The sequence below is a fragment of the Rhinolophus sinicus genome, chromosome 17, assembly GCF_057876585.1.
Source record: "Rhinolophus sinicus isolate RSI-liver-muscle chromosome 17, RSI-T2T, whole genome shotgun sequence".
Taxonomy (NCBI): Eukaryota; Metazoa; Chordata; class Mammalia; order Chiroptera; family Rhinolophidae; genus Rhinolophus; species Rhinolophus sinicus.
Window position 1 is genome coordinate 140,302,899 of NC_142517.1, and position 72,089 is coordinate 140,374,987.

General features: G+C 34.2%; 1 pseudogene; it reads left to right on the top strand.

Annotated features, from left to right (window-relative positions):
- Positions 1 to 32,342: 32,342 nt before the first annotated feature.
- LOC109449539 (protein max pseudogene) lies at positions 32,343 to 32,831 on the top strand (annotated as a pseudogene).
- Positions 32,832 to 72,089: the final 39,258 nt, after the last annotated feature.

Below are 72,089 nucleotides of genomic sequence, written 5' to 3' on the forward strand. Positions count from 1 at the left end.
GATAGCCAGTTTTTCCAAAATCGTTTGTTGAAAGATTATCCTATCTACCCACATGCACATTGAATTGTCTTGCAATTTTTGTTGAAACTTAATTGACCATAAATGTAACCACTTATTTTTGGACTTCCAATTCTGTTTCATTGATGCCTATCTTTATGCCACTACCAGACTGTTTTGAAAACTGCAGTTTACAATAAGTTTTGAAATTTTGAAGTGTGAATCCTCCAACATTGTTTCTCTTTTTCAAGATTGTTTTAAACTATGTTGAGTACATTGAATTTCCATGTGAATTTTAAGAAAAGATCATCAATTTGTGCTTTAATAAAACAGCTGGGATTTTGATAGGGATTGCATTGAATCTTTAAATAAATTTTGGGTGCACTGCCATCTTATCAAAATTAACTCTTCCAATTCATAAACAGGATATGTTACCATTGATTTAGGTCTTCTTTAACTTCCTTCTTTGAAGTTATTAAATAATAAGTTTGTACTTCTTTTTCAGACCACATGGCTAAACTTATTGCTAAGAAAATTTTGGTGCTATTGTAAATGAAATTGTTCCCTTAATTTTATTTTTGAATTGTCCATTGCTAGTTTCCACAATAAAATTTTATATATTGATCTTGTACTCTACAATTAGACTGTTAGGTCTAATGAATGTTTAGTTGATTTCTTAGGATTTTCTATCTACAAGATTATGTAATATTCAAATAGAAATAGTTTTACTTGTTCTTTTTCAATCTGGACACTTTTTATTAAATTTTATTGCCTAATTGGCTTGACGAGAAGGTTTAGAATTGGATCTTATCTTCTTTCTTTTTTCATCTTTGTCTTTTGATTGACCATTGAATCCATTGATATTTAATGTTATAGATATGTGAATTTGTGTCTGCAAGTTAACTTTTTGTTTTCTTTTTCTACTAAAGGAGATTTTATTTTATTTTACTTATTTTATTTATTAAATGTATTGGGGTGACATTAGTTAATAAAATAATAAAATTATATAGGTTTCAAATGTACAATTCTATAATACATCATATATATATATATATATATATATATATATATATATATATATATATATAACTAATGTCACCCCAATACATTTAACAAATAAATATATATATATATACACACACATATTTATTAGAGTATATATAAATATACATACTCTATCTATATATCTATATATATCTATATATGTACATATATATATAGATATATATATAGATAGATAGATAGATAGATAGATAGATATATATAGAGAGAGAGAAACTCCAAAAAATAATGTGTACACATTTTTAAGAAAGGAAAAACTATTAAAATTGTAATAATATATACCAATAACAAAAGATGAATACAAGTCATGTGTATACATTTTTTGGCACCCCCCGGTACATTGCACTGTGTGTTCACCAACTAGAGTCTGTTCTCCTTCTGTCACCAAACATTTCTCCTCCTTCTGTTTCTCCCTCTCCCACTTGCAATCTGATAACCACTAAACTGTTGTCTGTGTCTATGAGCATTTGGTTGATTATCGTGTTTATTTGTTCCTTTCAATTTTATGTTCCACATTAGAATAAAATCATATGGTTTTTGAGTTTCTCTTTTAGACTTACGTCACTTAGCATGATAATCTCAAGATCCATCCATGTTGTTGCAAATAGCAGTATTTCATCTTTAATGTGGATGAGTAATATTCTATTGCATAAATGTACCACATCTTCTTTATCCAATCATCTATTGAAGGATACTTTGGTTGTTTCTGTCTTGGCCACAGTGAATAGTACTGCTATGAATATAGGGATACATATATTTTTAGGGATAAAGGTTTTCAAATTTTTTTGGTAGATACCCAAAGAAGGGATTGCTGGGTTTTATAATAATTCTATTCTTAATTTTTTGAGGAACCTCCAAAATGTTTTCCATATTCACTGCACCAATTTACATTCCCACCAGAAGTGTATTAGTGTTCCTTTTTTTCCCACAGCCTTCCCAATATTTGTTATTATTTGTCTTGTTGATAATAGCCATTCTAACAGGTGTGAAAAGTAGCCATTCCTCTGCTCATTTTTAAAATGGATTGTTTATTTCTGTTGTTGTTGAGCTGTATGAGTTATTTATATATATTGGATATTAGCTACTTATCAGAGGTGTTGTTTGCAAATATCTCCCATTTGGTTGGTTGCCTTTTTGTTTTGTTGATGGTTTCTTTGCTGTTCAGAAGATTTTTAGTTTAATATAGTCCCCTTCATTTGCTTTTAATTCCCTTGACTTGAAGGTCAAGTTCATAAATTCTCTCTAACCCCAAGGTCCATAAGTTTAGTACCTGTGGTTTCTTCTATGCAACTTGTTTCAGGTCTTATATTTAGCTCATTGATCCATGTTGAGTAAATTTTGATGTACGGTGACAGATAACAGTCTAGTTTCATCCTTTTGTGCATGGCTTTCCAATTTTCACATCGCCATTTAATGAAGAATATTTATTTTCTCTATTGTATATTTTTGGCTCCTTTGTAGAAAATTATTTGCCCATGTTTATCTATTGGGATTATTTCTGGGTTTATTTCTGGTTTCTCAATTCTCTTCCATTCTTCTGTGTGTCTGTTTCTCAGCCAAACCCATGCTGTTTTGATTACTACAGCATTGTAGCATAATTTCAAATCAGGGAGTGTGGTGCTTCTAACCTTGTTCCTTTTTCTCAGGATTGCTTTGGGGTCTTTTGTGATTCCATACAAATCTGATGTTTTTGTTGTTGCTCTATTTCTTGAAAAACTGTCACTGAGATGTTGATGGGGATTGCATTAAGTATGTATATTGCTTTGGATAATGACAATTTTAAATATGTGGATCCTGGCCATACACAAACATGGAATATCTTTTCATTTCTTTGTGTCTTCATCAATTATTTTTAATAAAGTGTCATTGTTTTCAGTGTATAGGTCCTTCACATCCTTTGTTAAGTTTATTCTTAGGTATTTTATTCTTTTTGTTGCAATTGCAAAATGAATTCTTTTTTTTCATTTATTTTTCTGAACTTTCATTGTTAGTACCGTGTTTCCCCAAAAATAAGAACTAGCCAGACAATCAGTTCTAATGTGTCTTTGGAGCAAAAATTAATATTAGACCTGGTTTTATTTTACTATAACATAAGACTCGGTATAATATACAGTGATACCTCGGTTTTCAAACATCTCCGTTGACGAACATTTTGGTGTACAAACGCCATAAATTTTATGGATCCATGGTATCATTAGATAGTAAAATTCATGCTAAATCTGCAGTTTTAGGGGTTCGTTTTAAAGGTCTAGAACAGATTAATAAATTTTGCATTACTTTCTATGGGGAAACTGTGCCTCAGTTTTTGAATGTTTCAGAACTCGAACGGTCTTCCGGAACAGATTATGTTTGAAAACCGAGGTGCCACTGTAATATAATATAATACAATACAATACAATACCATACCGTACAGTACAGTACAGTACAGTACAGTACAGTACAACACAACACAACACAACACCAACACAACACCAACACAACACAATACAATACAATATGATATAATACCGGGTCATATTAATTTTTGCTCCAAAAGGTGCATTAGAGCTGATTGTCTGGCTAGGTATTATTTTTGGGGAAACAGGGTATATAGGTATGCAAAGGATTTTGTACATTGACTTTGTATCCCGCAATTTTACTGCATATGCTTGTTTCTAATAACTTTTTGGTGGAGTCTTAAGGATTTTCTATATAAATAATCTTGTCATGTGCAAAAAGTGACAATTTGACTTCTTCATTTCCAATTTGGATGCCTTTTATTTTGTTCTCTTGCCTGATTGCTCTGGCTAGGAATTCCAGTACTGTGTTGAATGACAGTGCTGAGAGGGGCCATCCTTGGTTTTTTCCTGATCTTAGAAGAAAAGTTTTTGTTTTTCACCATAAAGTCTCATATTAACTGAGGGTTTGTCATATATGGCCCTTATTATACTGAGGTACTTTTCTTTTATACTCAGTTTATTAAGTATTTTAATCATAAATGGATGTTGTAACTTTTTAGAGAAGCTTTTTCTGCATCTATATGATCATATAATGTTTATCCTGTATTTTGCTTGTGGTATAAAACATCGATTGATTTACAGATGTTAAAATTTCCTTGTGCCCCTGAAATAAACTCCACTTGATCTTGATGTATAATATTTTTAATGTATGGTTCTATTCGATTTGCTAGTATTTTGCTTAGGATTTTTGCATCTGTATTTATCAGATATATCGGGTCTATAGCTTTATTTTTTGGTTATTCTTACTAAGTTTTGGTATCAGGGTAATGTTGGCCTCACAAAATGATTTAGGAAGTACTGCCTCTTCTTCCATTTGTTTGAAGGAATTTGAAAAAGATAGGTATCAAATCACTTTTGAATGTCTGGGAGAATTCACTAGTGAAGTCATCTGTTCCTTGATTTGTTTTTTGGGGGGTTTTTTCATCGTTGTTTCAATTTCCTTGCTTTTTATTAGTCTATTTAGGTTTTCCAGTCCTTCATGGTTCAGTTTAGGAAGGTTATATAATTCTAAGAACTTGCCCATTTTTCTAGGTTATCAAATTCGGTGGCATATAGTCTTTCATAGTATTTCTATGGTATCTGCCATAACTTCTCTTTCATTTCTGATTTTATTGGTGTATTTTTCTCTATGATCTTTTTGTTTTCCATTTCAATTAATTCCGCTCTGATTTTTATTATTTCCTTTCTTCTGCTGAATATGGGCTTCATTTGTTCTTCTTTTTCTAGTTTCTAAGATGTAACATTAAGTTATTTATTTGGGAGTCTTCTTGTTTCTTGAGGTAGGCCTGTAATGATATAAACTTCCCTCTTTTCCTGCTTTTACGGCATCCCAAAAGTTTTTATATGTTATATTTTCATTTTCATTTATTTCCATGTATCTTTTGATCTCTTCTTTAAATTTTTCTTTGACTCAGTTGTTCTTTAGTAACATGGAGTTTAGTCTCCACATATTTGTGTGTGTGTTTTTTTTTGTTTTGTTTTGTTTTGTTCTTTTTTTGTTTCTTTTGTTTTCAGTTGATCTCCAATTACAAAGGACTGTGGTCAGAGAATATGCTTGGTATGATTTCAATTTTCTTAAGTTTTTTGAGGTTAGTTTTGTGTCCCAGCATACTCATATGATCTGTCCTTGAGAATGTCCTATGTGCACTAGAGAAAAATCTATAATCTGGTTCTGGAATAAAAGACTCTGTAAAAGTGGATTTTGTTCATTTGGTCTAATATGTCATAAGGCTGACATTTCCTTAGTGATTTTCTATTTGGATGATCTATCCATAGATATCAATGGGGTGTTTAAGTCCCCTACTTCAATTGTGTTTTTGTCAGTTTCTTCCTTTCGTTCTGTTACTAGTTACTTTATATACTAGGGGTTCCAAAAACAAACAAACAAAAAAATGTATACACATTTTAAGAGATATTAACACTTTGGTCAACATTGCTCAAGTAGTAGTTTGCCATAATCAAAAGTATCTGGATGCTGATGGTAACCACTTTGAGCACCTCTTGTAATTGCAGAGGTCAAACATAACTTGTGTTCCTTTTTTGTTATTGGTATATATCAATAGCTTTTTTTTTCTTTCTTTCTTAATATGTGTATACATTTTTTTGGCATCCTGTCTAATTTGCTGTTCCCTGATTGGGAGCACATTCATCTAATCCAGAGTCACTTGCTTTCAAGCTAAATAATTTCCTTTAGTCTCTGCCAATGTTAGTCTTCTAGCAACAAATTCTCTGTTTTTGTTTATCTGAGGATATTTTTATTTCATCTCTACTTTTTAAAGATAGTTTTGCTCAGTAGTAGATTCTTGATTAACATGATTTTTTTTTCTGTGATCATTGATTGACTTTAAATATGTCAATCCTCTCTATTCTAGTTCCAATATTTCTGATAAAAGTTTAACTCTTAATACCAGGGGTGCCAAAAAAATATGTACAAGTGGACACTTTGGTCAACGCTGCTCAAGCAGTTGTTCACCATAATCAGAAGTGTCTGGATGCTGATAGTAACCACTTTGAGCACCTCTTGTAATTGCAGAAGTCAAATGTGACTTGTATTCACCTTTTGTTATTGATACATATTGAGTCTTACAATTTTAATACACTTTTCCTTTCTTAAAATGTGTATATGTTTTTTTTGTTTGTTTGTTGTTGTTGTTTTTTCACCCTCTGTATTATTAGGGCTCAATTTAACTTGATAGTTTTTTTTTAATTATTATTATTTTTTTTATTTGCTGCCTTCAGAACATTCTCTTTGACTTTGTCTTTCAATACTTTTACCCTAATTATTCTGAGCGGGGATCTCTTTGTGTTTGTACTACTTGGAGTTGAACTTCTTGGATGTAGATTAACATTTTTCATTAAATTTAGGAGGTCATTATATGTTTAAATATTTTTTATTCTTATTTTCATTCTTTCCTCTCCTACTGATTCTCCCATTATGCTTATGTTGATGCACTTAATGGTATCCCATACTTCTTGAAGAATCTGTTCATTTTCCTTCTGTTCTTCTCTGACAGTATCTCCAAATTTGCTAATTCTTTCTTATGTCAAAGTAAACCTACTGTTTATCTACTGTAGTAAAGTTTTTATTTCAATTATTTTATTTTCAGAATTTCTCTTTCTTAAGTTTATTTTAGATGAAGCATTGTGATCATATTGCCCTTTACTTCTTTAAGCATGGTTTCCTTATGCTGTTTTTTCAATATACTTAACAATAGTTGCTTTGAAATCTTTGTCTTCTAAGTTGTCTCCTCACCTTTTCAAAGGCACTTTCTGTTGACCCTTTAGTTTTCTTTGTATGTGACATTTTCCCATTTCATTGCACGTTTTGAATTTTTATTGAAATCTGTAAACTGAGACAACATAATACATCAACTCTGGATACAGATCATCTATTTCACACCTCAGTGTGTAACCTGTAATGTTTTTCTTCAGAGGATGAAGTACTGGGCAAGTGCATAGCTGCCTAAAGTTGACAGTGGTCTTAGCAGAACTCTCATTGCCTCTTTCCTGTCTCTAATTTAAGTTTTGCTTCTCCTTTTGGTGTCACACCTAAGTGTTAGGCTTCACTAATAGCTGGCTAATTTTTCTATTATTTTTGGTAATATGCTAAGGCATAATTGTTTCTCAGTCTTATCCAATTAAATTTGGGTCCCATTGCAGAAGCAACCTTTCAGGAGGTCTCCTCTTGGCTATCTTTTCCCCTGTTCTCTCTGGTAAACTTCTTGATAGTTTATAGTTTAACTTGCTGCTCTAATATATGCTAACGACCTTTTTATAATTGCCTACTTCCAAAATTCTCTATTATTTTCAATGCCACATTTAGGCTTGAACTTCCCCACACTTTGTTCAAGATAAAGTCAATTGTTTTGCATACAGCTTCAAAATTCTCTGTTCTCACAGTCTGCCTTTTCCTCTACACAAAATCTCTGCACACCTGCTCTGGAACTAGAGTCATGGAAAGTGCCCCACTACAGTTCGAGTAATACCACTGTTTCAACAGCAAGACATTGGTCTGGGTTGGAGAACAGCCTCTTGCCTTCTCAATTTGTTTTTCCCAACATGAAAGTTCCACACTGCAAGCAAGCTGCAGTAAAGGCAATTAGAGCCACAATATTCTCAGCCAGTCATAACTAGCATAGAGTATCTGACCTCCAGGTTGGAGCAGAATGTATAGAGAAAGAATCCTAGACCTCTCAATTGTTCTTTCCTATAATAGAGCCTTTGCAACCTGGAGCTGGGAGGATGAGAAATGCTGGTGTTCTGACCCTCCTGGGGATATACTATAGCTGTTGGTAGAATTGAAAAGAGAAGGAGCCCTGGTCTTAGATGTGCCTCCCAGAATGAAGTTTCCATCATAGTGAACTGGGAAGAGAAAGGGAGTTAACTAGTTGTGTCTTGAATGCCACAAATTTTTGCTGTTTTTTCCGAGATTTAATAGATTTTCTTAATTAAATATTTCTATATTTGTTTCATGTTCTTAGGACAATTTTCAGAGACTTCAAATGTTTGTTTGTTTTTCACTAATTTTCACTAGTATGATCATTTCACTACGATGATCCACAGAGTTTTTCATATTGACATTCTAGAAGTCGTGTGTGTGTGTGTGTGTGTATTTCACCTCAAGAGAAATGGTTAGTCTGGTGAAAAGTAACTTTTTTAAAAATTAGAATAGTTTCAATTTTTTGAGATACCTCCATACTGTTTTCTATAGTGGCTACACCAATCTGCAATCCCACCAACAGTGCACAAGGGTCGCCTTTTCTCCGCATCCTCACCAATACTTGTTTTTTGACTTATTGATGATTGCCATTCTGACAGGAGTGAGATGGTATCTCATTGTGGTTTTTATTTGAATTTATTTTAATGATTAGTGAAGTTGAGCATTTTTGCATGTCTGTTGGCCGTCAGTATGTCGTCTCTGGAAAAATGCCTCTTCATGTCCTCTGCCCATTTTTTTTAACAGGGTTGTTTGTTTTTTGGTGTTGAGTTGTATGAGTTTTTTGTTTTTGTTTTTTATAAATTTTGGATATTAACCCTTTATCAGGTGTATCATTGGCAAATATTATCTCCCACTTGGTAGAGTGACTTTTTGTTTTATTGATTGTTTCCTTCGCTGTGAAAAAAAAAGTTTTTAGTTTGATGTAGTCCTGCATTTGATTTTTAATTTTGTTTCCCTTGCCCAAGTAAAAATATTATTAAGGGTAATGTCTACAAATTTACTTCCTATATTTTATTCTAGGAGTTTGACAGTCTCGGGTCTTAACTTATGGCCCCGCAATTCCACTCCTGGGTATCTATCCAAAGAAATCCAAAACACTAATTCAAAAAAATATATGTACCCCTATGTTTATTGCAGTGTTATTCACAATAGCCAAATATGGAAAAAACTGAAATGCCCGTCAATAGACGATTGGATAAAGAAACTATGGTACATTTATATAATGGAGTATTACTCAGCCAGGAGAAAAAGAAAGATAAAAGAAATCTCACCATTTGCAACAACATGGATGGACCTTGAGAATATTATGCTAAGTGAAATAAGTCAGACTGAGAAAGACAAATACCATATGATCTCACTGACACGTGGAATCTAAAGAACAGAGTAAATGAGCAAACAAAACAGAAATAGACTCAGAGATATAGAAAAAAAAACTGTTGGTTGCTAGATGGGAGGGAGAAGGGATGAGGGTGAAGGGATTAGAAAGTGCAAATTAGTAGATACAATATAGTTATGGGGATATAGAATACAGTATGGGAAATATGATCAACAATGTTGTAAAGATTATGTAGGGTCCCAGATGGGCACTGGACTTATCAGGGGGATCACTTCATAGACTGTGTAGATTTATGACCAATGTGCTGTATACCTGAAACTGAGTAGGATAATATTGAATGTCAACTATATTATATATACACACACACACACACACACACACACACACACACACACATATATATATATATGTGTGTGTGTGTGTATATATATATTTATATATAGTCACGGGATGTGTAGTATAGCATAAGGAATATAGTCAATGGCATTGTAATGGATGTATGAGATGTAACAGTATATAAGATGGGTAGTAGCTTGGGGGAGTGTGGTTTTCGCTTTGTGAGGGGTTTAAATGTCTAACTATTACATTCTTTGTATACCTGAAATTAATTAAAAAAATAAATAAATGTCATCTGAAAAAATTAGAATAAAGCACACAGAAAGTCATGAAAAGAATTATCACAATATATTACAATTCAGGAGGCCATGGTGACTTACTGTGAATAGTGTAAACCAGTGTCCCTTACCTCAAGAATTATGTAGGTTTATGTGAAGAATTCAGATTTTTGATACCCACTCCCAAGTTACTGAGTCGACTCATTGCAGGAAATCCACAATTTGCATTTCTAAATCAATGTCCCAGTTGATTTTGAATAATATGGGCAAAGGATACTACTTTGAGTACTATGAGATTAGGGAAGAAGTTGAAGATGAAAGAGCCAGATTCAAACATCTAAGAGATATGTGAAAGAAAAGGAAAAAGTGAATTAAAGATTGATACATTGCTAAGAACACAAGAAAAGGGCATAATACAGGGAACTGTACTTACCAATAATAGACCAACCTCAAAACTTAGATAGTGAAAGAACTGGACTGATTTTGGATATCTTCAATTAAATGGTGGGCCTTATGTTAAGCTAAATTTAAAAAACAAAAGCAAACCAAAACAAAACCAGGAACATCATCTTCGACCCAGAAATCAATTGTGAAGAAACTGAATCTGGGGTTTAAATCAATGACTAAAACATGAATCTGACATCAGAAAAACATAATGATATCAATATGATGCACAGGCCAGAATGGGTTCTACATATAAGTTATTGATCAAGCTTCAAATATAGAAATCAGTAATTCAAATAGACTGAAATCTTCATAGTTTTAAAATTAGAAAGGCTTCAGATATTGCTTAATTGTCCCAATATTTATATAATCCCCATCATTTATTAATTAACTAATTAATTAATCAATCTATCCAACATTTTTGTTTGAGTGGCTAGGCACTAAACTACCGTGTTTCCCCCAAAATAAGACCTAGTTAGACAATCAGCTCTAATGTGTCTTTTGGAGCAAAAATTAATATAAGACCCGGTCTTACATTAATTTTTGCTCCAAAAGACGCATTAGAGATTGTCCGGCTAGGTCTTATTTTTAGAGAAACACAGTAGAAGCTTTATGTCAGTGAACAAAATGAATGGAGAACCTTCCCACAGAAGTTTAAATCTAAGGACCATAGAAATATAACAAATTGTTATGAGCTAATTATTGGCACAAGAAAGAGTAGAGCCCTAAAATTATGAATACTAAATCAATGTCCCAACATCAGTGAGAAAAGACAAAACAATGACATAGACCTAGACGTGATATTAAGTGAAAATGGTGAGAATTAAGACTTAGAAACTCAGTCATTAGGTTCAAAAAAGGATCACCAGGAAGAAGAATTCTGAGCTCAACTGAAATCATGTTTCTAGTCACCACTTATCTCACAATAATGGGTACAGGTCACTTCCTCAATACCACCGCCTCTTGGAAACAAAAGAAAATATAAATTCTGTTTTGGCACCCACTAGCCTAAAATGAAACTCAAGTTTTTAAAAGAAACAGGTGCTTGAGAAGCCCCTCCTGTGCAAATGATGATTATAATCTAAATTAATATATATTGAGTATCTACTGTATTTCAGGTATAATGATCCAGACTGTACATATATTACCTTATTTCATGTTCATAACAATCCTATGTGCTATGGAAGAGTATTTTTCTAACTTCACCAGTGAGGAAGCTGAGATTTATTTTCTTCATAGTCACATACACTCAATGGCGAAGGTGGGGTTGGCCTTGAGTGTTGCTGACAGCCTGTCTCTACCATCCTAAGCATCACTACTCTTCAATTCATGGAACAGATGGTTCTGCACACTGTACTAGGAAAAAAGTAGAATATTTGAAGGGTATAAAGCAAACAAACAAAAAAACTAAAACCTTTAGGAAAAATTATTGGGTGTATGCAAAATGCCAAAACGTCACTAATCCCTCTTAGTAATTATATAAACATACAGACTATATATGGTTTATAGAAATTGTCATGTGATTATATGATTAGAAGATCTCTCAAGAGCAAATTAATGTAAACTCAAATGGTAACAACTATTTCCTTTAAACTTGGTTACGTGCCTTATTATATGAAGAAAAAGAGAAAGATCTATTTTTTCTCATACTTGTAAATATTCATAATTGATTATGTAATGATTGAGCAACCACTGGACTAAGCTAAGTGGTAGATTTCAGACTCTTGAAGCTCTGAAATTTGTTAAACCACACTTCCTCTTCTAGTTTTTTGTTTGTCTGTTTGTTTTTTCATAAACTAAAATCTTGACCCCCTAAATAAATAGAAGGTGATTTTAGATGTCTTGGCACTAAGAAAAATGATATCTATTGCTCTCCACAATTCTTGAAATAATTGCACCCTCTTTGGGGATATGTGTGAGTCCTGGGGTTTAAACTAATTTTAATAAGAGTTTACAGAGAAGATTAGCAAACTTTTTCATTCGTAGGTGGGAGCATTGCATTCCCTGGGCTGAAGAAGAATATTAATTCCAGGAAGGGAGATAAGTCAATTTTGTTACTGGCTTCATGGATAGCTTCATTTGGTAGTAGTCCTAGGTGGGAATATGATACAATACCCCTTGAGAAAGTGTCTGCATTCTGGTAAAATTTTCCTTTGTAATTCTATTGTCTACGTAAATATGAATTTGAAACAAGGTTTCTGGTTTAATACTTCACATTTTTGGGTATGTTGTACAAAGTTATTGATTGTCCCATGATAATATCAAAACATGAAGACATACTTTGAGGCTGGAGAGGAAAAGAATATAGAGGATATGTTAGAATGAGAAAATGGCATTCCCACATCAGCATATTAGATTAATGTGATCTCTACCTTGTAACCAACCCTCAGGAAAACTACAACATATAACATCACACAGTCATGAAATATTTTTGTCCTATTAAATTTGAGGACATGGAACCAAAGAATAAGTTTGCCTCAGTGTATTGCTGTAGCTGATATGGGGACCCCAATGGATAAAGAATTCTCCACTTTCTAGGAGAAGTCATGGAACATTTGACAAAACAACGCATAGTTTTCACTACAGCTGAGCAAATGCTTAACTACAGTATGGTTTCTCATACTGTATATCCAGGTTTGTTAAAATAACAATAACAACATTAACAACAACAAAAACTCTGCATTATGGGTTGGAATTCAGGGTGAAGAATAAAAAATAAACCTGTTAAAAAGCTTTTAGCAGATGGAAGCCCATTTTATACTTACAAGGATGCCCAACTGGTGTAAAGAAAGCAAAACGTACAAACTCGAGACCCAGATGTTGTTTTATAGCCAATCTAGTGAAGCGAAAATAATCCAGCTTACTTTGTAACTGGGAGAAAAAGGCAAGTAGTCTGAAGTGCCGATATTATAGAACTCCTCATCAAATTATTTCAGTAGTGCATAAATACTAGTTTGTTTAGTGCTAGGAGATATAATAGGAGACGTAGGAATTTGTTAGCTAAGCAAATTAGCAGCCATTAAATAAGCTCACTTTGAGAAATCTTGTGAACTAGAAAAAGGTCAAAAGGTTACACTAAAAACAAATTATGTCTTAAAACCAATATCAAACATTTATAGTGCTATTTAACAGCATTTCTCCTCTTATTAAAATTAAGGAAAGAGGCCCACAGGCCACAGACTAAATCAATTTGTCTTGCCAGAAGTAAATGGGACAAGGTAAATGAGAAAATGAGTCAAAATTTAACTTGTACATCAGCAATAACACCAAACATTTCTTGCTAGACTGTTAGATAATCATGAAGTTGGCAGCGGCCATATCCATACTTTATGTTATAGCAATTATTCCAGGCATTAGAATCATTATAATAATTAAATTAGTTGATAGAATAAAGAATCTAGAAATGAGGGTAGTCTGGAAATTGAGGACCCGTTTTCAAGGTTGCATACAGTTGTCAGTTAGTGACAAGGAATCAGATCATTGTCTAACTTACTCATCTTTCACCTGCTACTCCCATTTTCTCTTTTACCAACCAATGAAGAGAAACTAGGGACAACGAAAAAAGCACCATTTACATCTATTTACATACCACTTACATCCATTCACCACTCATTGGAATGAAATTCTGAGTTCTCATTCTAAGGTTCCCTCTGCCTGTAACCACCCTCTTACCTTTCTTAATTTGGACAATTCTTCTTCAACCATTAAGAATTTAGTTAGTTCAGACTTTCTATTTTATAGAAAGTATTTTCTAGACTCCACATATTATAGTCCATGTCCCTACTGTAGAAATCTTCTTCATAGTATCATCACATTATATGAAAATTAAAAATTTATATAAGTCTTTAGAACTAGCCTGGAACCCTCTTGAGGATAAGGGACGATATATTATTATCTTAGTAGCTGGAATATTACAGACCTTCAATACATATTTGGAGGACTGTATTAAAGTTTATAATAGTCTTTTGGGAAAAAACCTTATAGTGAAGTCTTAGAAATATTAGAAAGCTGAGGTGAATATGTAGTCGCCTGATGGAAAACGTTTTGGTTGCTTACAATGCAGACAATATTTCAGGATTCAAATTCAGCACCAACAATTAAACTATTATGGTGAAGCTATTTAATTAACCTCTCTGAGCCCCAGGTTTTTCATCCATATAGCAGTGATATTTATAATACTTAGTTCACTATGTTCCTCATCAGGTAATCATTGTAATGTCCTTGTCTGACATATTGTAAACAGCTGTTAAACAATAGGTGCAATTGTTAATATGATCATTATTGTTAGGAATGGTAGTCAATGTTCCACAGGTAGTGGTAATTAAGATTAGGAATCTACAAACAACACCCTGTGCACCTTGAAGATAGCTAATGCAGTCATTATAATATGCTTAATCAACATGAATATACACAATATGTGCCTTGTAACTTTTTATTAAAGTTTTACTTTCAGGGGTAGCTTTCCAGTTCCTTCTTCAGACTGAGTAAACCCCCTCCACTTGCCACAATAAAGTGACCAAAACATATTCAGCCTCTTCAGTGATTTAACCTGGATATTTTGGAAATTTTCAAATTAAAAGACATCTATATGTTATTCTCAATTTCTAAAATAGACTGTAAAGCTGTAAATATTGTCCATTCAAAATTAAAAAAAATAAAATAAAATGAATGACACGTTGAATATGCTCATATGAGTCAATATTTTTATGGCAAGCAGAAAGGATTTTACTGGCTAAGGGATGATTGCTTTGGATTGCCATTTATTTTACTAAAACAAAGCTTTTTAAATTAATAATGTACTTTATTACATATTTACACACTCAATCTGTGTGTAAATATTCCCTAATTTAACTTATGGGAACATTTTTAAAATGGTCGTCAAACATTAAGGTATATCCCCCTAACACAAGTTATTTTTCAGTACTAAAAGGAATTTTTTTAATTCAAAGAATACATTTTGCTCTCCCCTTTCTTTATGATAAATCCGTAGATCAATCAATTTTATTTTATCAAAATATTAAAATATCATCATGAAAACTTAAAAATAGAAAGCGTCCATTAAAACTTCCTAGGATAATTGTTTCCCTCAATAATACAATCTGTTCCAGTACCATAGTATTCATTTTGCTAAGATTGTTATAAATCCAAGTGACTCGATGGGTACTATATGTTCACAATGTGAGTATGAAATGGGACTAAAGTACCTATCTTTGGTTTCTAACATATTGGTAAATAGCAATTTTGTTCTTAACTGTAAATTTATTTAATTGTATTAATCACAATCGCATGTTCTTGTCTATCTAGTCTTGGAAGATATAAACTCAATGAATTTACATCCAGTTTCATTCACAATGAATTGTGCTCCTGAATTTTAACATGCTTTCCTAAAACTATTAGCTGTGTATCTGCTTTATGGGATGTTCCTACATAAGCTGGCTGTTCATCAATTTGGTGTCCATACATTTCTTTGAAAGTTATATTATAATTAGAGTTTAGGTTAATACTACTCAGTAACCATAAAACAGACATAAAATAATTATAACTCATTTAGTGAAATTAGAAAAGGAACAATTATTAGACTCCCATTGTGAAGCTTTGCTGTGAGGGATAGATAATCTATCTGCAAGATGTACTTTAAGAACACCATTTTCAAAGAAATAAACTAGATAGATTACCGCTTTGTCTTTGTGCACTTGAGGCAGAAGTACAACTGAAAACTTGTGTTGTATATGTGAGTTTCCTGAAGTTTCCTAAATATTTATAGGCAAATTAAAAACAAAAAAATTGGGATAGTATAAGTTTAAAAGAAATTTATATTCATTTTAATATTTGTTAAGCTGAAAAATCATGTCTGAGAGTTTGCAAATATGCTACATAAATTAATTTGTATTTGTATTGGTAAAGCATATTTCACATAAATTGGCAAAAAAAAAAAAAAAAAAAATACCATCTAATGTACTCAAACCCTGTCTGAAAATTGTACTGATCAGTCATTTTCTTCAGTGTGCTCCGGAGTGATTGATTTGCTTAACTATCAAGAGAAGTGTGTTGGGCTTTACAATTTGCCTTATTATTCATCCCCCTGGCAAAGGTATGTTCATATATTCACAGATATGAGAAGATGATGTCTAAGACTTGGAAGTATACAGTGGGGAAAGTAAAGGGTTTTCTTTGTATTCCTTTTCAATAAACCTTGTTTCTTCTAAACAGTTTTACTGTGATGTGAGACCACCAATGTCCAAGGAAGAAGATAATAGATAGATGATAGATAAATAGATAGATAGATAGACAGACAGACAGACAGACAGACAGACAGATAGATAGCTATTGCTTTACGAAAACATAAATCAGCTCTGACATATCTATAAATTTAATTTATTTTAATTGTTGCTGAGAAGAACGTTTGGCGGTAAGAATTCATATTTCTCCACTGGGTGAAATGGCACATTCTATAAAATGAAAGGATCTAAGGACCTCGCTACACCAGCAAAACATATGGGCACTGAGAGGAAAAATAAAATCTCTTGGCATTGGCTTTAAGTGAGGCAAGAAGAGGGTTCATTCTTCCTCACTATCCTTAATAATTTGCTAGTATTTTCTGTTTGTTGTAATATTGTCAAATCTTCAGTATAATCCCCAAAAAACAGGAAAAAATGTTTTGACACATTGCAATTGAGAGGGTTTTGGGGATCAAAGCAAACAATAATAGTAATAATAATAATAATGGGATATACTCTTAAAGAAGAGTTGAGGTCATCACAAATTTTATTTGTTTAATAACATATAACTTCTGTTTTGACTCTGGTTCAATGAAAAAACAAAGACATATCCAGAGAATTATTTTTGACAGCTATGAACAAAAAGGAAGAAAGTAAAGGTTTCCTTCTGAGAGTACTTTACTGTCATTTAAACTGTTTCCATGTTTCTTTTCTTTTACCTTTCTTTCTTGCTTTCTGACCACCAGGGATCCAATGTTAGCACAGAGTCACTGGGGCTCTGTCCAGGGTTAGACAGATGTTGCTATAGTCGGGATTTTATGATGACAGAATGAGATTTCCAGAATGCACTAGTGAGTTCTGTGACAATCGTCAAGCTTGTCATTTGGAGCAAATACAAGGCAAATCATTGATTACTTTCAACACTCGCTACCTTTTCTTCGAGTGTGTGAAATGTATTTTTTTGTTTTTCCCATCTAAAAATAATAGTTAGATAGCAGCCCCCCAAAGTAGGCAACATTATTCATAGTCCAAGACTCTCAGGAATCAGAATGTATATTAGGCTGAAAGAAATTAAGATTTTCAAGATGAGTTCAGTCTTGCTAGACAAGTAAGGGTAATTAATTGAGTGAAAATGCAAAATTAAAAGCAAATGATGAATTTGTCTAATTTCTTCCTCTTCCAATGTTCCAGTACATTCCTCTGACCATTCTCCAAGAAGATTGCTTGAACTAACATCTGTGAATTATAGGCTTCTACTAAAGTACGGAGGTTTTTTTTTTTTCCTTCTTCTTAAGAAAAAGCATCTGATGAACAGTTGTCTCAAAGATTTAGAGGATTCATTCCAGTTTTTAATAATCCCATGTGGCTTTAAAATATTTTAATACTTTTTCTCAACATGTTTCCCACTATACAGCTGTGAAATTAGTAGGACAATTGATATGGGAAGAATAGTGCCCTTATTTTTCTGTATCACAAATATTTTTAGGGACAAAGTAAGGATTTAATAGCAAAACGAAAACATTATTATTCAATGTGTTTAATACCTTGGCATTGTAATCAAATTGGTCAATTCTTTATTAAAAATAACCAAGTTGTCTGATTTATTTGATTTTAAAAATTAAAATCACTATCTATCTGTATCTGAAATGTCAACTCAATTTACTCAAAATTATCAAACAGATTAAGTGTGTAAGATACAGCATAGAATAAGAAAAGATTTACTGTGACAAATTGTTTTATGTTTGCCATAAATATTTTCCCTGCCACATTTCTCTTAGTTAAATAAGATACATGTTTTAATGTTGATAAAATTTAATTGTCAGGTGGAAAGGAGTTTTAAAAATTGAGGGTGAGATTCTAATGTTTATCCAAATGGATTTATTAATACTCTCATATAAATTAGTGTTAAAAACTTTTAATAAGATTTCTAAATTTAAGTATCCATAGTAACTTTTATACAGGTTGGAGGCATTAACAAAAAGGAAAGAAACAGAAAAATAAAAGGTAGACATTAGAAAAATTAGACTGTAATAAAAAAAGTTCCATGAAATATCTAAGATGATCTTCACTATAGGTACTGTATTAATGTTATACATTTTTAATGTTATCCTATGCATAATTTTAATGATATTAACAATGAAACAATAGTAGCCTTTTTTTCTGAAAGTGAAACAAATGTTTCAAGAGTGCTGTATTTTGTGGAAGTTTTCTTAAAAATTAATAAAAACTGGCCTTTCCAAAATTTCAGGTAATTAAAATATTACGAATTTAAAAATAAAGATACAAATATTTTATGTGAAAAATTAGGATCCACAGGGATAAAACTATAATTCTTTTGTATACTGCTTCAATTAAACTTTCGATTGTAATGCTTTTCCTTCAGCATAGTATAACAACAATTTATTAGAAATATTTTACAAACTTTATGTGTAATATTTAGCTGTACAACTTATAATGTATAAAATTGTATTTGTAATAGATGCTCCTTTTCACATCTGTTAGGGAATATATATGGTTCTTTTAACTAGTCATGAAATTTATATAGAAAAAGAATATTTGTATATAACATATATTTCAAATGAATACTGAAAAAAAAACAGCACCTTAATATGTTCCCAACGTATTTGAAATGTGGATGCTTGTCTTTGGCAAAATCTGAAAGATTTTAGCATAAAACAATATTAGTGTTCATTGTGAATATGTGAAAACTGTGCTTTGTATATTTTAACTATAATCCTAACACGATAAAATAAGCATGACCTTTCATCCCTCCCCTCTATTTCCAGATCACTTCAGAGCCCTTTGCTGCCCTTCAACCTCAACTTATTCCCTGGAAGAACTTCTTGTTAATTTATTTTATTTTCATAATTTTGGTTATTTTTATTCTCTGTTGCACGTCAGTAAAATATTTTGAGATTTTTTAAAACTGAAAGACAAAGCAAACTACTGAGGAAATCTGCAACAATTAGCAGCAAGATTAGGATAATTTTTAAGTCCCAAGATCATTAGAAATAATATTGTTAGAATAAAAATCTAAGTCTATACCATTTTGAAGCCAAAACTTCAAGTGTTCATCCTTTTGGAGTTCTTAAGAGACTTCCTTCTCCAAAATGAGTATTTTTCAGGTCAAAGTGAAAGAAAAGATTGAAGTCAAAACTAATCAAGATATAACTTCAGTCATTAGATAGATACAAATGAATCTCCAACTGGATGCTTTTATAATTAATTACCAGTTTAGAAAGTCACAATTTTCTATTAGAACCAACTTCAGTCACCAGAGGGATAACAGACACAACAACGTAAAATTTACTGAGCTAACCTAAATCTAAAACAACAAATTTATTCTGGTTGGCAGTGAAATATTAATAAAAGCACAGGCAAATGCTAATTTTCCCCCTCATACACTGTCCTGCAAATAATATAAACATATGACAGAATGTAGTTAAATTTGAATATTGAATTGACACAATGAATTCTTTCTCCAGAGTCCACTATAATACCAATTCTTTGAATCCATGTCAGTTCCACAGAAAATTTAAGAGAGAGAAAGAAAGAAAGTGAGAGTGAGAGAGAGAATAAAGTGAGGGAGAGATATAAGAAGAGTGAAAGAAAGAAAAAGAAGGAAAATTCAAAACATGAGAGAAGGAACAGAAAGCTAAATAAAATTGAGTATTGGTGTAATTTTGATATAATATGTTAGTCAGCTTGTTATGTAAACATTATTTTACAAAAAAACAGAACTTTAAAACTTGTCTTTGTAGGATAATAATTCTGATAATATTTAACTAATGTTCTTTCTCTAAATCAAATTTGTACACTTTGTTTACCTTATCATATTCTTTCTATAACTAATCTCAATTTTTACAGCAGTAAATTAGCACAGACATCTGTAACAGAAGGAGACTCTCCAAATAAATGAAGACATCTGTCTTTTTGAAGAGGGACAGAGAGTCTATAAGAGGAATTAAGCGAAAAAGAAAGATTCCCTTATTCAGTCAGAGCAAAGCAAGAGGCTGAAGTAATTCCGACTTCATAGATTCAAAGCCAAGGTGATCGTTGTTACATCAATATTATTATGGGAAAGAGGGGGAAATTAGGTGGCATGTCACACACAAGACAAAACTAGTATCCAAGATATGAAAAATCCTGAGGAAAATATTTCAGTACAAATGTAGAAATCACTGCACATCTTAAAACCACTGTGAATTACATGAATTCTATCCAGATTAAAAGATCAGAGAGAAGCTAGATATTCAATGTTGATACAAGTCCTATGATGTGTTATGCCAAAAACAAGGTGCTGGGTAGTAGTTAAAACAACTCAATGAAATTAGCATTGATTGGCTATGTCCAGAAACACTTTGATTAAGCAACATAATTTCTTTTTTATAATCAACTATAATCCATTTCTGAGAACTATATATTCATGAAAGTGGTTGTGGTAGAAACCATCTTAGAGAATATCAGAGTTTAAAGACATTTAAAGGTAAAAAGGACTTGGAAAATCAGGTAGTCCATGTTCCTTATTTTACATAGGAGAAAACTCAGACCCAGAGGTATTAAATTTTTATCCAGAAATATCTTAACCACTGATGTAGACAGGTAGATAAGGTAAATATATATAAGATAGAAAAAATATATGGAAAATATAGACACCATGTTTCCCTGAAAATAAGACCTAGCTGGACAATCAGCTATACTGCGTCTTTTAGAGCAAAAATTAATATAAGACCTGGTATTATATTATATTATATTATATTATATTATATTTATTATATTATATTATATTAGACCCGGTCTTATGTTATAGTAAAATAAGACCGGGTCTTGCATTAATTTTTGCTCCAAAAGATGCATTAGAGCTGATTGTCTGGCTAGGTCTTATTTTCGGGGAAACACAGTATAGGTATAGATAAGATACACTTATAAATACATAGTTATATCTTATCTATATCTATGTATCTATAATTATACCTTATCTCTGTCTATTTATCTACCTATCTATATGGGATCAATTATAAAGTTCTTTTTTAACATGATGTTAGCTCTCCTAAAGAAAAAAGTTTCTAATTATGCCATAACCAGCCTCTCTTTAAAAAAAAAAAAAAAAAAAATTAACCTGATATGTTTCTTAAAATTTTTCAATGGCAATCATAGCTGTTACCTGTTTTCCATTTTCCAAATTGCATGTATATATATCTTATTTATCATAGCCCCAAATTTCCAATCCATGCAACAAATAAATCATTATTTACAGCATTTCATTTAAACTTGAGTTAATATATTTTAAACAGTGGATACTTTTTCTGTCAAGAGCATATTCATCAGCTTATTAGAGAGGATTGAATTCCAGTTTCTAATATTATTAACATTTCTTGTGACTCTATCTGTAATGCTTGGTCCAATCTATATTATCACTTACCTTTTGCCTATTAACATCAGTAGCACTTCTTTTTATTAGTCTCTTGATACGCACTGATGTTTTATGCATAATGATGCTCAAATTTAATTGAGCTGTAAGTTTCTGTTTAATTATGAGGCTCTGTGATATCTTCAGTTCTTTTTCCTTCTATGGTTTCTGTGAAATTTCTCTATAACCCCTTTAAAATTCCTCATCTATTAAACTCCTAGTAGAAAAGCCAATTTTAAGAGAAAGACTAATTAGAACTTTGCAATTAACTTAATGTATTTTTTTGTATGTAAGCAAAAGTCTTTCTTTAAATATGCCTTGTGGAATAGTCTAAACACTGGCCTTCAATGAATGGTCTTGTCCTTACTAGAAAATTCTTTGGCTTGAAAATCAAATATATATTTAAGCACAAAAACAGTGTCACATTTCAGTGGCTGTTTTCACTCTAGTTTAGTTGTATTCAAGAGGTGCTTACTATTTTCCACAGAGGTAGCTCATTGTAAGAGCTATTCCGATAAGTTAGAGGTACAGAATTTTCTACTATAACAGGAGTCCATTAACCACTTCACAATTAAACCTGTGAAATCTTCATCGTGTGTGATGTTCACAGGTAAAATTTCGAAATTATTGGTTAGTAATCTGGATAACACACCTTTACATTAAAACATTCCCAGCCACTTTGATATTAAGTATATTTTCACCATTTGTTGAAGAATAAAGATGCACTTCTCCAGTAAGAATTAGAAACTAAAATTTGGAGTCCTCAAATCAGAGCTTTGAAAATAACAGTGGTTATGGAGGGAATGATGCTTTCTATGTCCCCTTATGCTAGGACATATTTCAAAAGTTACACTGTTATTACTCTGTCTAGTTAACTGGACTTTAGGGAATCACCACGAAAAAAAAAAAAAAGTTCCTTTCCTATTTCTTTCATGAGAATCACCCATTATTTAATTATTTCTTAAATGTTACCTATAATTGGTGATTCTCATAAAGAAATAGGAAAGGACATTTTTTTCATAGGACTTAAAGTGAAATGGACTTGAATAAATTCTGGAGATAGTTTCTATGACTATGTCCCACAGCATTTTCATGTGTTTATTAATTCTGCCTCTACCATTTGGGCAAAGAAGAAAGGATATGAATACACATGAGTGAAATTATTGGTGTCTTCAGTTGGGTTTCCTAAAAGCAGAGCCTGAGACAAAGATTCAATTGCACATGTGCACTCAGGGAATGTTTATCAGGAAAAGCCTGTAATGAGGAGAGAAATGCAATATAAAGGAGGGAACAGGGAATAGCACAAGCAAGGATATAGCTTCTGATAAAGTTAAGCCTTGGCCTGCACCCTAGTGAGGAGGCTCTCCTCACAGCTGTCTCATGTTGAGGCAAGAGGATCTTGTAGCCCATATAAATTCCTGTCGGGGGATTTGAGGAGGTCAGGTAACCTTCCACACATCCTCCGTGAGGTAGTTCCTATCAAACTAGATCAAGTCTCCTGATAAGCTCACAAGTGTAAATTAGTCAAAGAAATTTAAGCATGTGAGGGAAAATAAAAGCAAGATAGAAACTGCAGCATGTCCACTTGGCTTTCAATCTTTTAAAGCAATGGCTATCAAAATGTAGTCTATGGAGCAGAAGCAGCAGCAACACATGGGAACTATGAGATATGGCGCTACAGTATGCTACAGTGGTATTTGTGAAAGAAAAGCCAAGTCTGACAATTAAGTTCACGAACTTGTTGCAACGATGTTGCTACCTTTTCTGATATCAGAGGGATCATTCATTATGAATTTGTGCCAAGCAAACAGTTAATCAACTTTATTATTTGGAACTGCTGAAAAGGCTGCCTGAAAAAGTTAGTCAAAAATAAAACCTGAAGTTTTTGCCAACAATTCATGGCTCTTGCATCACAACAATGTACCAACTCACACGGCACTGTCTGTAAGAGAGTTTTTAGCCAGTAAACAAATAACTATATTGGAACACCCTCCCTACTCACCTCTTCTGGTCTCCAATGACTTCCTTCTTTACCCAAAGATAAAGGAAATATTGAAAGGAAGACATTTTGATGACATTCAGGATAGCAAATGCAATACATGACAGCTCTGATGACCATTCCAGAAAAAGAGTTCCAAATTGCGTTGAAGGGAGGAGTAGGCACTGGAGTTGGTGCAGAGCTTCCCAAGGGGAGTACTTTGAAGGTGACCATAGTGATATTCAGCAATTGGGTATGTAGCACTTTTTCTAGCATGAGTTTGTGAACTTGTCAGACCTCATAAAGCAATGACAAAATAAACAAAAAAATAGTTCAGAAAGTGGATCCACACACTTATGGGTAATTGATTATGGCTAATTCAACCCAGGTGTGGAGGTAATGCAATAGTGACAAAAATAATCTCAAGAAATGGCGATGGCATGTTAATTATCAATTGCTACATAGCAAATTACCCCAAACAGAGTGACTTAAAATAATATTTTTTATCTCACAGCTTCTGTAGGTTAGGAATCTGGGTAAAATTTAGCTGAGTGCCTCTGACTCAAAGTCTGTCATAGACTGCAAGCAAGGTTCCAGATATGGTCCTAGCCATCTCAAGGCTCAATTGGAGAAAGATCTACTATGGTTTGAATGTCTCTGTCCCCCCAAATTCATCTGTTGATATCCTCACCCCCAAAGTTGATGGTATTAGCACCGGGGGCCTCTAAGAGGTGATTAGGTCACAAGTGGGGAGCTCACATGAATAGGATCAGAGCCCCATGAGTGGGGTCTTTAATAAAAGAGGTTCTACAGAGCTCCTTAGAGACTCTGGCCATTTGAGGATACAAGGAGAGATCTGCATTTCAAAAGAGGACCCTCATCCAGCTTTGCTGTGACCCCGATCTCAGAATTCCAGTCTCCAGAACTATGAGCAATACATTTTTGCTTTTTATAAGCCACTCACTCTGTGGCATTTTGTTATAGTAGCCCGAATGGACTAAGACAGGACCTGCTTCCAGCTCCCTTATATGGTTGTTGGCAAAATTTAGTTCCACACAAACTGTTGGACAGAGGGCTTCAGTTCCTCATGAGCTACTGTCCAGAAGCTACCCTTGGTTTCTTGCCATATGGGACTTCTGCATTAGAGAAATTCACAACAAATCAGACGGAGAGGGAGAGAGAGAGAGAGAGAGAGAGAGAGAGAGAGAGAGAGAGAGAGAGAGAGAGAGAGAATTACAGTCTTAAATCCTTATCATGAAAATGATGACATCCCATCATGTTCTATGCATTAGCAGGAAGTCACTAGAAACAGGCCATACTCAAAGTACTACACAAAAATACTAGTATCAGGAAACAGGGATTATTGGGAGCCATTTTAGAAGCAGCCGACCACAGTCCATTCTCTGGCCCCCAATGGTCAATGATTCATGTCCCTTCTGTGTGCAAAATATATTTACCTCATCCCCCAGATTTGCAGTTATTCTACCCCTTACAGTAGCAGCTTAAAGTCCTATCATTTATATTAGGTCCAGAAGTGGACGAGGCACATCAGTTATGTTTCCTTAAGTACAGCTTCTAGAGCAGAGTCAGTAGACCTGCAACTAATAATACAATTTATCTGCTTCTCAAACACTCAATATACAAGGGTGAGACAGGAATATGATAACTGCTAAAATGGGCATCAATAAAGAAAAAAAATAGTTACTCTTATCTCAGTAAAATACATAACAATTAGCTTAAAGTAGATCATAAATATAGATGCAATTGGTAAAATATATAAATTCCAAAAGAAAACATAGTAGAAAATCATAATATACTTCTGCTGGCAAAGATTTTTTAGTTACATGTATTTACACTTTAAATATATATATATATATATATATACATATACATACATATATATATACATATATATGTGTGTATATATATATATATATGTTATTTATATATACACACATATATGTTATAATTTATATATATATACACACATATATAAAATGAGCTTTTTCAAATTTAGAACCTTCATATTTAAAATGATGTTGTTAAAAAAGTGACAGATAGGGACAATATCTTTACAAAGCATTATCTGATGAAAGACATATATTCAGGACACACAAACAATTTTTACAACTCAATAAAAATAAGTCAAAAAAACCAATAAAGATAGGCAGGAAAAAAAAGGACATTTCATTTAAAAAGATATATGGATGGTAAATAAGCACAAAAAATAATTCTTAATATGGTTAGACATTAAGAAAATGCAAATTAAAACCACTACATACCAACTAGAATGATTGAAATTAAACTGAAAGTACTGAGTGTTGGTGAAGATTTGGAGCAAGTAGAATTTGCATACATTGCTATTGGGGAGGGCAAAATAATACAGCTCTGTTGGAAAATAGTTTGTCAATTTCTTATGAAGTCTCTCTCACACACACACACAAACACACACACACAAACACACACTACAGTAATTCCACTTCTACGTATTCACTCAAGACAAATAAAACTATGCCTTTCCAAATACCTATATGCCAAATACCCTCAACTTACTCCTCAAGGTATGGAAATATATGGCCCACATAGGGATTTTATTCATAATCATTGAATCTAACAATACCACAAATATCTATTAACTCATGCACAATGAAATACTATTCAGCAATATTAACAAATGAATTACTGAGGCATGTGACAATATGGATGAATCTACAAAGCCTTAAGCTAAGTGAAAGAAGCCACAAAAGACTGCATACTAAATGATTCCATTTAGATTGCATTTTCATTCTGGAATAGGCAAAACTATAGAAAGAAAACTGAAATGGCTGCCAGGGGCTAGTAGTAGATGAAAGTCACTGATGGGAAGGTGCACAAGAAAACTTCTTGAGGTGCTGAAAATATTCTATATTCTACATTATGTAAGAAGTTTTATTACATTATGGTTGTGGTAGTGATTTCATGACTGTATGTATTTGTCTAAGTCTTTTAAAGCACATACTTAGAGTGAATTTTACTATATTTACATTGTATTTTCAATAAATCTAACTTAAAAAAGAAAAGGAAATCTGCATTGAATGTTCCCACTATGAGAATATTTGATATGCAATGCTCTCACTGAAGCAATTAGAAAAAGCTAAATATGTTCCAAACATCATTTTCACTGTCATTAACTTTTAAAGGAACAAGAATTAGATTAATTAAATTTCTATAGAGAAAATTTCCAAGGAGACTTCATGTTCATCAGATATTTACCTGCATGCAAATGGGCCAACTTATGGGTATTTTCCCTTCATAGAGTGATGTTCAAGCTTAACCTAAAACTTATATACATCAACAGGGTGAAAAGAAACCAGCTAAACTCCTAATGTCCTAGCAGTATAGGAGTAACAATTTAGAAATTTGAGGAGCCTCATCATTAGGCTAGTGTTTCCCAAAATATATTGTAGAATTTCAAGAGTGTGTAGAAGGAATCGGAGTTTACTTAAAAATTTCTAAAAAGCAGCGTAAAACATCCTAGAGTCTAATAGACCTTGGAAAACAAAGGCCTGTTAGGGGAGAAGACTATATCAAACACTTGGCTGGTCTTGCCTTTAAGATACTTGCCAGATTTTTTTGCTGCATGAGTTTAAAAGTTTGAGAATTTGGTTGGGAAACTCTACTGGGTAAAACTCAGTTTCCTACAATCTCAAAAAGATGAAGACAGAGAGAAAATAAAGTTTTCACGATGAAAATCTCAAGACATCCATGCTCAAGAAACAAGGCAAACAAAAGATAGAGTAAGTTTTAGTAACTACAAGCCAATTCTGCAACAAATTAATCATGATTTCACTGAGGTTTCAGCCCTTTCCTATTTGCTTATCAGATGAAAGAGGAGAACTTTCAGGTGGAGGGCAACAATATCTTTTTTTTTTTTTTTAAATTAAATTTATTGGGGTGACAATTGTTAATAAAATTACATAGATTTCAGGTGTACCAATATCTTGAACTTCTATGTGTCCTTTATATACAGAGAATATATAAAGAAAGAAAAAAAAGATGAAAACTGACAAAGAACAGAGCATGAGGCATGTAAAACACATTTAAAGAATCTAATATACCTATTATGAGAGTCATAGACGAGAGAAAGCAATTGGGGCATATTTGCAGAGATAATGGCAATGGATTTCCAAATCTATTAGAAATGTCAACACATAGACTTACGAAGATCAGCAAAATATAAGAAAGATAAATACCAAAATAAATAAATAAAATAAAATAAAATAAAACAACCACCAAGAAAACAGCAGAAAAAAACATTAAATATGAAAGAAAATTTTAAAAGCAGCGAGAGAAAAAAAGTAAATACTTTATTTTAACAGGTGTACAAGAAGATTGAGAGACGACTAATCAATGGAAATCACAAAAGACAAAACAATGGAATGGCATCTTACTGACATAAAATAATTGTTATCTTAGATATCTAGATAAAATATCCATCCCAAAAGGAATGTAAACATAAGTAATTTCTGACAAAGTGATAATTTGCCACTATCAGGCCTTCAGTAAAAGAAACGTTAAATTAATATCTCAGGCAAAGGGGGAGATCCAAGATTGCAAAGTAGATAAACACTGTGCTTCCTTCCTTCCATGAACAAACTGAAATTACAACTAAACTATAGAACAGTTAACCTGGGAATCATCTGAAGTCTAGCTGAACAGAAGTTTTATAACTAAAGATATAGTAAGATGCCACGTCGACACTGGTAGAAGGAGCAGAGATGCAGAACTGGCTAACCTCAAACCTCCGTGTGGCAGTTGAGAACAAGGAGAGATACCAGCTGTGGAGGATTTCTTCAGAAGAGCGAGAGACCGAGCCCAACACCGGCCTCTCCAACCCAGAATACTGGTGCCAGGAAGTAGAGCCCCCACATCTGTTTGTGAAAAACAGTCAGAATTCCAATAATCTGGGAGGGACAGAAGGCAGCAGGAAACCAGACTACTTCTTAAAGGGATTGTAGACAGACTCCATTACTCCCAGGCACTCACCTTTAGGCTCCAGCGGAGGGACAGTAACTCGGGGGCTGTCAGAGACATGCGGAGGGCCGACTGAGTTGTGTGGTTTTGGAAGTAGAGTTGAGGGACACTCAGCATTTCCCTGTGTAGGGTCCTTCTCCTGTGCAGCAGGCAGGCAGGCGCCATCTTTAATGTGTTGAGCCCGCCCCCAATGCTTATGGCCAAAACCAAATCTGATTGATCTGGTGAGGTCTGCAGCTCCGCCCTGCTGACTCACTGGGACCCTGCCCCCTGCCCTACACAACTCCCACAGCACCAGAGGCACTTTTTCCTAGAGCAGCCAGCCCCGCCTTCATTGCAATCTTTATTGGAAAACTAACAAGAGTCTGACAGACCCCAGGCAGGTGGAGACTGGCCCTCACTCCAACCCAACCCCCAAACAAATATCAAACTTCAAAACAGTCATTCCTCCCAACACTCTCTTGAGCTATTTTCACACTTGCTTGGGAGACTGCCCTGCTTTCTTTAGAAAGCCGAATTACGTAAATAATAAACCTTTCCATACCCTTTTGGTATGTGTTTGGCATCATCAGTCTCAGCATCCAAATCAAATAATGGGTAGAGCGTCCGTGTGCTTCCATGGGGTGTTATCACCACTTCTATTAAATGTTGTACTGGAGGTCTCAGCTGGTGGAAACACACACACACACACACACACACACACACACACACACGCTCGCACATATACACACACACACACAAATAAAGAGGCAATTTTTCTTTTTTTACTACCAGTTATCAATTCTTAATATAAAGCTTTAGTAACAAACACTAACTAAAATAGCAGGGTTTTGGTAAAATGACAAAAAATTAGCCAGTGGAACAGAGTGAAAAGCACAGGAACAGATGAATGTATAACCAGTCATATGACTTATAATGAAAGTGGCATGAAGTTTATTGTAAAAAGAATGGTGTTTTTAGTAAATGGAACTGAATGAACTATTTTGCTTATTTTATTTTTTTTTGTAATTTTTCTATTGCTTCTTTTTGATTAACTTTTCTTGTTGTTTGTTTTAACTAAGTTGATTAGTTATTCACATGGCAAAAATAAATTTAGACCCTTCCCTACACCAAATACACAAGGATATTCCAATTGGATTGCAGTCCTTTCTTTAAAATTAATTAATTATTTTAATTCAGGTATAATTAACATATAGCATTATATTAGTACAGGTGTACAACATAATGATCCAATGTTCATATACATTGCAAAATGATCACCACAATTAACATCTATCACCCTACATAGTTCCAGATTTTTTTTTCCCTGTGATAAGGACTTTTAAGACCTACTCTTAGCAACTTTCAAAATGAAATTCAGTATTATTAACTATAGTCGCCTTGCTGTACATTATATCCCTATCACTTATTTATTTTATAACTTCAAGTTATAAAGTTATAACTATACCTTTCAAACCCATTTGGGCCACCTTCCACCCCCTACCTCTGGCCATAACTAATCTATACTTTGTATCTAAGAGCTTGTTTTGTTTTGTTTGTTTGGTTTTTAGATTCCTTATATAAGTGAGATCATCCATTATTTGTCTTTCTCTTTCTAATGTATTTCACTTAACTTGCCCTCCAGTTCCATCTATATTATTGCAAATGGCAAGATTTAATTCTTTTTTACACTTAAATAGTATTCCGTTGTAAATATGTACCACATTTCTTTATCCATTCATCCATCAATGGACTTTTAGGTCATTTTCATATCTTGACTATTGTAATTAATGCTGCAAAAAACATGCGGGTGCATGTATCTTTTCTAATTAGTGCTTTTGTTTAATTTGGATAAATACTGAGAAGTGCAATTACTAAATCATATGATGATTCTATTTTTAGTTTCTAAGGACCTTCCATACTGTCTTCAACACTGGCCGCACCAATTTACATTCCCCCCAATGGGCTGCAGTTCTTAAGGGAATGTAAAGCAATTAAGTTTTACTCAAAAAACATAGAAGAACATCCTCATGATTTTGAGGCAAGCAGATATTTTTTTTTTTTGCAAGACCCAAAGTGCTAAATATAAAATATTAATTGGAATATAATTAAGAATTTCTGCTAATCAAAAACACACTGAAAGATAATATATAGATTTGAAGAACGTATGTGCAAAATATACTACTGACAAAATGTATTATAACTGTGTGCAGAATATATAAAAAACTAATAAAGAAAAGACAGTTTATCTTTTAAAAAATGGACTAATGCCTTGAACACTTAAAAAGAATTATTGCCATATCCAGTATAAGAAAAATTGTTTAATTTCATTATTCTTGAAATGCAAAATAAAACTATATTCATGTACTACTATCTACCAACTGGACCGACTAAAACTAAAAAAAAAAAAAAAAAAAAAGAAAAGATCAAGTGTTGACAAGGATAAACCAGTAATCATTCTGATGAAGTCCTAGTGGAAGCATAAATTAATGTAAGTTATGTTAAGAGTCTGACATCATCTATTTCAGGTAACCATATATACTATATGGCCTTAATCTACCTGTGCTGCCATAATAAAATCCCATATTCTCGTATCTTAAACAACAGAAATTTATTTTCTCACAGTCTGGAAACTGGAAGTCCAAGATCAAAGTGCCAGAGGAGTGTCTGGTCAGAGCTCTCCCCTTGGGATTCAGACCAACCCCTTCTCACTGAGTGCTCACTGACTCTTCAGTATATGACTTTTGGGGGAACACAAACATTCAATTCATAACATTCTTCCCCCAGCCCCCCCAAAAAATCCATATCCTTCTCATATGCATTGTACATTCATTCTAACTCAGCAACCCCCAAGTTCTTGATTAATTCCAGCCTTAACTCTAAAATCTAAAGACCAAATTCTCTTCTAAGCATCACGTCAATAAGGGGCTGCATTCTGGCTACAAGAGAGCTTGGCTCAGGCCTCAGGTGAGATCACAGCCCTAAATGACACATTGATTTCACCTTGGTAAGAACCTGAGCAGAGGACCCAGAAACTGTGCTCTAACCTACCTACCAAGCTGTAACTTGTGTTATTTTAAGCCCCTAAATTTGTGATACAGCAAATAGGGAACTATAATATATATGACGTCTCACATATCTTAGGGGGCAAATCCACATTCTAAAAATACATGCATATTTTCTCAAATCCCAACAGTGTATGTGTGGAAAAAAGAATAATTAATGAAAACACACTTGCAACACAGAGAAGATTTAATATATTTTGTTCAATTGGCATAAAAGACTAAAGATGTTGATACAGCTTTCCAAACTACTTAATACAATCTCTTAACTTACATATTACAACAAATGTTCATTAACATTTCGGAACTTATTGAAAGAAGGCCAGAGTGAGGAGGTTGTTCTTGTCCATGTTTTGTGTACTCGTATATACATGTGAGTAAGAGTGCCAGTGAGTGAGTGTGTGTGTGTGTGCGTGCGGGGGTGGGGTGGGGGGCACGTGGCTTGTTGTCCCCCCCCCCCCCTTTCCTCTTGCCTGCAGCCCCTGCAGTGGCTGCTCTCTGGGCGGTAGGAAATGAGCAATAAGGATGACACTGACATGAAGAGCGATGCTAACAAACTGGGCTCATCGTAATGCACCGGAACAAAAACATAGGGACCGCACCAAAGACAGCTCTCACAGTGTGCAGAACTCAGTCCCATCCCTCCAAGGAGAGAAGGCACCTTGGGCCTAAATCCTAGACAAAGCCACAGAGTCTATCCAGTACACTATGCGGAGGAAAAACCACACACACTAACACGACACTGAGGATCTCCAGAGGCAGAATGTTCTACTGGAGCAGGAAGTCCTTGCACTGGAGACGGTGAGGCCCAGGACCCAAAGGCAGACCAACCATCCCTCCTCACACAAGGCGCTCCACACCAACGCCGAGGGCGGTACCATCTCTGCCTTAGATGGGGCTGGGACTCCAGCTTAGAGTCAGAGCCCCAAAGCAGGAGCTCTGTGGGCAGGCCAGCAATAAAAACTGTCGGTTGTCTCCAACTCCTCTCAGTTCATCCTTAGAACCCTCAGAACCATTTGAGTCTCTCTCTCTCTCTCTCTCTCTCTCTCTCTCTCTCTCTCTCTCTCTCTCTCTCTCTCTCTCTCTCTCTCTCCCAATTTTATTTTTACCTAGAAGCTCTTGGACAACAGCTATCATTCTCCTACCGCAGTCTAACTTTTTTTTTTTTTTTTTTCCCAGGGATACTCTGCCCCCACCAGGGATTTTTAAACCCAAACACCCGAACTTGGCAGCTTTTTTCTGCGGAGAATAGACAGCTGTCAGGACCTCTGAGCACATAGTGTCCTGACACCCCACCTCCTCCAGCCGTGCACCGCCTGGGACTCTCCTCCACTGCCACCCTCACTTCTGTTTGATAGACTTTGTGAATCTGCAGACTGGTCTACTTTAAGAAGATAATCGGATTTCTTTTTTCCTAAAAAGCTATTTATGACTCCTATTGAAAGATCAGTTCCTTGAGGACGTTTGCGGTATGAAAGGAAGCGGGCCCGGGTTTGCAGCGCAGAGTCCTTTGGCCTGTTTTACACCTGCTCCTCTCAGCCAGCCTTACAGTAGGAAGGGCTGCATGACACGTGTAGCATGTGTGGGGGACAGCAGCTGTGAAGTGGTAGCCAGCCGCCAGAGGGGGCTAGAGGCTGGGATAAGGAGGGGAGATCCGGTGGGGTAGAAGTTTTGTACTGAAGGCCAGTGATGATCTTTTGATATTTATTTCCTTCTACTGAAATTTGAATCTGAATGAATCATCTCTATTTCTGATGATGTCGGTATTGCGAAGCCACAGATTCATAGACTAATGATCAAATCTTCCTTTCTCTTCATGTCTATTTCTAAGAAAGAGCCAACTAATTTTGTATGTGAACACCAAGAGCAATTTACCTGTTACTAAGCCTACACCCAGGTGCGGCCCTTTCCCCATCCTGGCCCCACTCCCTGTTCCACTGTCCTGGAACCCATCCCCATTGTGTGATCCAGCCCTGGTTCTGGCTGTGGTCATCAGATCCAGTGAAGGATTTTGTGTGTTTAGGCCTCATTTCTCTGTCTTTTTCCCTCTCGGTTCCTGGCATGTGCTGATTTAAAGTGCAGTTTCAGTCTGTATTTGATTCCATCACATGGAAATAAAAAGTATGTTGTACATACCACCGAAGGCTTCCCTGTTTACTACAAGACTATAAATAAAAACTTATTTTATACTTAAAATGAAAGGAAGGGAACGAGGGAGGGAAGGAGGGAGGGAGGGAGGGAGGGAGGAAGAAAGGAAAAGGACGCCGCTGCTTACTCTGTGTACTGAAATGGATCTGGTAGCTGCCATTACTAAAATCATTTAAAAATGCACCTTCCAATATGAAGTGTAGTAAAATCTTGTCATATATTGTTCAAGTAGTTTTTAAAGAGACAGGAAACAAATTAAATTCTGTGATACAAGGCATAGGAGTTGGGTGGCAAGAGGCAGAATATTAGCATATCCAAGGAAGTTTGCATAGTTGGTAAAGAAATGATCAATTCACAATACAACTTCAGAAAAATAAAGGCTTGACAAAATATTCCTGTTTGTGAATACTGTGCAGGAGTGAGTCAAATACCAAATGGGGATCAGGAATTTTTTTAAGCAAATAAGAAACACTAATGTGAAGTTTGACTTTAAAACTTTCCTTTGGACAGAGCAGATGGATAACATTAGGCGAAGCCTTGTCCCTCCCCACTTTTTCACCCTAATTCTGAAATGTGAACTTACCAGAATTACTTATCTGGTTCTGATGCGGGCCTTTTTTTCCCTTGTGCCTGAGTAAGTGTTGGGATTTAGTGCATTAGGGTAGAGCCTTATGACCCAAAGTGAGAAGCAGTGGCACCTGGAGCTAGGTAGAAGTGCAGAATCTCAGGCTCTGTCTCATGACTACTGCATCAACATTCGCATTTCCATAGGATTCCCAAGTGTTCTACACGCGCTGGAAAGCAGGAGCTCCCAATCCTGGCTGTACATTACAGCCATCAGGAACTTACATCACAAAAGCAAATTAACACCAAAATATAAACAAACAAACAACAACAGCAACATAACACATAAACCCTAATGTTCAAGTCCCACTCCAGAACAATGAATTGAACTACAAATAATTGGTCTGGGGGTAGGTTTTGGCCATCTAGACACAGTACAGTATTTTAAAGTTCTGCCAGGGGATTCTAATGGTCAGAAGTATTGCAAATCACTGAGCATGACCTACGAAACTAAGTATAGAATCCAGTTATGTCTGTACAGATTTTCTTCTCAGAGACTGAATTCCTGTGCTTGAGTCACAGTCCGATATTCGGACCTCTTTACTGACAGCTCAGACACCACCTGCCTGCACTCAACTCTTAACTTCTCTAGTACTCCCTTTTGTTGTACGTTTCTTGTCTATCAGGAACTAAAGTTATCTTGTATCCCTGAAATTAACTGCTATCCTGGAATATAATCAGATATTTCCAGACAATTCCTATACCATAGGGTTTCTCTATCTGTAAACAGGGAAAAGAACTCCAGGCTCTGGCACTTCCCAGACCCTCTTCATGTAGATTCGTCAGTCACGAGCTCAGACACTTTCTCCACGGGCTGGATGATGAGCATCTACTTTGCACTTTTCCTGTTAGCTGTTTTTGGTTTTTTTATACTATTGCCTTAAATTGCTGAGTATTGGTTATTTATGAATCAAATCACTGTTAATTATTTTACATGCCTTAATTACTTATTAATCTACACACAAACACACACACATATGCACACACACACACACACACACACACACAAAACACATTCACTGCTCTGCCACTTGTTTAGAATTCAAGACCTAATCATAAATATTGATAATCCTTCGCTGATCATCAATGAATTCACTACATTGTACTATTTAAAAAATAATTTATCTACATGAATCCCATTCTTTTAGTCTTCTGTAAGTGCGCATTCCTTGCAGGCAAAGAAAACACATATACTCCATACACTCCATAAATAAAATGTCTGTTTCTATTTCAAAACACTTTGGCCAAATGTGTAATGAGAATGTTATTTTGTAATGGAATGTATTTTTATACCCATGGGTCTCTAATATGTATCACTTAAGTCCATTAATTCATTGATAGCTAAACATTGAACAGTATCAGCTTTCTAAACTTGCTAAACAGTTTGATTTAACCTATATAATTCTACCAATTTATCTAACCCTACCCTTCTCCAGTGAGTTTATGTTAAATGCAATTCTTCATAGAATAATCTTGGTCGACACTTCAATTCAATTCTATAAACATGTGGTGAGTGCCTTTTGTGTGTCTACACTAAATGAATTTCCGCGTGTAACGCATTCTGACACCTCTGCAAAGTCCATCAGTATTGAGGTGAAGGGAATTGGGAACAGAAGGCATGGTGAGAGCTGACGCTGAGTGAATAGTATGAAAAATAAGTATGGGAATGGTGCAGCGAAATAGAATACACAGTGTTTTGTGCTTTGAGGAAGGTTCAAAAGATGTTATTTTGGAATAATGGACAGGGCCTGAATATTTCAGACTGGGTCTTAGTAGGCAATACCACCTATATGTGTCTTGTTTGGATTGTAGGGTACTTTGGATATTTCAGAAGGGGCTTCCATGAGATATTGGATGATTGTACTGTGATTCTGCATGATTGGTCCCTATATGAGGAACAATAACAAAACAAAACAAAACACCCATCATGCCAGATAGTAGGGCTGACTTAGAAACTAGAGAAAAACGAACCTACATAAGTAATGTGACAGTGTCTTACTTATAAGAGGCTGAGAAGACAGGCACTGATGATGTAGAGTCAGCAAGATAAATAAATCATCCTCCCTGCCTTTTAGAGTCTCCTAACTTAGGGAGTAAGACCCATAAATAAAATACCCAGCAACTTAAGATAACAAATGAAACTCTATTGTATGGAAAGTAAACACAAATTTTGGCAAACATCTCTACCAAATTATAAGCTTTAGTTAAGGGAATGAACACCAAATCCAACTAATAATCTTTTCCCTACAACAACTCTAAAGCTTTGTGCTTTATGGTGTGTTAGTAGAAGACTGAGAACATCTGCACAGTAATAAAAATTTTAATGTTGGTATTTCAGAAGGGGGACTCTGGCTCAGACTGTCTGAGTTTGATAAATCCACTACTTACTAGCTGTTTGTCCATGAGCAAGTTTCTTAACTTATCTGTGCCCTAATTTCCTCATCTGTAAAACATTTGTAGTAATAACAGCCACTTCTTGAGATTGTTTTAACGTTAAATAAATTAACATATGTAAAAAGCTTAGAATTATGCCTGGCATAAAATAAAGGCTAAAAAATATTTGAGATTATCCAACAGAAATAATAAACCATACATTAACATTACCATAGTAGTTCTTAACTCCTTCCTACAATCTCTTACTTTTTATAATATCCTGAAGATTATTTTCCTATTAACATTAAAAACTACTAATACTCCTAATAACATTAAAATAGTGTCTCTCCAAGCAAGTAGCATCACAATGACATAACATTATATTTGAAATTGAATTCTAATCAAAGTTTCTTAAATATACATTCTGAATTTCTGAATAATTAATTAGTCAAACACAGGACTGGCATGATAATGCACAGAAACCTAAGAAACTTGAATGAATCTAAAACAGTTTCAGAATCATAAATGAAGGAAGTACAAAAATAAAACCAATATAAATAGGGAAACGCTTTAGACCATTTCAGGGTTTCTTATTTCAAAGACTCAGGCTCAACAACATAGAATACAGACTGGTGGTCATATTTTTTTGTCATAACAAGAAAAAAAAAGAAAATTCTCATAATTTATCCTTGAGATCCTGCCCCTTCTGACACCTTAAAAGCCTCTGACAATTTTTCCTAATGTACATTCTTGGGTAATATTGCAATAGTACAATTCGAATCTTTAGATTTGAAGACCAATATTTTATTCTAGGTTCTATTTGTCAAGTGCAGTATAGTAGATGAGCTAAGCTCATTAAAAACCACATTATCCAAAGATGAAAATAGTAAGATGGCTGCCTTGCAAAATACATGAGCTATTGAAAAGCCAAAGACGAATTAAGTGGACAACTCAGAAAGCAAGGGAATCTTAACATTAGCTGATATCGTTTTGAAGAAAACAGATAAAAAGTGAAGGAGCACGTGCCTTGGTCCGGTAAATGGTTGTTTTGCAGTACAATAAGAGGTAGGTTCAGCAGGGTGGCTGGCAGTGAGTAATACATTGACTGCATAAAAGTTGAAAGGATGAAACCTTCACTTGGGGCTTCACTTAAACATTCTCCCATGTGTCTCTAACTGGGGAGTTAAGAAACTATAGGCAATATCTTGACTTTTAACCCCTCTGCCAACTGACTCAGCCCTGGCATGCATCCAGACTACTGCAGGTAGTGCTTAGCTGTTTTTCTTAACATCTCTCTGAAAACTGCCTTCATTATCCATTTATACCCTTACCAAAGAAAAGTGGGAAAAGTTTAAAATATTGATGTAGCACTCAGCTTTTCCTAGGTGATTCCTTCAAAGCTAAGTATATACTAATAACCAAAGTCAAGCGCTCACTCCTGTTACATATTGCCTGTGTGTGGGATGTGGCTCTTCTGTTTTCTCATTCTCTTCATTACAGGGTCCAGGCTAAAGGAGCAGCTGCATTCTGGAACATACTACTCCCCTGGCAGAGGAAACAGAGAATGGCGAACCACTTCATAGCTTATAAAATTTTGCTCGGATATGGTGTCAACATTTTAGCTTTATCCCATGGGCCAAATTAAATCATATCGTTATTACTCATATCAACGGTTCACAGGAGTAACTGCCTCCCAGGGGGATTGCCCTTCATTCACCAGGCAATAGAATGATAGGTATAATCCTCTGCATGAAGGGAAGTGAATAATTGGGAATGATAATAAATCTATTAGCCCTCACCCTCTTTGTCTTATATGTTAACTTGCTTTCTAGTTGCAAACAAAATAAACACACTCTTCCCCAAAGAAGGCATCACATAAAGTCCCGACCAGTCACGACATTGGGCTCAAATCCAGGGTCTTGTGCTTGTCTCTACATCGTAAGTATGGCTTCTCTTAACATGTGTGAACTCCAAAGACAAGTTATCTGCACCCTCACACCACACATTTAGGAGTGGCACGGGGACATGTCAGTCTCAAGAAACATTGCATTAGGAGAGGAGAAGAATGGAAGGTGACAAACAACAAACTGGTCCATAGCAAACCTGAAATTATTCCTGAAAGATATTCTGAGGGCCTCCTACTTCGGGGAATAGAGAATCTTGTAGGATCAGTCCTCCCTTCTGTCTGCTTCTTGGTTATGACACCAGGTTCTCTTGGCTATGGTTCCACCACAAACAGATCCCTCCTTTTTCATCCTCATTGGACACATTTAGAGAAAGTATTAAATTGTATTGCCTCTTTGGGGGCTAATTAGTATTAACAGATGTGTCTTGACCATAGATGAGTTGGGAGCTCAATGTCATTTTAAGTCTCACAGTTGGATTTGTTTTGTTATATTTTACTTTTTTTTAGGATAGACTAGAAGTTACATTGGCAGTACAAACGACTCTCAAGTCTTCATCTATATGATTCCAATAAGCTCTATATTTCAGTAGATATGCTCATGATTTATTTATTTATTTATTTATTTATTTATTTATTTATTATTGTTTTATTACTCTTATTATTTTTTTTTGAAATGCACCTTTCTCTCCTGGACTTAATTGTCAATACTTTGAGATGATCGGGTTGCAGTAGAAAAACAATACTCTTTGTTTGTTTGTCCCATAAACCATTTTGTCCAAATGAAAAGATTTTTTGAGAGACAACTTAATCCTTTTATGGAGTTTAACTAAGACAAGTCAGTAAGTAGCCTCCTTGATTAGATCTTTGCCCTAAGCCAAATTTCAATCAGTCTTTCTTAATTCAAAGCATTTTTCAATTTTATTTTTACTGGTTAAAAAAAAAAAAAAATTGCATCTTTCAACCCTGCAAATTCTAAATTTTCTAGAGACACATTTTTTCCATTATTTTTTAACCTTTTTTTTCTAAGCTTATGTCTTTCTTTTAATAACTTCTTTAATGCTGCCAAAGGCAACCAAAGTACTTCTGTTACATTTTGTTTCCCAACCTATTCATCCTAAACCACAAGTTTGTTAAGTATGTTACCAGCCTTTTGAGTTATTGCAGGAGACAGGCTTACCAAATATATCACCATTCTATAAAGTTTCTACATTTTCCCTATCTCTCCAAAGAGTTTCTGCACCTCCCACTTTATAGCCCTGAAATCAGTGCCATGTATTTTTGGATTTTTGTTATGGCAGAACGACACTTATAGGTACCAATTTCTATATCAGTTAGTTATTTCTTCCTAGGTATGTTGTGGTAACAACAAACTGTAACTGTAAAGATTTATTTCTTGGTTGCATCGCATTTAAATTGGGGGTTATTTCTGTTTCACTCATCTTTTTCACCTAGGATGAAAGGTGCAGTTTGAAGCAGTCACCATCTATGATATGTCTTTCTCATGGAAGAAAGAAAATGAAATTATCTAATAGTTCTTCAAGCTCTGCTCAGACATGATGACTATCAATTCTGATCACATTCAATTAGCTAAAACAAGACACATGACCAAGCCCCAAGAATGGGCTGGAGTCCTATGGGCTTGTTTGCCTAAAATTAAGCAATAACTTCAAATAATAACACAATCTATCATAACTATGATTTCAAAATGAATATTAAAGAGTGTTAATACTAGATCCAAAATTTTTAGGTGGTGTGTGTGTGTGTGTCCTGCTTATAGAATGAATACCTTTTTTTGCCCTTTTAAAGACATAGTAATTGAGCTGAAAAATAAAATATGTTCTTATTTAGACATTAAATGATACATATAGAAGACTAAGAATTGATCAGGCATCTTTTTACAGATAATCTTACGAAACTGAAAATGTTTAAGGGGTTAAAAAATGCATACATTGTTGTCACCTAAACAGATGTGCCATAGAAATACAGCATTTAGATTGGGATTAAATGAGTCTTGTCTCAAGTAAAAAAACTGCAGAATTCTCTCACTCCTGCACCAGGCTGCCTCAGCCCTTAAGAATATTGGCAGCTTATGGAAAAGGTGACTTAGGAGGCTGATTTTGGGGGGAGCACCTTTGGGGCTCATTTTACCCTTGATAACCACTACTAAATATAATTTTTACATACTGAATATAAACTGAAGGCAGAATCAAACAAAAGAGCACACTCAATTATATCAAATTGGCATCTGAGTGTATGTAATCACGGAGTTTTGACCAGAGTTATTAAGCTGTCCTTGGTAGCAGTGACAAACGATTGAAAATTATCCCACAGTATAATGTAAGGGGTTTTATGAAGGCAAGTGGCATCCTTTATAATGTTTGGCTGCTGACACTGAAGTTTTACAGAATATTTCCACATGTGCAATGCCTAGAGGAAAAAGGAGGCTTCATCCATTCCCAAGTTCTTTCTGATCCTTTAAACTTTTGCCATTTGACAAGGTGTGTGTTTTTATTCCTATCCCAGTTTTAGAAGAATAGAAGCATGAGTGGGATCAATAGAGATAAAGCTCACACTACCTGGATCTTCAAATAATAATACAATAATAATAATAATAATAATAATAATAACAACAACAACAACATTCTAAAGATTCCAGAGTTAAAATATGTGTAGCCTCCACCAATTCTCCCAAAATGCCAAAGTGAAAAAAGTACACTTTCGAACAAAGGTTGTAGAAAGAGAAGTTACGGGACCAAGAAACCTGATTTACTATTACAACCAACATCTTTAAATTAATAACTGCATCACCTATGTGATGCTCCTCTGACACCCTCTTGTGATTTTCACCTGGGCACAGGACCAATTCTGAACCTATTCACAGATAAAAAGAACTGGTAGTTTCTCATGCTACACTTTAGGGGGTGCAAAGGAAAACCATGTCCATAGGCTGGGGAACATAATTGACATTTGATGTCAATGATGGATCTATATTGCTCTTTTATTTACAATACTCTAAGACATTTCAGAGCAGAAGCCCTTTATCAGACATTGCTGCAAGATGGAGAAATTTCTGGAATCAGACAAACCTGGCTTTGAATCCTGACTCTGCCACTCACTAACTATTTTTCTAATTTCCTCACCCATAAAAGAAATATAATCATTGGCCTAGATGTCTTTTTCCCCATCCTCTTGTGACTTTCTTCACTCTGCCCTTGGAGGCTGACCTTACAGCCATCAATGAGATCTGGTTCCATTTAATGATTGGGTTTGCGAGATGGGGTGGCAGAAGGAAGTGCAGTGGGAGTTCCTTGCTGAGTCATGAACACTGGTGTATTTTAGTTCCTGTGAGGTGGTCACCTCCACAAAAGCCCTTTCTCTCTGTCTCCAATTGGTAGCTATTCTCTCCTCTTCCTCATTAAGCCGTACAGGTGGCAGACCCACCCATACTCCTTACTAAATTCAAATTACCCACTATCCCTTGTAGATTATCTAAATTCTGCCTGATTCTTTAAATTAAACTTTGTATTAATTAATTGAATAATCTTAATTTGAATTGCCATCTGTTTCCTTTAAAGATGCTAACTGATAAGCATTACATTCCTCCCTAGATTTTTTAAAGTTGCCAAGTATTTGCATATGTTTTTATTCTCAATACCTAGCGATGGAACAATCATTGATGCCTATACATTATACAGTTAATATATTTAAAACAAATTAATTAATGAAGCCAGAGTTAGACAACATAGTTTGTTTTCAGAAATACTAGTATAGGATATATGCTAATGATGGATCCAAGAGTGTAGCTTTTCCTCCTAAAATTAGTTATCTGCCATGTAGCCAGTGTATGAACTCTATATTGAGAGGATCGTTTATGGATTTGTAGATAATCCATAAAATACAGGACCTTCTGCCCATTTCTGTTTAATAAATTAGTCTAGAATTACTAATGTAAATTGTATTATAGAGTGTTCAGTCTTTATTCAGAAATCTTAACAAAAGTAATATTAATAGAACAGAGCCAATATCAGGATTGACAATACAAATTTATATCAACAACTTGTGATTGATTCTTATAAATATTAAGATCTGTGATATTTTATCCTAGTTTTAACTCATAAGTCAAGAACTCTGTTATTGCCATATATAACCTCCAGTTTGGAAATCACTTCTCAATTTTGAAAAAATCCATTACCATTAAGTAATTACAAGTGTTTTCCTACTCTGTTATTTTCCTGAACAACCAGTCATTATGTGATTTCTTGCTTATCTTTTAATATCCTACAGAAAATGATATGATTGGTTACTATCAAGATAATTGAGAGTTAACAAACATAATAAGTTTTTAGAAACAAGTCATGTATAATGGCAAAAAGTCTGTCAAAAGCAACCCAACTTTTTCTTTTGTCATAGCTTTCTAAAACCACAGATGTATTATAGTCATAGATTTCTGTAACTACAAATGTATTATAGAAAAAAAAGAAAAAAAGCCAGTGAGGCTATCCTTTCTTCTAAAATATTTCATTATCTACTTTATAAGTCACTACATGGAAAAATTATGAATGTCCTACACAAATTTGTAATTAAAAATGAGCTACTAAAAACTCAAAGGAATTGTAAAATAGTGGCATAAATTATTTGAAAAAGATAATTAATATCCTTAGCTAATAATAAGATGACTTCAATCATTGTCAAAATCTTAGATAAATTCTGTTGTCAAAATCTTTCACAACCACAGATGAACTGAAAAGAGGGTCAAATATACGGAGATAGAAGGAGAAATGACTCTGGGTGGTGAGCACACAACGTAATACATAGATGGCATATTACAGAATTGTATGCTTGAAACCTATGTAATTTTACTAACTATTGTCACCTCAATAAATTTAATCTTTAAAAAAGATTTAAAAAGAGAAAAAAAAACATTGAAATATTTGATTTGAGTTGAGAAAGTGAAATTTAAGTAGCAATAGAGAGACCAATAGTTACTACAGAAATTCTTCCTTTCATTGGTGGAGTCCCCCACCCCAAGTGTCGATATGTTCACTTTTGCCACAAAACATGGCATCTATAGCTTGAAAGGTAGGCAAAATTCTTGACAACAGAAATATTAATTTACAAAAGCATCATCTCATTCCATCAAAACCTAGTCAATATGAATTTCTTCTTGGATATAATCAACAGAAACTTAGGATTTCACTGGTTGCTAAATAGAATAAATATTTCACTGAAATAGCATAAATATGATATGTATTAAATGGGAAGGGTATAACCAAGGGAAAACAATACCATCTATTTATCTTTGAAGCACAGAAAGTGTTCTTCATTATTTATGTTTATTTTCAAATTCTATCTTTCTTAAAGATGGACAAAAGTCTGCTCTTGCCATTTACAGTCTACCAGTGTTCTTCATATGCTGGTTAATTATGATTTATTTTTCTGTGACTTAGCATTGACACATCATAGTTATCTCAATTCACTGACTTTCTCCCTCCCTCGTAATTTCTATTTCACTCTTTGTGTAATACACACTATACCACATCTTTTTCTCTGTGAGCACATAGCAACTCAGTCTCACTTTCTTTCTTTTCACTATGATCTAGTTCTTCTGTCTATATTACCTTTAGTCAAAAAAAGTTTGAGCACACTAAAAATGGTTATGTTTTCAATCTTTATAGTTTCTTCATGTTGTCTCTCAAGAATTTTCTATCACTGGGATATTTTGTTTTTCTTTCAGCACATTAATAAATGCAGTGAAAACTATTTATTTCATTATTCTGGAATGGAATATGGATTATCAGTCAACTTACTGCTATGAATGACTATTGGTTTTTTAAAAGGATAAATATTACTTTTGTCTATCTGAAAGTGTTTTTAATATATCACAAAACAAAATAATTATTCATAACAGAACAATATAACCAATATCTATGAACAAGAATGTGTTATTAAATAAATCAGCAGCAGACATTATTAACAGCAGACCCCTAAGATGGGGTCTATTACACAAGCTTAATATCTTACTGGAACTCCTTTGCATTAATTAATCTAATTTTAAAAGATTCTGAATTGTCATTCTATCAAATTCTGTATGCTTTCTAGTTGACCACACTATGCTGATCTATAGCTCATTTATTATATGTGTCAAAAAATAATAATACTCATACATTTTTAAAAGTGTATTTCTATAATAGCGTGTAAAAAATAAAAATTATAAGATATATATATATATATATATATATATATATATATATATATTATATATATATATATTCTTAGAATTCTGGAATAGTGTATATGAGAATGTCGCAGAAAGTACTTATTTTTTATGCTTGTTTATATTTCCTTGTATTTTCTACAACAAATTTTACTTCCATAAAAATGTATGTGTTTGATTTTGTAGTAAGACAAATTGCTTTATCTGAGTTTATAATGTATGTGAGGAGTGTCTGCTGTGCTAAAATGATTTTTTACAAATTTTGTGTCTTATAACTCATCATCTTATCTCATAGATGTTAAAAAATATATTAAAAGAAAATTGAGCAACTAATCGAGGAACAAGTGTTTCCCCCCTAACTTGGCAAGATCTACCAACATAATTATTCAAAGATATAGGTTTAGTTCACAACATCTAAAGCCAGAATTTTGAGAATCCTTAATTAGTAAAAATAATATTTCACCCATAATCTAGATGCTCAGTCTATAGCATATTCACCATCAAATAAATAAACTGCTTTATATAAATAGTTCTTTATCTTTAATGTCCACTGACAATTATTGGCTCTTGCCATTCTCTAAGCTATAACTTTTCACTAATTTTGTCACAGGGCTACTAATAAAACTTCATCTTTTATTTATGAATTTTGCAACATTCCAAGAAGTCTAAAATGTTTTCCTAATTTCATAATTATGTTGGCAACACTGATGTACCATCAATCTCACCTAAGCAACATTCTGTACTAAATGTAAGCTTTAGTTTCCACCTACTATTCTATTCTGGACAAGTATATCTCTTCCGGATAGATTAGTCCCCATTCTTTGTATATCATGTTATCGAGTCAAATTGCTAATTTAAGGACTAAAAACTGTCTGTCTGTAGGCATTATTTATATCCACTGGCTAGTAGTGAGCAAAGTTTTATTTACCCTTTGAAATGATACAGATTCCTTGAGAAAACACACACACACACACACACACACACACACACACACACACTCAAAAGAACATGTCTCCCCCTGAAAATCTTATCTGATAATAAACTTTCCTAATATTTTTCTGCTAAAGATTAATAAACTTCTCTTGAAACTTATATCTAATTTATGTGACTTTAAGGGTCATGCTTTAATAACAATGATGAAACACGATTATTACTTCCTAATGCTGAAATTACAGTTTTTACATTGTAAATTTTTCCTGCTATGCGCCCTGTGGCATTAACATCTTTATCACTCCATGTGTTTCTAGTTTTAAAACCTTTACCCCTGCTGTTTGAAAAATATTTCTCATTTTCGTCCCCTATGGAGTACAGAAATCCCTAAAGGCAAAGCCATTAGTGATTTCTCTGCCTTTCCCCAAACACGTATTATGATCACCAGTGCTGTTCCCACTGCCTCATTGGCTTTTGGTAAAGTATGCAAATGAGATGTTCAAAATACACACTTTTTGCAACTGTGCAAGTTCATACTGATTTATAAAATGGGCAGGCTATTAAAGTGACTGAAAATGTCAGCAAGATTTATGCATGGGTGACAAATTGTATTGGAAATGTTCATTTTTAACATGCTGCCCTAGGTTTTCTTTCTTTCGTTTTTTTTTTTTTTCTTTCTTCTTCTTCTTCTTTTTTATTTTATTTTTTTTGTTTGTTTGTTTTTTTTTGTTTTTTTCCTAACAAACTAGATATTCCCTGTGATACATTTGTTTTAAGGCCATTTTTTTCCTCCCCAAACATACTTTGACAGTGACTTTTTGACTGGAAAAATAAACAGTGCTACTTCACAATCATACAAATTGTATTTTATCACAGAAAGCTGTACTTGGAAGAATATAATAAATTTCCTTTTGACACCCATTTTCCCTACATACCATTAGTCCACTATGGTTAAATAGTTTCCCTTTATAACAGATGTCCTGAATTGCATGCATAAATATTTTATCACTAAGATATAAAATTATGTAACTATCAAAACAATTACCCAGCCACCTCTGAGAAAAAATATTTCATTCATATTAAAAATGCACAACTTAGGGAACAAAAGATAGAAGTGACAACTGATATATATCTTTTGGAGTTTATGATTCTATCTTTGGAAAATTCCACATTAAAAATTGTCTAAACGACATTCAGATAGCTTTTCTCTATTATTTGTGAACTTGTTTCAGGGTACACCAGCTCTGTCTGTGATTTAACCAGGCAGTTATAACACTCCTGCCAGTCCAAGTGTGGTCTTTAAACAGAGGTCTTGATATTTTATATCTCTGGATGACAGCCATTCATTCAGTAAAGGAAGAGAAGAAATAGGAAAAATAATAGCCGAGCCAGTTTACGCAACTTCATTTAAGAAATTAACTAGACCATCCTGGCAGACCGCAAGACATATACACACAGCAGAAATATCACAAGGATAACCATGTGGTATATCACAATTACAGAAAAATGAATTGTAGAAATCAAACGCCGTAAATAAAGAAACGTCTATGATTAATTTTACAAAGAACAGATCTTACAAACATATTATGTAGTCTTTCTAGCTGAAAAAGTTTAGTATTAGAATTCTAATTCTACTTTTTATATTCAGATCAGTTCGTACCAATACTATTATTGCAACTGATTTTCCTAATTAGTTCATTAAGTTGCATAACAATTGGTTTACAACAAACAACTCTTCTTGATGTTAAAATGGTGAAGATAAAATTGATTTAAAGCCCACTTTTGATGGTTCATTCTTCCACATTCACATGTCCTGGTGTTTGATGAAGCTCCTTCTATGACTGCCAGCCTCTATGCCCCGTTTTCACTTAAGTGCCATGACTACGTTCTTGCTTATTAAAAAGAGTTAGGATTATACATTGTACTGAAAAAAATCTAAACACTCTTTAAAGGAAAAACAAGCAAGGAAAAAAACATCTGCTTTTTATCAAGAGGCGCCATCTTATAGCTTATACTAAAATGAAGGTTTTAAGGGAGAGCAATAGAAATTATGAATAAGCAAAGATTTGTATAAGTGAAGATGCAGCTACAAAAGACTGGGAGAAATAGTTTTATCTTTTTTTTTCTTTTTTTTTTTGCTGTTGTTTCTACCTAAAAACTATTTCACTTTAATAGAATAAATGCTATTTTTAAGATATGATATATTCAAATATTTTCTATTTAAAAGAAATAAATATATTATGTTAATGCTGAAATTACCTCATAATAATGTTTCCCTCTATATTTTTAACTTTGCCCCATGATAATTAGGACCTATCAGTCTCTTCACAACAGTAAGAGTTTGCCTTCAAGTTATTATCAAGAAACACACTTTCCTGATTGAAAGTCTTTCCCATAGAAACATCTTTACCCCAGAGGATACAAGTGGAAACATTTGAAAAAGAGTACATCTAAGAACATCTGGTATAACATCAAGAAAATCTGTCTACAAGACAAGCAAAGTCCATCTTCTTTCCTTGTCCCTGCATTGAGATGCATCTGAGGAATAATAGCCTACAAGTGGTTCCTCAGGAGTTTGACACACAAAGCCTAGGATTAACAACAGATTTGAATAATAATAATAATAAACACATATACTTGCATGTTTAAGTATTTGTAGATGTGTACGTAAATATTATAGCATGGATATTATATTCAATAAAAGATCATTTTAAAATCTTACTTGATTTTGTTGTCATATTTAAAGATTAAATAAAATAAAAACTCCACAAGACGTGTTGAGTACACGTAGGGTGTTTACCTTGCATTTAACCTGCGGATTGCACCTTCTGTACGATTGGAAATGTCACTCTTTTCTTCACAGCGTTGCCTCTCTCTCCATAAGTCTCATATTGATTTATTTCCCTAGTAATAACTCCTTATTCACAGAGTTAGCCTTGCCAGATCAAAAACGGATTAGTTTAGTGGAGGAAACATTAACTGAGTAGCTAATAAATTCTGGATACTTGAGGTAGGCTTTGGAAATACAACGATTAACAGGGCATGATTTTCACCTGAGAAGGAGTAAAGTACAATGACAATCAATCGAGTGCCTAGGCTATCTCTTAAGATGGAAGTCCCATTGTCAATTCAATTGTTGTTTATTGGGAGTAGGAGCGGGGGGGGGGGGGGGGGGGGTGTTGCTTACCAAGAGTTAGAATTCTGGTGTGATCCTTTTCACAACCAAGGAGAGTCTATTGCATTAAGTGGTGAATCTCTAATGACACAGTCTATTTTATTTAAATGATTTCTGTGTTTTAAAATATAAAAGCCTTCTACAACTTATTATCTAAACATTCAGGCAAATTTCCAATTTTTTCAAAACTAATCCCTAGAAAAACAGGCGTTTTAACTAAGTCCTCTCCGCCCCACTTGTATCACCCTCATTTATCTTTTGAAATCTCAGCCTTGATGTTATTGGACAGTAAAAAAGCTGCAATGGGACCCCTGTCAAAAGACAATTTTCTTCCTTGAATGATAAGCAATGGAACATGTAAGAACAAAAAGCCAACTGATTAATGGCATGCAATTCATCTACAATTATCTTGCCCATGTTACACAGTCATTGTATAGATTGGACTAGATCATTAAATTATGTGACAGCAATCAGCCATCTAACTTTAAAAGAGGTGGGAAGAGCCAATTTAAAAACTTAATATCTCAGGATGATACAGTAGCTTGAGAAAACCAGCCAATTTAGAGAAAATTACCATATGTACCAACCAGAATGATAGATGTGAGCCTTGGTTAAGCATTTGTCCCCATGCTGATATTGTTTGGAAGTCAGTGTAGAGCTCTGTGCTTCTTTAATATGTGCTTGAGAATGGTGGTGGTCCAGGGCAGTAAGCACTTCGAAAACTGAAACACAGACTTCAGGAAGAAATAGGTTTTCATGATAACTTTCCGCTCTCTACAGCTTTACTGGAGACTTTTGGATTACATTGTGAGATATGAAAACCAAGTTTTTATTGTGTCTTTTTGTGTTTAATGCTTCATTGTGTCTCATATGTGTTGTGTCTTTATTTGATATACTTATGTATTCGATATGCATTTTATAATACCTACAGCATGAGGTTCTCATTGAAAACAGGATCGAAGATATTAAATAAAATGAAAAGGGTCAATGTGATTTTCTCCTTTAATTATAATGTATTAATAACTACTATTGGCACTCAGAAGATATGAAAGTAGGCAAGTGTTATGTGAACAAAATAAAACATATGTATCCTCATCTCATTCTTTCAGTAAAACATTATTGAAAGGCCTGGTAGTAGACATCCAGGATTCAGAGAAAGGGGGATCTGAAAATGCTCAGAATCCATTGGGGAGACAGAATGTGTAATGAAAGTTGACTTGAATAAATTCTATGTGTTGGAAAAGAGCACATTGGGAGAAACACGATGGGAAAAAGCACATTGAAGGGAAATCTAGCATTGGTCACAATCATAAAGAATGACATCACATCAACTTAAATAGCATAATAATGCCAATTATAAGTACTTCCACAGTAACAGAGGATAAATTCCAAAGCATAATGCCTTAGTTAGCCCAGACTGCCATAAAAAAATACCATAGATCGGATGGTTTAAACAACAGAATTTATTTTTCACAGTTCTGGAGGCTGGGAAGTCCAAGGTCAAGGTGCTGGCTGATTTCATTCCCTGGTGAGTGCCCTCTTCCAGCATATAGGTGGCCAACTTCTTGCTGTGTCCTCAAATAGCAGGAGAAAGAGAGTGCCATGGCCTCCCTCCATCTTCTTGTAAGGACACCAGTACCATCATAAGGCCTCATCCTCATGGCCTCAACTAAACCTAATTACCTCCCTGTTTCCATCACATTGAGAATTAGGGCTTCAATATACAAATTTTAGGAAGACAAACATTTGGTCCTTAACATGTACTTGACTAGACACAAACCTACCTTGTTTTTATTCAATATGTATGGTGATTTCCTCATATAGATAAATGACTATTTTTCTTTGATTTCAAGTATACACCTACATCTAAGTTGAATTTTATCATCGAATCTTCACACTGAATTAATGGATGTCAGAGAAGTTTCCGAGCCGTGTTCAGGGTCAGCCAGCGTTTGACTTCCAGTTGAGGCAGGAGTAACTGTCTCAAGCTCATTCAGACTGATGGCCAATTTCTGCTTTCTCCTGGTGAAGAGCAAGCTGATTCATGCTTTGATTGTGGATGTTGAATTAGTGGGGGAGACCTGAGCAAGTGTGGCTTGAGATGGTATGATTTCATTTGAATCACTCTGACACTCTAAAGGAGTGAATCATGTGCTATGATTTTTTTTTTCTCCTTTATTTCGATAAGAAAATTTCCTTCATAGATCTTCTGACTTTTGAGCACAAGTAGTTGGAAACTGACTGGAAATAACAGCTGTTCTTCTTCCTAAAACGGAAAAGAACCCAAGATCCAGAAGACAGACCAAATACAGTATGAGCATAACCTTCTGAGTCTCTGGATGGTTTTCATTTGGTGCTTCACAGTAAGGGACATTTGAGGTCATATATTTTTCTTTGAGTTCCATTATTAAAACCTATTTATCTTCATGTAGTTGCTTTCATGAAATAACTTTTAAATGATCTCTGAGACTGTGGGCCTCACATATTCCCATTTATACCTGATGCTTTATAATGAATTCGACCAGGTGAATTCTTGGCCTACTGACAACACTAATAATAACGGTAATGATATTTTTCACAGTTTATTGGGAACGACATCAGCTAGTCTTGTAGCATATGTCTCACTTTGTCTTGACAATAATCTCATTTGTTCCACTGAGGCACAGAGAGTGCCAAACAATTTGCCTAAGGTCATAAAGGTAGAAAGAGGGTGGCTCTTGGACCGAATACACGCAATTTGACACCACAGATAGATAATCCCCAACCATCATGCCACAGTACTTAGTAATTGACTCAAAATCACAGTTCTCTTCTTTTTAAAACTGAAAAGAATCAAAACTGAGTAGAAAAACCAAATGCAGTATGAACATAACTCTATGAGTCTCAGAATGATTCTCAAGTCATCACACCAAGCCTAAAGCTTTTATAACTTGGGGAACCCTTTTTAAAAGGACACAAAATTATGAATGCATAATACTTACTTAGAATGAGAAAGCACACCAAAATACCATTAAAAAAAACAAACACACAAATTCTTGAATATGGTAAATGGTTCAATATCTTGAAAAATAATAGTTTTGCTAATTGACTATCTAGTGTATCTTTATAATTTTTTCTCCTCCTACCTTTTTAGTTTGTACTTTCTTTGATCATCTCTTCATATAACTATAATTTCTTAACGATTTTAACATTTTATACAATGAAGAGGTAATTAAAATATTCCTCTAATACATTTGAATTTTCTTTTTTTTTTTTTTTTATTGGTAGTTTAGAAACGTTACCTTCAGGATCACAGTTCACTATTGGTAAGAGCATATAAACCTTTAGTATTGTCAAATTTGGGGAAACTTCTATCAGTTCCTTTTTTCTTTTCTTTTTTTCTTTTTTTTTTTTCTTCTTTTTAATGAGTTGTGAGATTTAGGGAAAATTCCCACAGTCAAACTTCTGATTTAGGACATTCTAAACCTATTTCTCTATCACTATCTACAGTCTTCCAGTACAAGGGCACCATAGGCCATTATCATTTTGCAATGTGACCTCTAATCCCATGACTTTGGGTCCCAATGCATGGAGTGTAAGCACAGTGGTAAGAGGCATACATGGTGGCCATCTCCCACCAGGATGTGAGCAGAAACCAAACAAAGAAGAGCATGATAACAAGATTTACTAAACAAATATACAGGATGCCCAGCTAAATTTGAATTTCAAATGAACAACAGATAATGGTTTTTGGATAAACACTAAAAAAGTATCTGTTTTTTTAATCTGAAATTCAAATTTAATTAGTATCCTGAATTTTATCTGGTATCCCTACAGAAATGGCTATGTAACACAGAAATATAACCTAAATAGAAATTAATGCACCATCAAAATTCTCCACAGCTGTATCTCCAAATGGCCTATAGCCACTTCAATACCACCTGACCAAAGGGGCAATGAAGAGGAAATTGGAGCGGACATATGCAGCACTTTCAAACAATTATAGTTAAAACATACTACTTTTGTAACTTTTTGAACATATGCAAATACATGACTACATAAACATGCTGTCAGAGTCATGACCAGTATCAGGGTACATATATCTATGTACACATATCTATGTATATACTGTATTTTTTCACATCGAGATCATAGATTCCTCCAAGGTGTTATGAAAGACTCACCCCATTGGCTTTATATGCTTCCTATGGTTACTCAAATAAGACCTAAGTGGTAGAAAGGGGAAAACAAATTAGTACAAGAATATTTTATATCTTTTTGTGTAATTAGGGAGTAGTATAATTTGCATGGAAGAATATAGCTTCTTGCTCAGGAACCTCGATGGATGTCTCTGTAGATGTGTAAGATACCCATTAGCATGTGATCTTGTAGATGAGGCAATATAAAGGGAGAACTAAGTGATTCTACACCATCAGAGAAGAATATTTCTACAAGCATCCCGGGACAGAAAGGGAGTAAGGAACAAAAAAGAAGGAGATGTAAAGAACAACTGGGCAAGAATGGAGAGCTCAAGTTTAATACAAAGAGGTCACTGAGATGTTTTCCAAGATGAGGAATGGTAACACATTTCTAGGTATCACAAGACCTAATATTAGATTTTAAGAATGCTTTTTCACTTCACTAAGTTTTAATAACTCTTTCCTATTTAATATTATTTAATCAACATTAAGTATATGATCCTTCACAATTAAGTTTGCGAACTTTGTTGCAACGATGTTGTTAACCTTTTTTAATATCAGAGGAATTATTCATTACTAATTTGTACCAACTAGACAAACAGTTATTAACCAAGTTGACTATTTGGAAGTGCTGAAAAGGCTGCATGGAAAAGGTAGACGACCTGAACTTTTCACCAATAATCCATGGCTTTTGCATCACGACAATGCACCAGCTCACAGGGCATTGTCTGTGAGGGAGCTTTTAGCCAGTGAACAAATAATTGTGTTGGAACAGCCTCCATACTCACAAGATCTGGCTCTCAATGACTTCTTTCTGTAGCTGAAGATAAAGAAAATATGGAAAGGTAGACATTTTGATAACATTCAGGACATCCAGGGTTATACGATGACAGCTATGATGGCCATTCCAGAAAAGAGTTCCAAAATAGCTTTGAAGGGTGGACTAGGCACTGGCATCGGTGCATAGCTTCCCAAGGGGAGTACTGTGAAGGTGACCATAGTGATATTTAACAATGAGGTATGTAGCACTTTTTCTAGGATGAGTTTGCAAACTTAATTTTCAGAACTCAGAGTATATTTGAGTTAAAGGTACTTTGGAGGGATTAAAGGTGATAGATAGTCTCTTTTACAGCAAGGTAGACCAGCACAATAGGAAGAACTGGATTTAATTTTGAAGTAGCTACCTTCGCTGAAGCAGGCTAGATTTTGGACTGGCGAGGTAATAATAAGACCCAGAAATCCATGGGAACATCAATTGAGACTGTACAGTATTTGAAATGCTGATTTGGAGCCATAGTTGTTTTTGAATATATATATATATATATATATATATATATATATATATATATATGATAAAACACTAGAATCAAAAAGGACATGAAGATACCATCAAGTAGGCAAAATATATCAACCTATGCTTATTGACTTAGCAACTGTCCATCCTCCCTCCCACCTGTCCTAGCCTGTACCACACTTTTTAAATTTTTGTCATTTATCCTCATGTATGAATTACTTGGGTAAAACATGAAGAAAACACACACCACTCTATTCCCAACCCTGTTGAGTATCTTGTTTCCACTGCCCTTTATTTATAGAACTTCCAGCTACATGCCCAACACAGGTAAAATGTCAAGCAATGTAAACCATATTTCCCTGCAGCCCTTTGGCCATACGTTATAAAGAAAGCACCTTTAATTTATCATGTCCTCCTTGAATGCCCAGAGCTGTTTCACTTAGCAGAGCCCAGCATCCTTCTGTGGAGGGGTTGAAGCAATGTGACAGGATTCTAAAATGAAAGGGTTGCAAGGGGCAATCCCTAAGATCCCTTCCAGCGCTAGCATTCTGTGTTGCTGTGACTCCGTCCTCCACAGATAAATTATCAGCAGAGTGCAGAAGAAAACAGCCATGCTTCACTAGTATCCTGTGTTAAGGGCAAGATCACTGGACAGTTTGTATATTTCCTGGCTAAATATTTTAAAATTAAGCTGTAATATATGCTATGTTATGATATTCTAAAGCTGAAATTAAATTTTTAGAAAAGTCAATTGTAATATGTAGCATCTTCCCATACACATTCTTGAAGATGTGTGTGTGTGTGGAGGGTTTTCTTGAAAGCATTCTGTGATACCTAGTTGGGGAGGGGGAGCTTGAAAAAAATAGATATATTTCTGAGTAATTTCATATTTATTGCACTTAATTTAACAAATTATTGCAGGAAACACATGGACAGCATTTTCCCAGTAAAATTATTATACTTAAATGAACTTTTGACAATGTATTAATTACAAGGACATGACCACATTTATTCTGCTGATCCAGTAATTACACGCATTAAAGAAATATTTATCCACAAACCATGCAGTGTACTTCAAAATAGCACTTATTGCAAAATTACATTTCCTGGATATCTGTACCCTATTTCCAGTTACTAGTATTTTTTTTTTATTTTTTTTTAAGAAGAAGAGAGAACTGACCAGAAATTTGAAAAATGCTGTATTAATAAATTCTTACCGATATGAAAAGATTGAAATGTAGATCTTTTTAATCATAGATCTCAGAAAAATAATTTGAGACACCCAAATTCATGTGTTTTAGATAGAAAAGGGATAACAATGATAATATTCCAAGATCTTTCTTTTTCCCTTCCTAACTTTGCTCATGAATAAAAATGTGTAAATTTTAAACCAAAGTAAACATAGATAACTATAGGAAGAAAACTAATGTAAATGACTTCTGTCTGAAAGATTCATGTATGCAGTTTATTTCTGAAGCTTGAAAACTTTTATGAAATATTAGCAACAATTTACAATACAATCAGAATAGTCCGACCACTGTAGCAATTCACAGATACAAACACACTCAGGAATTGTCTATGGTGGGAGGGAAGTATTCCTTCCTTAAGTTCCCACAGCTGATGAGAGGCACAGGGAATTTTGAAGAACTAGTCCACTGAACTTAGCCAAAGAGACTGTTCTCTCCCCGCCCCCCAGTGGCATATTTTATTACACTCATCAAATAATGGAAACATATCTATTAAGGCATTCAGAGCTCTGATAGTAAATTCCTTCTCCCATGTATTTAGAGACAACAAGATTCAAACTATATCTGAGTATCCCAAACATAGCACTTAGATGTTTTAAACCCTTGGGTATTTAGAAGAAAATGATAGAATTTACCTCGATTTTTGGTTTCCTATTAAAAGAAAATGCAGTCTTTTCTACTTCCTTATTCCACATGAAAAGGGTAAAATGTTATTAAAAGCTTAGCACCTAGTGTGAAAATTAATAATAGTAATAGTAATAGCAATAGTAAAACTAAGATGACAATGGAAAATCTATTTTTGAATGTCTTTTTGAGCTAACATTTTATATACATTACATTATATAATCCTCACAACATTTTTTTGATGAGGCTAATGACAAAATACACAAATAAATAAGATTAAAAATAATATAATAAGGGGTAGCTGGTTTGCTCAGTTGGTTAGAGCAGGGTGCTGATAACACCAAGGTTGCTGGTTGGATCCCTACATGGGCCACTGTGAGCTGCGTCCTCAAAAAAAAAAAAAAAAAAAAGCTAAAAAGCTTGTATAATGTATGTCATCTGATTAAGCTTGAAGTAATCCTTAAAACATGCAAAAAATATAACATATTAGTGTTTTTCCACATTTCAACTTTTCAGAAAATATAATAGATCATCAAATTGATGTCTATACTTAATGTGGCAGTGTATCTACTCCTAGACTCCTGTATCAATTCCCAAAAGCATTTGGTTCATCTCAGTAGAAATGAAGTAGGGAAGAGCGCTACCTAGAAGAGACAGGCATGCAGGAAGCCTGGATGGTGGGGGTCATCATTAGCAATCACTAATTTTTGCAGAGTGCATCAGACTCAACTGATGCATGCAAATATATGCCCTTATTTGTTTGTGGTGGGACTGTATCACAACGTGGCAGAAAGCAGCATACACATGAGTGGGATGATTCAAAGGCTTACTCATAGAACAGGAAACTTTCATTTGGGTTGTCTTTCTGCTATGGGAGCACAGAAAAATTTAGGATAGATGATCTCTAAAGTATGTTCTAAGCACTAAATTCAATGAAGATATTTTATAAATTGCAAAACACTACTTAAATAGATGTATACATATCTTTTAAAAACTAACTTGTAGATATAAGCATAGTGTATGCTTTATGCTTCAACAGACAATCCCTGCTATAAAGAATAAAGTATTACTTTTTTTATTAAAACACAGAAGTGGTCTATTATAAAAGTATGTGTTAAAAATATGTGCCGGCATAAAATAGAGAAGGTTGTTCTTGCCTTGGGGAGAACAAAGTAGGGAACAAAGGAGAAAAGTAATAGGCCTCTCATGTCCAGAACCCTATTTATTAAGATTCAAACACCCCCTCCCCCCCAACCATCACCGCCAAATCTAATTAGAATGCCCTCATTGTATTTCTGCCTGAGCTACTATATAATCTCTTTCTAGTGCTGGCAGTGATTGAAAAATAATATGAATTAAATCACATTAGATCAAATAGATAAATGTAGGTATGTCTAAAAAGGCAAATGAAAGATTGATATAAATTATATTCATTTATTTTTAAATGCTTCATTTTGATAGCCTACTTTCTACTAAATTATGTGTAGATGGACAGCCAAGGAAAACACAAGAGTCTAAAAGGTGTTTTAGATTATTTCTTCTTTATGTAATGAATTATAAATATATTGTTCCTGAGTCACAACTACTGATATTTTTGGCTTCCAAATGATTCTGTGAAAAATTTAGTGATAAATGCTTTTGCGTTGACTTCATACACCAAAGCCTTCACTATCTGCCCAAAATCTATTTTTGTGGGTTTTGTGGTTATAGCAATTAGGCTTCCACATCTGGCTATGTCCCAAAAGTCAGAAAATCTGTTCATTAGAAAATAGGACTTCCAGCATAGAATCCTGCTTCTGTGCATTCGATTAGAAAAACATCTTTCTCTTTCATAAAATTTTGTTAACTCATGGAGCTGTCGATCAAGGATTCCTGCTTTCTATCACTTCTAATCATTCATCACAATCAAAGTAAGTATATGGCAAGAGTAACAGGATTTTCATAAGAACTTGATCACTAATTATATTCATATACTACATCAACAAACATAAAGAAAGCACATAATATTATGTTTAAAATATGATAAAATTTAACATGAATTCTTGAAAATAGAAACATTATGAAATACTAGGCTTAACTTTTTGTTTGAAATTCAAAGACTACATCACACAGATTGGTAACACTCTAAAATAAAGAATAGACAGATTTATTATCTCAAAACAGTTTTTAAACATTTGTTTGCAAATTCTGATTACAGGAACAAAAAATAAAATCTAAATAAAAAGTAGAAAAGAATCATAAAAAATTATTTGGGTTTTATAAATATTTTTCTCCACATCAACAATCACTGGTTATGTAGTAACAGCAGAAAAAAATGTGCTATTAAAATAAACTAAAATGAAATTAAAATAAACTTTTTCTAAGAATAATTTTAACAATGGTCATATAAGACTGATATATTTTTCATAAACGATCTTTTGTAAAGATATCAAGTGTATTTTAACAGATAGAAGATAGAATCCAGATTTTTCTAAATCTTAGAAAAAGTAAATAAAAATAAATAAAAATAACAATTCTCCAGATTTATAGATTGAATACGACAGAAATAAGAATCCTGATGGGACTATTTTGTGGACCTTGTCAAAAAAAAATCCTAAAATTCACATGAAAGAAAATAAAATATGTGTGTGGTGGGGGGATGGTATTTCAATGCAAAGAGGTCTATAAGCTACACAACTAAGGTAATTACAACAGTGAAGTCATAAATCAATAATCAAAAGACAAATTGTTTGCCCTTATGCCCTAAAGAATGCTAAAGCAGCACAGTCAGCTTGTCACATTTGAAATATTAGAAAATGCCAAGAATTTAGTATTAACAAGATATCTAGGTAATTTCCTCCCAAGTTTTCCCTTTGTTAAACAAATGGGCTTTGAATTTCCCAACAATAGTTTTGTTAAAAAAAAAGAAGAACAAAATAATAATAATAATCTAGACATAGACTGAAAGAAAAGAATGGCATATATAGAGCAGTGATTTCAAGGCAGGAAGATTATAGATTAGATTATCTTTATGTTCTTCATATGTATACCTTTGCATTTTTCAAATGTTTCTCTATACCCATGTATTTTTTATTATTATAAAAAAAAATTCAAAAAAAAAAAAACCTACCTTGAAATATTCTCTTATCTAAACTTACCTCACCCAACCAAGCTGGCCATGCTTTGTATAATTCCAGGGAAATCATTCATACAGCTAAAATATGCTATGTACCAATCCCCAAATAAAGGATTTGTGTGAACTCTTGGCCTTTGGCATTCTAAGAATTGTTACATGATTCCACATTGATATGCTGCACTAGGGTCCTCTCTAACAAACTCTGTGATTGTGGAAAATGTATTTCTTCTAGATTTCTATAGCTTTGTCTTTAACATGGTTTGATTATGTGGCAAATAATTTGTTTCTAACAGAGGATGGACTCAATTTTTTTTTCTAAAGTATATATTATTCTTATCAATAACCTGGATATTTCTGATGATGGTGATGGTGGTGATTATAATGATGATGTAAATATTTTACAAAATTAACTCCTTTAATAATCACAATAACTATGCTACAAATTGGAAAACGTAGGCCTCATTTCCTCTATTCTACTACTAAGTGGTAGAGAAAGGATAGCATCTGAAGCAATCTTTCTCTAGAGTGCACTCAGGAGTAAGCCCTAATCAACGACACTTGGTTTTCTGGTTCCTGGTGTATGGTATGCACACATGCAGTTTACAGAGAAACTTCACTCATTGATTCACTTCCAATGAACTGCAAATACACACACCCTTAAGTGGATTTCCTGAGTCTATTCTTTTAACTAAATTACCTAAATAGCTAAATAATTTCTGGTAAAATAGACTACTGAAACATGAATCCCTAAACATAATTTCAAGTTTATATGCTTTTTACTTTTATACACTATAAAGAGACTATAGCTCGCAGTCAGAATAATGAAAGTGCTCATATTTCACACTCTTAGGTTAGGACCAGATGTGTGTAGCTATAGAAAGGCATGATGTTTGTGTTCATGAGTTCTGCTGGTCTGCTAAATTCTGTCGTGTCCTGACAGTTCTCAAGTATCGGTGCCCTGATCATGAAATAGCAGTTATTTACTTTGGCTAAAAATAATAATAAAAGGGGTTGAAGCTATATTAACAGCAACAGCAACAGTGACCAATAAATCAAGGTGTGTGTGTATGTGTGTGTGTGTGTGTGTGTGTGTGTGTGCGCGTGCGCGCACGTGCTTTTGTTTTTCAAGGAAAAAAATAGTTTTGTTCTAAACCAGCAGTCGTCAATACCTTTTATTTATTTATAGGAACTATAACTTTCACCATTTAACTTATTAGATATTAAAACTGAATAATTATTAAATTTGCATGTATTGAGTCATTTGTAAATAACAACAATGAACACATTGCTTGTTAATATAAATAACATCTTGGTGTTGTGTTGAAAATAATTTGGACTTTGCAGGAGCCAGAAACACTCTCCTGAGGTAAAATGTCAGTTTGTTTCAAGACTATGAAAGAGCTTAATAAAAGAGAAAGCTTGGAAATAAATTTTGTTTGCCTTAATATATAATAGGTACTTAAATCTGTAAAGAAGTGACAAACAGTGTTAGAATTTTGTTAAAGTTCACTTCATCTTATTAGGCTTACTTCCTCGGTTTACTGATTAATGCCTTTGACTATTACATGAAATGTTACTTTTTATCTGCATTATCTAATCTGCATCAAAAGCAAAGATTCCATATTTCACCAGAATACTTTCTCTGTGCTTTATGTTTAATTAATTATGTCCTTCAGTGTTAAAGAAAAAAAGTTTCCTCACTTGTGAAAGATCTGGAGTTCTTTATAACCACATTATCTTCTATGTGTGTTATTTTCTTATTACTATCATTTTAATAGCTAGCCAAGTAGTCTCTTCAGCACCAACAATCCTATTTTCACTTAGAAAGTGTCCAAATTTCTTCTGACAAATATTGAGTTTGTCTCACCCAAATCAAATCTTATAAATGGAAAACCAAGAAAAGTTTCAGCATAGTTTTAACACTTCACAAATATATTTTACAAATTTTTGCTTCATAGGAATTCTCTAGCGATTTGACAATGGTATTACTGGTTATACTATGTTTTACCCACAGAAACACTACAAAAATATTCTTAACCATGAAAAAAAATCATGATCTTCCCCGTTCTGATTATTTTGCATTACACTAATAAATAAATTACAGCCATTAAATCTCTGTCCTATAAAGTGCAGTATTATTTTAATTTAGTGCTTGCATGAAATCTGTGATAAAAGTATGAGATAAGGTTGTAGGGAGTAGGCAGGGTCCTAGCATGTGGAAAACTGTGGACCATATTTAAAAGTTTCATTTTTACCTTAACAGATAAGCGGACAGGGTGAGATGGAGTTTCGATAATCAGATATGATTTCAAAAAGATAGCCTTGTGCATTACGGAGAATAGACTGGAGAAGAGATTGTATAAACAGATTGTTTTAGTCTAAGAGAGATTATTATAAAAGCTTGAAAAAAAGTGGTGGCAGTGGAGATGGAGAGAAATGGATTAATTTGAGAGGTATTTTCTAAAGCAAAATCTTAGCCAAGACATGGAAACAACCTAAGTGTTCACCGATGAATGGATAAAAAAAATGCAGTATATATATTCAATGACATATTATTTAGCCATAAAATAGAAGGAAATTCTGACATTTCAAGCAACATGGATGGACCACGATGACATTATCCTCAGTGAAGTAAGTCAGACAGAGAAAGACAAATATCATATGATCTCACTTATATGTGGAATCTGAAAACAAACAAACAACAACAAAAAAAAACAAACCTGAATTCATAGATACAGAGAACAGATGAGTGGTTGCCAGAGATAGGAAGTGGAGGGTGGGCAAAATGAATCAGAGTGGTCAAAAGGTACAAACTTCCAGTTATAAAATAAATAGGTGATGGGATACAATGTACAGCATTTTTATTATAGTTAATAATATTGTATTATATATTTGAAAGTTGCTAAACATTCTCATCACAAGAAAAAAAATGTAACTATGTAGGGTGATAGATATTAACTAGTCTTATTGTGGTAATTACTTCTCAATCTGTACAAATATTGAATCATTATGCTATATACCTGAAACTAATACAGTATGTCAAACATGTCAGAAAAAGAAAAGTTAAAAAGTTATCCAATTATTGTTTTTCCAGTATTCATATTCATATTTAAATTTGCTTTACAATATAATCCATCGACAAATGAGGAAGATTTTATAAATTCAGATATATAAATGTTTGTATATACACATATATATTAATATACACTTACTTTTAGATGTGCATTTGATTGCACTCTTAGTTTGTTTGACAGAGTAGTGACAGAAAGAAAAAAGAGATGGAAACATTGGGTAAATTACCAATAACAGGCAGAATTTGTTAGGAATGAGTGTTTTAAGAAAAAGATTGAGGCAGAGTTACAAGCTATTGACATCAACCAGCAGAAAACATACAAATTTATCATAATATGGGGGTTATGTGGATTGTCTTTTTTTGTTTTGAATGGTTGTGCATACATATGGGTGTGAGAGTCATTATTTTTGAATGATTGTGCACGTGTGTGTTTGTGTGTGAAAGAGACAGAGATGGGGTTGGTTTAGGAGCACGGTGTTGACATTAATTAGTGAGACTTCCAGCCAGTCAGAGAGATATAAAACAGGCTCCCTGTTCTTGTAATTGAAGGAGGCAGGGTTGAGAAAGCTGTGTTTCTGAGTCATGAGAACAGCATTTCCCATCAAAGGAGCTTGAAAGAGTACTACAGCTGTTACACTCACCTCCACCACCAACAATCTGAATCATTACGGAAAATAAATGAAGAAATATTCAAGATGTATTTATTCACAAATGTATTTATTTTAGAAAGATAAATCTTGAGAAATGTTTCATTCTCTCTATGTAAAATATATTTCATTCTAGTTTCTATATCTCCATGTAAGAAGCTGCCTTGGTATGTAGTGTTTTCTAAGTATGTCAAGAGAAACAAAACAAAATAAAACCAAACTAAAGAGACTAGGGCTAGAAGGATTGCATTTATTTGAATAGGCAGATGGCAAAGTGAGTAAAAGATATAACATTTAAGCTGATCTGCTTCAAGTTTTGAGTATTTTAAGAATCCTGTGTCTACAGGGTGAAGGATGACACTACATCTACTTCCCAGAGAGTCTAAGTTTTTAAAAGTTATATTTTAAGGACTTTTGTGATATTCTTTTTATAAAAAAAAGTATATTTTCACCCCCTATAGATTGCTTATTACTTAGAAAAGGCAAAATAAAAACAAACACACTTTTATAATTGGGAAATTTCGCAGATGCCTCCTTAACTTAGTGCTCATTCAATCTCCTCAATAATGTGGCAAACTGGCATTTCTCCCCCGACTGGTAGACTGAGAAGAACCCATCATTTAAGTATTAGTTCTACCATAACTAACGAGAGTCAAATCATAAGGAAATAATCAGACACATCCAAACTGAGATATCTTAGGTCTGGAGTCTTATAATACCAGTGTTATTAATGTTAAAAATCCTGGGGAACCCATAAATGCAATGTGTAATCTTTGATAGCATTTTGGAATTAAAATATACACACAAAAAATGAAAATACAAAGAAACAACAGAAACAATTACAAAGAACTTTATTATGATCACGGAGGAAAACGGAAAATGAAATGCATATTAGATAACGTGGTTGGATCAACGTTAAATTTCCTGAATATTTTCATATACATGGTTATGTAGAAGACTGTTCTTGATCATAGGATCTACATGCTAGGGTACTTTAGGGATGACACAACAGAGTGAAAGGGAGCTCAATATGGCAAAAAGTTAACAACTGAAGAATTTTGGTGAAAAGTTTACATGCATTCATTGTTCCAGTTTTTCCATTTTCCTGTAGGTTTAAATTTTTTCAAATATTAACTTAGGAAAATAAAATAATTAAAAATTTTAAATACATTATTTTTGGTTCATAGTTGTTTTCTAATAAAAATCAGTGTTAGGTGGTTGTATGTGGTTTTAGGTAAAACAAACCTGAAAGTTAAAGGCTCCTCTCCTTATAGAGGAAGCAATAGAAGCTGAAAGCAAGCAAGAGCTACATGTCGATTCCACATTTCTGGACTCCAGTGACATTGGTCTGCATGCTTTTCAAGAAGGAGGAAATCTACAGTTTGCAACGTTCCTCACAACCTCTTCTTCCACCTCTCCCAACACGCAGCTTAAAGAAATTCTTACTCAAGAACTGCACTTCTGAAAACCACGAATGACAGTGCTCAAAAAAAAAAAATAAAATAAAATTGGTTTTACGTCTATGTCTTCTAATCGCTAATCCATCATTTTTACTATTTGAAAAAACAACATTTCTCAAAGCCCTTTTTACATAGACGATAAATATCTTTCTCTTAACATCTGTCTCAGTTCTTTCCAAAACTCTTAACAGCATAACAGCATTTTTTCCTTAAGTCCTCAACTTCCAGTTTCCTAGTGAGTTTATCTATTATATTAAAATATCAAGCAAATCTTTTTCCAGTTTAAACTTAGTCGTGGTCTACCTAATTGATTTCTCAAATGCAGCTAACAGCTACGTAACCTCTTATGTCCACCCTGCAGTCATTATTGTGTTATCAATATAGGCCTTCCCTAGGGGGCTGCTCCACCACTGCTAACATTAGACCCCATCATTCTCTTTCCCAAGGATTTGCTGTACAGAGCCACAGGCACTGCAGAAATCAGTGCAGCCCGCTGGCAGGATGTCTTGTTACTGATTGATTCTTGCCATTTTGTAAATTTTACTACAAATCTGATGCATGTACAGTCACCCTTTTTTTTTTTTTTTTTTTTTTTTTTTGTATTTTCAGCATGATGCATGTGCTTGCTTGAGGTTGTGTGTGTGTGTGTGTGTGTGTGTGTGTGTGTGTTAAGGACTTATTTTGAGAGCAGTTTCTGAAATACAAAACAGAAAGAACACAAGTAATTTTCCAAATGGCTCCCTCTTCCTCCTTTTTGATAGAGGACTCAGCTTGAACATTACCTAATTTTATAATTCAATGGTATCTACATTTATCTGGAGGCCAGGTTAAATGGGTTTATTATAAGTCAATTTGGATGGACTATTTGAAGCATGGTTTTGGGGACAGGGGGCATCTTAATGGAAAAGAGAGTAGAGCTGATCAAAAAAAAAATGGGTTTGTCAACCAAGAGTGAGTCAAAGTAAAGCGATGATACGGCTCACCCCTATGTCCCTTGGCCCACCTCCTGTGAAGTCAGGTGACTCTTGAGGGAGGGGTACAGCAAATGAATATGACCCATTCCTCTATGCTTTCCATGGACCCTAAAAGCACCGCATCACCACTGATGGAAGCACTAGTGGCTGAAGCAAGCTTGGCAATGGCAAATGTTTGAGATAGAGATGATGGCAGCAGTATCTCTGTCTGCATTCCGTTGGGGAAGGCAATGATCTTTTCAGGGCTTGGGTGAGAGAAAATGTGTGCTATTGGCAAAAGTATCCAGGATTCTGGTCTTAGGCGATAGCAGCCTGCACTTGGCTTCTAAGCAGCAGCACTGGAAGCTTGTGCAGATATTGGTATGACCCCTTTAGCTACTGGCAGTTAATAGAAGCATCTCAATGAGCCAGTAGAGGGGGGAAAAAATTACATTCCACATGCTGGCGGAAAGAGCTAGTTTTTAGAGCACATATGACGTCCGTTTGGAAATCCCAACAATTAATTTAGAGACAAAATTACAACTTCCAGAGTTCCTATATACTGGGTTTAGGAAGAAGGGGTCTGACAGACAAAAACTATGGTTGGCTCCAACTCTCATATTTTGATAACCTCAATTTGGGGTACCAAGTTAGATACACCAATTGTAGTGTAACAATGCTACTTACTATGTTGTAGTAAGTAGGCAACTGTGGCAGAGACCTACAAAGTGGTAGCTGCTACTCCAAAGGAGAGAAAGAAGCCTCCCTAGTGTCTATAGCTGGGATAAGATGAGTTGTTACTGAAACAATAATGATGTAATGTTCTATTCCACAGATAATAAAATCCAACAAAAATCATATCAAAGGGCCTCCTAACGATGCAATGCAATGGTAGATGTCTACCATAAACTCCCCAAAAGACCAGTAGAAACACCTGCTGATGGAAAGAAGCTAAGATTTTACTAAGTGAAGCAGAAAGAAAGAAGGCTAGGTTGACACAGGAGAAGGGTATCTATATGGGCCTTGTGTCTGTTCTAGATGATTCTAAGGTAGGTGGCCTGGAGGGGATGGAAAGGACTGTTACGGAACAAGAGCTTTGGATTGTAGGCACTAAAAACTGGGTACTGCTGAGGAAACTGTCAATCTTGAAATGGAAGCTGCTGAGTTGGTTCATATTATTGTCTCCTGGAACAAGTATTACTTGAAACAGCTGCTACTTTTTTATGCCATAAAATAGAGATTTTAAAAAAAGGACAGATAAATATGTTTAATTTTAAGATGGTTTAAATGGAGGACAGAGACACATATTGGCTTTAGTTTTCACAGAAAGCGTAAGTTTCTAGCTTAAGATTCTTAAATTATTTCCTAAGGAACACCCATTAGAATCTCAGGTTCTCTGAAGTGCAAGATGGCTAATTTTTAATTTAAAAAACATACCTTTTCCAATGGAAAATGTGATATTTTTATATTTCTGAAATTTTGCTGACTAAACTTTCCTCCTGTCATTCCTAAATATAAAAGTGTGTGTCAGACAATTAAGTACACAGACTTGTTGAAGTGATGTTGCTAACCTTTTTTGAAATCAGAGGGATTATTCATTACTAATTTGTACCAAGCAGACAAACAGTGTACCAAGTTTGCTATTTGGAAGTGCTGAAAAGGCTGCGTGAAATAGTTAGATGGCCTGAAGTTTTCGCCAACAACTCATGACTCTTGCATCACGACAACGCACCGCTCACACGGCACTGTCTGTGAGGGAGTTTTTAGCCAGTAAATAAATAACTGTATCGGAACACCCTCCTTACTCACCTAATCTGGCCCCCAATGACTTCTGTCTTTACCTGAAGATAAAGGAAATATTGAAAGGAAGACATTTTGATGACATTCAGGACATCAAGAACAATACAACGACAGCTCTGATGGCCATTCCAGAAAAAGAGTTCCAAAATTGCTTTGAAGGGTGAACCAGGTACTGGCGTCAGTGTATAGCTTCCCAAGGGGAGTACTTTGAAGGTGACCATAGTGATATTCAGCAATGAGGTAGGTAGCACTTTTTCTAGGACGAGGTCATGAACTTAATTGTCCGACCTCAAATATTTGTTGGTCTGTATTCATGTAGTATATAAATGATATACTGAATATAAGATGCATCTGTGTTTTTAAACCTGCAAATATAGCTAATGTTTCCAATAACAGACATTTATAGTGAGGCTTTAAAAAAATAGATGTGTTCCTGTAACTTTGTTATTTTTCTTAACAATATGTCATAAAGCTTTTCATTTGTCTTTGTCTCTATATGTGTATAATCCTTAAAAAGGAGAAAAATAATTCTTACCTCATAAATATATTATGAGGTTTTAAAGAATTAGCATATATGAATCACTTAAAATAATGATAGTTATGTAATACACATTATACAAGTGTTTACTAAACATTTTTTATATTGCCATGAATTACTATTGCCTTGTATTTTCTCTTTTAGAGGAAATTGAATCAAAATCACAGGCTGCAAATAAATTATGTCTATTTCAATTGGAATATCATATAAATTTATAGATAGGTGAGAATTGACATACTTAATGTATTGAGTTTTCCTATTTAGGAACATAATAATTTCTCTGATTTATTCTAGTCTTCTTTTACATCTTTAAAGATATTTAGTAGTTATTTTCAGTAGAGAATTTGCACATTTCTTTTCGTATTTATTTTATATAGTACGCTTTTCTAGCTAACTATGTAATTTATATAGTTAGCTACTTGGACCCATATTTTTTCCCTTTAACACATTTTATTTGTACATTTCTGATGTTTAGGAAAGCTACTAGTTTAACAGCTATGGTAACAGGTATCTTACTGAATTTTCTTATTCCATCTAGTAGTTTTTTTGTTAATTATCTCAGATTATCTAGGAAATTCATTATATCATGTAGAAATAATGATCACTGCATCATCTAGATATCTCAGATTATCTAGGAATTTCACTGTATCATATAGAAATATTACTGTAGCATCTAGAAATAATGATAGTGCCATTTTCTTCATCTTTTACTTGTCCTCATTTTTCTTCTTAATGTTATAGTATTGAACTTCCAAGACAGTGCTCAAGAGTAGCAGTAACAGGGGACTTATTAGCATCTAAATTACTCACCTTCTTTATCTTTTCCCCACCGCCTCCCTATCCACAAAGTAAGAACCTCATTAACATATTTTTATTTTCCTTCCTACTTGTTATCAGTTGTGTTTAATTCAAATAGAGTTTTACTTTTAGGAAATTCATTATTTTATATTTGTGCACCATGAAACATTAGACTTTGCTCTGTATTTACTCTTTTTTAGTATTATTTTTTTTTTTTTTACCTTCAACGTTCTTTCTTGTGTTCCATATCTTCTTTTTGAAAGTATTTATTTTATTATTGTTTTGCTGCAGTTCCATCTTTAGAATTTCTTTCGGATACAGCTTTGTGCAGAGAAATTTTCTGAGTCTTTACGTTTCTGACAATGTCTTTTTACCCCGACACTTAGTGTTAGTTCAGCTGTATACGAGATCCTAAGTTTAACATCGTGTTCTCTCAGGTCTTTAAAGATATTGCCAATGGCTGAGGCCATTCTGACTCATGTTCATTTATCAAGATTTAATCTCACTTATGCTTATTTCCCCTTATAAACTCTAAGAGAGTATTAGGTACATCTGCATCTTTCTTTAAGAACCATACCAAAGTTCTTGGAAATAGAAAGAAAGTTGGAAGTTATGTCAGAGCAGAAGTTAGAGCTCTAGGAGTCAAGTGTAAAACAGCTACTGTTAAAGCAATATTTAGTGCTGCCTTATTTGAAGGGTAGATTGGGAAGACCAGAGAGCCAAATGTGGAATCTCAGGACAATTGCATGGCTGGGGAGCATGTACCTCTGTAAATAGCAAAGGGTCGTTTGCACCTCTATCCTATGGATATAACAATATCCATGTTACCTGTCCAGGTAAAGAACCATCTGTAATCAGTGGTACATTCTTTGTTTCTCCAGCAGTTCATTTTCTCCAAAGTACTTGTTTTATCAACAGCTCTGGGAAGCAATACAGAAAATTTCAATCTCAACCTTGATGGCATATTTATTACACAAAAGCTTACTTGACTATGATGCTATGAAGGATTTGCTCATCTGCGTGATATAATGGTTCGTGTTTTAATATTTCCCTTGAAATATTAGAGGTATCTGTCAAGTTATAAAACTATATGCAGAAAGCTACTTTTAAATTTAAACACTATCAAGTACTTTGCATTTGTCCATTTTTATAATTCTTATTGTTTTTGCTATAATTGTAATACACGTTGAATATAAAAACAAGGCAAAATAGATATAAAGAAGAAGAAAATGAAAATCACTTGCATTCTATCATCCAGCAATAGGCACTACAATATTTTTGGTACATATTTTTGGTACATATTTTTTTCCGTTCTTTCTCTAAGCATAATTTTACTAAGTATTGAAGAGAGGAGCTTTGTCTAATGGCAATGTGTCTTAAGATTGAATTTGAAATTATGTTTTTCTTTATGTTCTGTTTGCTTTCCTACATGTAGTTTTAGTTTAATGGGTCTTAGAATATAGTGTTATATAAAGAAAAGGGACCTTCAATCTCATACACTCTGAATGCAATTTACACTAGAAAACTAAAGGGCACTTCTTTTCCACAAACTTCTCTGCTTGGATGCCCTGGATGTGGCAGTACCTAAGTTTCTCTATGATCTTGTTTCTTACAGCATGGCCCAAGGACAGGATGGGTAGCCCTGCAATCATCTGACGTCATGTTAAAACTGCAGAATTTGGGGCCCAACCACTAAGTGACAGAATTAGAAATCTGCCCTTTAACAATACTCCATGGTGATTTTTATACACATGGAGTTTTGAGGAGCTGTTATTCAGCCACAACTTCTGTCCGGCTTCCCAGTCCAAAGGCTGTAGCTCTCCACCAAACTCTGGAAACATCAATCCCTCCCTTGTCACTTCTGGCTCAGTGATAGTAATGGTCTATCACTGTCATCTCTCCTGGGGTTCTTGCATTTCAATTCTTTGTGGATTCCTTTTACCCTGTTCATACCTCTATAAATAGCTCCTTCCCTAAAGTATCTTTAGAGCCCCAGCAGTGATGCCTTTGATTTCCTTGCATGGACCTGATTGATCACCTCCTGATGAGTGGGCTTGGTGGTGGAGAGAGTTGTAAGAATGCTTCCTCTATCTGATTATTTTTAAGGCCTTTAAATTGTGAATTCATAACATTCCACTTGTCCACTCGCCATACTTAGTCTCTCGCATTTGACTGACTTACTCAGAATGAATGCTAGCATCGCTTAGTTAGTTTCTCTCCCAGTTTTTGTCACATCCAAGTCACCACAGAATTACTCCCTGTAGATTAAAATTTGGGTACACGGTAGACATTAACTCTCAGAGAATTTTATGGCAGATATGCTAGAATTTATCACGTGTACTTTTTGTTTTGATACCCTTTTACTTAATCCTCATAACACACCCAAGTTGTAAATTCTATTACGCGTGAGAAAACTAAAAAAAGTGGTTACAAAACTTTCTGAAGATTACACAGTTGGTAGCTGGCAAGGTTTTCTGATTTCAGAGGCCATTATCTTAACAGTAACAGTATATTTCCTGCCTACATATTTGTCTGCTGATTCCAGGCAAATGTTTGCTTAGGTTTACTTATCATTTATAAGTAAAGACATTATTGTTAATCTTTGAAAACATGCTAGATTCCTAATCATTCTAATCGTCTGAGCTACAATTAAACAGTCAGACCCTTTTCAACAACCTCATGTTCACCGCCAGACATTCATTCTGCTAAAGGTTCATTTCTCTCTTTAATGGACATACTCTGCTAAGGACAATAAAGGTGATCCTGAATAGCCACAAATGTGGTTGTAGATCAAACCTAAGTTGCCCCTAGAAAGCCAGTCCTAGGTGTGTCCTCAGGATGTGCGGTGGGATTCTAGAAGCCCAGGGTAACATCATAACTCACTCATTGATCCTTATCTTTCCACCCATCTGCCTGCAGTCTCCTGTTAGAGCACCAGCTCTTCTATGTGCTCACAGGGTCTTTGAATTTTTATAACCCTGACAGGCTCATGTTTTCCATGTAGGACTAGATCACAGTTTTTATTGGGGTCAGAGGGACACTGTTTACTTAGAATCTGAAAACAGAATCAGTGTTGTTTTCCATGAGCCCATTGTCAATGAAATAGTGTTTTGAAATATCATCAACCATTAACTCTAAGTACAAGGGGCAATAATTAAGCCC